This window comes from Carya illinoinensis, chromosome 8 (genome assembly GCF_018687715.1).
Source record: "Carya illinoinensis cultivar Pawnee chromosome 8, C.illinoinensisPawnee_v1, whole genome shotgun sequence".
NCBI lineage: Eukaryota > Viridiplantae > Streptophyta > Magnoliopsida > Fagales > Juglandaceae > Carya > Carya illinoinensis.
Genome location: NC_056759.1, coordinates 25,146,955 through 25,219,043, shown reverse-complemented (window position 1 = coordinate 25,219,043; position 72,089 = coordinate 25,146,955). Strand labels below are relative to the sequence as shown.

Here is a 72,089-nt window from a genome sequence, read left to right as displayed (position 1 = left end):
CAAGCCCACAAACAAAGAGAAGATCGACAATATAAGGTCATAATCTTTCTATGCTTATCATAGTATACTACGCAGTGCCTTCATATAAGTATCAATCTAAAGTTTTTACTCATCCATGTATAAAGTTTTTATACATCTCTCTCTCTCTCTCTCTCTCTCTCTCTCTCTCTCTCTCTCTCTCTCTCTCTCTCTCTCTCTCTCTTTTTATTATTTTCTCTCTACTTTTTTTCATTTATTTAATTTATAAACTAAATATATAAAAAATTTAGATAAGTAGTTGAATAATATTGGTAGTCTTAAAAAATAGTTAATTAAAATAAGAAAAGTAGGATGTAATTAGTTTTTCAAATTAAAAAATATAGATTAACCATTAGAAGTGCTCTTACAATACGTAATGTTTAATCGTCTCGACAAGGCCCATAATGGCAAGTCATGTTTGATCTCTGTGGTAGTGCCAATAATATGTTATTCAAAAGTGATCATATTAGTAATTGGTAGTAGTAATAAACAACCATAGCATGAAATAGATAATACTATTGATTTAGTGGATGATTTTGGATCTTATTAATAGGCTAAAATTGAGAAAATTCCAATTTATATTTATTGAATTTTTCTTGAATAGGCTATGGGCCCAAATATCTTATTTGATGGATTATGGAATTTGAAAAATTGTTGATTTTGATTTAGGTACTTAGGATCATAATTACACAAAAAGAATTGCACTATTGGATTCGTTAAAATTTTAAAAAATTGAAGTGTAATAATTATATTTTTTATTTTCAAATTTCAAGTGGACCAATAATAGAATGCCACGTGTCACCATAGCGTATCTCGATATTAGCTGGTGGGACCTTCATAATAGGTACGTTGGATAACACACATGTGAAATAGCTTTCCATTACTTTCTTTATTGTAGCAACAACTGTTTAGACTAGAAGATGTGTGGGTTAATATTAAACCAAAACATAGTTGCATTCCCCTTGTCGCACGGAGTAATGATACACTTACACTTCCTTTATTATTGTTTTATTACCCAACTATTTCTTTTCTTTGAATTTGGATTAAAAATATCTAAACATGACTCTTTTGCTTAATTTAGAAAAATCAATTCAATCAACTAGCATAATCATGTAATTTAATTAAAAATAAATTCAATTTTATAAAAAATGGCCTTCTTTTGCTCTTTAGGCTAATTTTTATAAAATTGAATTTATTTTTAATTAAATTATACGATTTTTTTGGTTGATTGAATTTATTTTCTTCTAAATTATACATGAAGGTCATATTCTAGAATTTTTAATCCAGAATTCAAATAATAAAATGAAAAAAAATAAATAGATAATAAAACAATAATAAAAGAGATATAATGATATCGTTATATTGTCGCGCATCCTTTCCGTTTCTTCTTTTTAATACTCATTTATTTCATAAAGCAGACTTCCTTGTATTCTTTTTTGAGATGCACATTCAAATTTAATGCTATTGCCAAAATGCACACAATTCCCACCCAATGCATTAATGCACTTAGCTCAATTGCTCCCTCTTTTCCCTGACAGACCCTTCACTCTTGCACTCTCCTTTCTCTTTCTTTCCCCCACTCAGCATCTCTCTCATGCTCTTTTCTTTAATTTACCTAATTTCCACTCAATTTCCGACTGAAGCCTTACCTAACCCACTATCTCTCTCCCTTACTCTCTCTCACACAACACTTCCATACTGAAGTTGAGCAAAGCAGATCATTGTCTATTACACGTTGTTTAGACACCATGATTTCTATTATTTCTCCTAGTTCCTTTGAATCCCAGACCGCTATGAGCGACCCTCAGCAGATGACAACCCCCAAACACCAAGCCCCACCACTATCGAACAACCATAGCTTCACTTTCCCCCTCACGGTAGTAGCATAAACTAGCAGCAGGAAGCAACAGATGTAGCTCATGTCTCAACCATGACAGCACCGCTCAAAGGGAAACTCAACCTTGCTCGGCCCTAGCACACCCTCAACCACCTAGGCCAACATTGCCACCCATGTGAGCCACCGTAGCGTCCACAAGCCCCTGTATAGCCAACCCAAAAACATAACACACATCCTTCTCCATTGGGAAAACACCACTATGAGCTTCACCTAACCTTTTTCATGTACGATCTGCCACTGTGTTCTGCAACCACCGCCAGCGACATCAGAGGCTGCCGATTGGACCATCTTCGCGGTCCAAATCTGTCAATCTCTTTCTTTCCTTTATTCTTCACCATTTTTCTCAGCCTAATCATGTTGTTTCGAAGCCACACCACCAAGATCCGCCACCTACAAACACCCTATCAAAGGTCTTCCGACCAACGCCCATCCACTTCCCTCATGCCTCTCAACCTCATCTCTCTAAGATCCCTTATGATCTCTCTCTCTCTCTCTCTCTATCTCTTTGTATGTAGGCTGCCCCTATCCACATGTAACACATCCCTAGTTGAACAAACAATCTCACTTTGAGGGTGAGATTCTATAGAATAACAAGAGAGGAAGAAGTAGGATGGACATGAAAATAAGGTTTCTATTAGTTTTTGTACAAAGCAAACAACTACCCACAACTATATGTAGGAATTCCCTATTAGAAGGCTTCCCATATACTAGGCCTCTTGGACCATGGTTTAAACAACTAACATAAAAATAACAAGGAAATTAAAATAAGACCATTATATCATTAATCTACTTGGGCCTAAGCCCATGATACTAACTAAAATAAACTCGGTTCCTAGTCCAATCCAACAATCCCCACAAGCTGGCCCTTACTGTAAATTGAATTCTGATAAATCTTCCCCTTTAAAGCACCTTGCCTACAAGGTGAAGTCATGTTTCTTTGACTTGGTGTGGTAAATTGCACTATGAAAAGCATTTTTGCAACTGCTATTGCCTTTTCAGTGAGCAACATTGAGGGAGTTTCATGAAGGTTTAGAGTGTAAGTTACCTTGAGTTGTGAAAGTAAGCGCAAGTATGGCACTTCGCCCAACGTTCTTGCTGAACCGTGGAACTCAGCTATGTAATGGTCGCTATAAACATGTCCAAATTTGGTACGATGTCCTCCCAAAAACTAGACGGGTGGATGCTACTGCAATAGTATGTACGATCTGAAATGTAGGCTCGTTGACTGTGCAGGCAATAGTAGTAAAAGAAGAACCCAATGAAAGATTAGAATTTTGAGTTTCATGAAAGTTTAGAGTGTAAGTTACGTTGAGTTGTGAAAGTAAGCACAAGTATGGCACTTTGCCCAAAGCTCTGGCAGAACCATGGAACTCAGCTGTGTAATGGTCGCTATAAAACATGTCCCAATTTGGTATGAAAACCTCCCAAAAATAGACTGGTGAATGCTACTATAGCAATATGTAGCGTCTAAAATGTAGGGTTATTGATTGTGTAGGAAATAGTAGTAAAAGAAGACTCCAATGAGATATTAGAATTTTAAGGCTCACTTGAACCATGTATTTCCTCCTGGAGGTCAATGTTGAGCTTTAACAGATTAGCATTAGTGACAACAAATTGGGTTTTTTGACATTAGCAGGGTTCTCAATAATCTCAAAACTTAATTTTACTATACCTTCAAAAGAGTTTTTGTCAACATCTTTAAATCCAAAGGAAACATTAGTATCACCTCCAAGCATAAAGGAAGCAATGATATGAACCCATGGAATTTGAATCCCTTGAACCCACAATCAATTTGAAAACTCACCCAAGAAAGTCAAAATTAAGTCAACAGATGGAAAAATCTAGACCCATTGAGGAACTCGTTTCAAAAACCTAGATTGTATGAAAATCTAGACACATTGAAAAACCTTTCTTAGGAACTCAGATTACAAAGGAGGAACGCCACAAAGGTTGTGATTTACCTTTGATAAGTTCAAAAGTTCAATCAAGAACAAGAGGAGATAAACTCAACTCACGATGAAAATTCATCAATTTTTATAAACTTTCATAATCTATTAAAATGAGACTATAAAGTGTATTTAAACTAAAATCTCACAAAACCCTAGGTAAAATAAAGCCTCATCTTCCAAAAATCCTCCCAAGTAAATAGTATCGCAGCTACATTAATGCTCTATAGTAACTCCGATACAGTAACCCTATTGAAACCCTAGTTCAACAAAATAATAACTTTTTAAACATGTCCTTAAGTCATTCTCATAATAAACCTAATTATTCTAAACTAATAAAATAAGTCTTTTAAATGAATTAAACAAGTTGAAATCCTTAAAGTGCCCAAAGCCTTTGAGTCATATTGTTGCCCTCTTCTATAGCTTATATCAAATTAATCAAAACTAAATCTTCATGCTTCAAGCCCATCTTGAATGTTGGGCTCTTGCTAGACCCGTCCTAGGTGAATTATACCAATCCATGCATTGCTTCCTTACTCTTCTTAGCTCTCGATCTTGTGATTGCCCCATCTGAAACTTGCAAATGATCCCAAAGGCTCGGTCCACCTTGAGGCCCATCAATTCTTCAAAGCAGTTGCCTTCTTTTCTCCTCCTCAAAATTTCATGCAAGAAAAGCCACCAAAAGCTTATCCTTCTCGTCCCCACTGATTATAAAAAGACTAGCAAACACTTGAAGTCTATTCAATGTTCTATATAACAACGCACAATCTTTGGATCTTTGTTCTCAAGATATTGTAATCTTACCGGTTTCTCAATCCGTGCATGCAATTGTGTTGTATTTGTAAACCAATATCCAACTCCAATAGCCTGCACTTATTGCCAATATCTAGCAATAGTGACATACTCAAGAAAAGTGAATGATACATTTAAGGAGAACTTCACATTACAATTCAACAATTTCTAAGACCAACTCATATTAATTGATAGATTGGTCGTGACAGTTGCAAATCTTTCTCTTCCCTTATCAAATGGCTCAAATACACCCCAAAACTAGTAATTCATCAAACAAATAAGGAGAAAAATTCTTATATGGTAAGAGTATATAAAACGATGTCGCCTTTGAAAACCCCATTGATTTTGCAATCTCAAAAATATCCCCAAAACAAGCAAAAATCATGTTTTTATTACATAAAGGGTGTACAACCCAGTGCCTACAAAATTTCAATCCATATATATCGTAAAAGTATTATTCATGGACTACAACAGGGACGTAGACTTGTACCCATCAGTGTTGTTCTTCAAAACCACCCATTGTTGGAGTGCATTGGTAAGAAGGTCATCTCCATGTTCCTTGAGAAGGGCCTGACTGAAGCTCCCAGGCACAAGATTCTTTCAAAACCAATTGTTGAAGTGCTTTTCTTACTTTTGGGAGCCTGAAACACATCTATTAGCTTAGCCACTAGTAGCTAGGGAAATTGAAATAACCTTGGGAGACAAATGATATCCAGATCTACAAATAGATTGCACAAAAATGGTTGAACATCATCAAAAGTCTCTGGTCCTCATAGATTCAGTAGTAGCAATACCCCAGTTTTCTCTTCCAAGGCATGCAAATTAGATTATATCCGAGCTCCACTACGCATGCTCGCACCCGCAAAAGAAAATCTTAGTGTGAGGACAAAGACTTCTTAAAACCAAAATCGAATGCATTTTATCCCACTCTATCTCCCCCTCCTCTCCTCCTCACCTTTTCCAATTTTCCTCTTGCTCCAACTTCTATTGCCATCCAGATTGGAAGCTCTCTTTGCTTTCTAGGATTTTCTGTTTGTGGACATACCAACTTTGGCATGCAGTGCTAAGGAATCATGATATCCCTTCTCAATGGCTCTCTGACATCATTTTCCCTATCTGGTTTTCCCCACACTGCCCATACTCATTCCTTGCTCCAACATAAACTCGGCCTTGCTCATCAACAGTTAAAGATTGCCACCAACAAATGGCCGCTTGAAAAATGTTAGCACTGGCAAGCACCTTAACTTGGATGGGAAAAGCCCCAATTTTGGTCTCTGGTGGGTGTTCCAGTGTCCCTCTTTGGTTCCACCCCTATGTAAAAAACTTGCCACTGTGGCAAATGACAGAATATGCAAATTTTGAATTTAAGTATTTAATAGCACAAACCCATTCTCCAGTTTTTGCAATGATGTGCCCAATAACAATACCACCAGGGTCAAACTCGCTTCTGGTGCCCATGAAATCGGAAATAGGAGGCTTCCACTAGGTGTACTTGTCTTCAACTGTTGGCTGTTGGGACTAGGGTGTGAGAAGTTGGGAGTAGATGTTGGGTTTCTAGTGGTGGAGAAGGAGATTCTGTATGGGGTGTGTTGTTTTGCTCTAGTGCGTGAGTGGAGGCCGAGGCGAAAGGGGCAGTAAAAGAGTTGGACCTTTTTCATTTCCACCGTAACTACATGTTCTTTTTCCTGTATTTTGAGCTTTGGGTCTCCAAATGGTTCAAGTTTTCATTAAAGTTGTTCTTGCATTCCTTTAATTTCAGTAGGATAACTTCTTAGCGTTGCTGATTTTGTTCCACCAGCTCTTTGATTTTGAGTAATGATGCAAGAATTCTTCCATAGATTTTGATAGCGCAAAGATCAATATCTCTTTGATATCAATTTGTAACACACCCTGAGAATAGAATGAACAATATCACTTCAAGGGTGGGAACCTCTAGGATACTAGAATAACGAGAGAGGAAGAAGAAGGATGAATATGAAAATAAGGTTTCCATTAGTTTCTGGACAAAGCAAACAATACACTCCCCACAACTATAAGTAGGAATTCCCTCGTGGAAGGTTTTCCATCTATTGGCCTCGTGGACCATGGTTGAAACAACTAACATAAGCATAGCAAGAAAATTAAAAGAAGTTCATTACATTAGTAATCTACTTGGGCCCTAAACCCAAACACTAACTAAAGTAAACTCGGCTCCTACTCCAATCCAGTAGTCCACGCAAGCTGGCCCCTACTGTAAACTGAATTTTGACACTACACCACACATGTCCTTTGCCACTCATGGTGCACCAGCCTTGGAGAAGAAGATCGGAGCAACGACATGCATCTAGAAAATCCTCCCCATGCACAAAGGTAAGTGGTACTCGGTAATGGGCTCCAAAATGTTGCTATTGGGTTTGCAAAATTTGTCTTCTTAATGGATCTTTCTATTTACATTTTTAAGAGTTATTGATAATCTAATCAAAATACTTTTACTTGATGTCCATTGAATCCTTTGTTAAGTATATTATGAAATTGCTATGGATAGACTATAGGACTTGGTGCTATGCCTCTGTTTTTACAGATGGAGATTGATTGGGTGTTTTGGTCATTGCTTTGATGATGAAACCAAGTTATGTGAAGTCTAGTTGTGAGTTGTGATTGGATTATTTATGTGAAGCATTGGGACTGATCAAGGGCCCGGTGGAGCATTGGGAATACATTGTAGTTGGTTATGAATTTGTGGCCAAGGGCCTTGTGAATCACAAGGAACAAATTTGCAATGGTTGTAAAGTTGGGAATTGACTTGCTGTGAAATTGTGTGTTTTTGCTTTAATTCATAATTAATGTTGTTAATATTTCATTCAATAATTAACTATTGCACAATGTCTGCATTATATTTGTTACCTGTCATTAATATTTCTGTAATTGTGCTCTATTTTTGTGTATACTGAAACATGTAAAAATTTTTATTTTTGGTGTCAAATGATTATTTTATGGGTGCGTGTATATCACGACCCCAAGTTGAGATGTGACATTATCTTGATGGAGCTACTCTAGTCACTTGAGAGTGTAAAACTAAGTGGCATCCATTACAACAAGCTCAGGCAAGATGGTAATGCTCTCAGGTCGACTCCAATGCCTCTCTGCTACCAGAGGCTAGAGGACACTTGTCACGTATGCACTGGGAGTGGAGCCTGGCATTGGTCATTACCCATGCTATAACCAATTGAGCCAAGAGTGTGTGGATGGTTCATAAGGGAGACCATGGTACTTACCTTAATCAAATGGATACATGTAAATTAAAAAAATGTGATTTTCAAATTCGTGGTGTCTTGTGCAAGAAATCGGTATACACTTATTGATGGGCCTCAAGGTAGACCGAGCCTTAGACATCCTTTGTAAGTTTCAAATAGGGCAATCACAAGATTGAGAGCTAAGAAGAGCAAGGAAGCAATGCAAAGATTAGTGCAATCTACTTGGGACGAGTCTAGCAGGAGCCCAATATTCAAGATAGGCTTGAGAGAAGGAGATCTAGTTCTCATCCACGTTATACAAGTCATGGAAGAGTGCAACATAAATTACTGTAATAACCCTCATATTATAGGAACTTTGCAAATGTTATACTTCTTTTGAATTTCTTATTTTGTATAATTGCATATTTTTCCTGTGATAACCCTCATTTCTTTGTGTTTTTAAGTGTTTATTTTATTGGTTCTTTTATTTTAAATTGGTTATTATTATTTTGGCTATAGTATTTTCTTGTTATCACTGCTTAAGTTGTGTAATTTAATTTATTGTGATTTTTCTTGTTATTAATTATTGTCTACTATTTATTGGCTATTTATTTCAAATTATATTCATTGTTGGTTTTTACTATTTTATTTTATTATTAATAAGTTGTTGTGTTTTATTTATCTTTCTGCCTATTTCAAGTTAGTTAACTCTATGTTTAATTTCTCATCGTTGGATCAGTTTGAAGACCTCAAGATGAAGGGCCTGGATTAAAACCTAAGTCCATTCCTTTCTACATTTCCTCGGGATGGGGCATTATCTCGATAGAGCTCCTCTGGTTACTCAGGAGTGTATAAAACTAAGTGACATCCCCTGAGTTGTCGCTGGGTGATAACGAGATCAAACGAGATGGTAACACTCTCATGCCAACTCCATGGCCCCTCGCTCTTTACGAAGTTACATGCATGGTCATTAAACATGGTGTAACAAAGGAAGCCAGGGTATGCAGATGGTCCTTGGGGGAGACCGTGGTGCTTGCATAATAAATGGATATGTTTGGACCATTTTCTGGATATATATGGGCCCCTAGCTTCCCCCTCCCTTTTTTCCAACCTTGAGACCCATGGCCAACCCATTGGAAAACACTGTCTGCCGTTGCTCCACCACTTTTGGCATCACCGTGATCTAGCTCACCTTTGATCTTCTAGATTTGCCTGATTGCATTGTAAGTAGTTTTTCAAAGAATTTTCTTGAGATTTAAATATATTTTTACATTAACTTGTTTCTACAATCTGATTGATTGTAATGGGCCTTGGGTCCATGACGTGTTCGGAAAATAAAGGTAGTTGTTGTCGGATGTTGGGCTTTGGGCTGGATTGGAGGATGGGTTTAATTGTGGAGTTGGTTTGTGAAATTTTACGCTTTGTGACTATTGTATTGATTTATTTTATCTGATGTGTGCTATGCCATGTCATCAAATAAACAGTCTGCATGCATTTGCATATTTATTTATTATGTTTGTTTGGTGTTTTCTCTATGATGTGTTTTATCATGTGTGTGATTGAAAACTGGGTTTCCATGTTGAGAAATGATTTTTGGTGGGTGCGTGCGTATCTCGACCCCAAGCCAGGATAGGACATTATCTCGGTGGAGCTCCTCTGCTTACTCAGGAGCATATAAAACTAAGTGATGTCCACTGAGTTGTTGCTGGGCAACAACGAGATCGGATGAGATGGTAACGCTCTCGTGTCAACTCCGTGGCCTCTCTACTGATAGGCGCTAGAGGATGCTTAGTCATGAACGTGCTGGGCATGAAACTGGGCATCGCTCGTTACGAAGTCACATGCACGGTCATTACTCGTGGTATGACAAAGGGAGACAGGATATGTTGATGGTCCCTAAGGGAGACCATGGTGCATGCATAATAAATGGATATGGTTGGGCCACTTTCTGGATATTTGTGCACCCCTAGCATCCCCCTCCATGTTTTCCAACTTTGAAACCCACAACCAACTCATTGGAAAACACTGTCCACTGCTGCTCAGCCACTTTTGGCGTCACCGTGATCTAGCTCACCTTTGATCTTCCAGATTTTCTTGATTGCGTTGTAAGTAATTTTCTTGGGATTTAAATATATTTTTACACTAGCTTGTTTCTGCAGTCCGATTGGTTGTAATGGCCCTTGGGTCCGTGACGTGTTGGAAAAATAAAGGTAGTTGTTGTATTGATTTATTTTATTTAATGTGTGATATGCCATGTGATCAAATATATTGTCTGCATGCATTTGCATATTTATTTATTATGTTTGTTTGGTGTTTTGTCTATGATGTGTTTTGACATGTGTCATGATTGAAAATTGAGTTTCTGTGTTGAGAAATGATTTTTGATGTATGCGTGTGTATCACAAACCCAAGCCAGGATGGGGCATTATCTCAGTGGAGCTCCTTTGATCACTTAGGAGCATATAAAACTGAGTGATATCCCATGGGTTGTTGCTAGACGATAATGAGATCAAACGAGATGATAATGCTCTCATGCTGACTCCGGGGCCTCTTTGCTGGTGGGGGCTAGAGGATGTTTGGTCACAAATGCCCTGGGCATGAAGCTAGGCATCTTTCGTTATGAAATCACATGTATGGTCATTACCCGTGGTGTAACGAAGGGAGTCAGGGCGTGCGGATGATCCCTAGGGGAGACCATGTAGCATGCATAATAAATGAATATGCTTGGGCCATTTTTTGGATATATGTGGGCCATTATTATGGGAAAATGGTGGGTTTATAATTGGGCTAGTCTGGGAAAATGACGGATGGAAATAAATGAACGTGTTTTAAATGGATTTTTAGAGTGTGTTGGAAAAATGTGTTATTTTTGGAGAAAATAATAGTTTTGTTTCTTGCATATTTTATTATGTGGATTCATACATGTTGGCTATATTAATATGTTTTTACCTTTTGGATTGTTTAGTTGATTATTTACTGAGATTCATAATCTCATTGTGGTATTCTTATCCTACGGTTTCATATTATAGAATCATAGATTTTGATGTAGATGATGACATTCAATCTGAGGGATCGGCTCCATCAGAGAAATGACTTATGGTCACTTGTTGATCAAGGGATCGGCTCCACAGAATCAGGAAAGTATAACCTCTTGGAGGATCTTTTACTTTCCTGATTTTGTTTTTATAATTCTAGTACTTAGTTAACCATATTTTATTTCTCCGCTGTGATCATTACTGTATACTTAATTACATGTTCACACACTAAGCACTTGACGATTGGGATGCGTGACCCGTGTTGTTATCATCCCGGTGTCACGATTCCCCCCAAATCATAGTGGGAGTTGAGGGCTCCACATTTCCACCTGTTTGTATTTTGAGTGTTAGTTTTGGTTTCACTTACTAAGATTTTGTGAAATCTCACTTTGGTATTGCGACCAGCAGTTCCTCTCTGACTTTGATGTAGAGGAGTGAAGATTTGGGGCCTTTTCCCCATTTTTTTTTAAGTGTTGTTATTTGACTTGATTTTGTTTAGATGATTGTAATACTTTTATGCTGAAATTTGGAAGACTTGTAGCTTATGGATATTAGCTTAGTGAAGTTGCTTTAATTTCTAGTGCTGTTAGAATTTATACTTGCCATTTTTATTTTTTCATTGTGAACTAACTGCACATTATTATATTGTATATATGCACACACTTGCTATCACATCGCGTTAGCGATGTATGACCCGAACGGCCAACATCTTGGAGTCACGACTTTTGCCACAATACAAGCAAGGGTTGAAGACACCACATTTCATCATGTACGTTCTCCACTTTGTGATTAGTGATCCCCTGCCAAAGCACATATCATTAAATAATTAGATTAATGATATCATGTTCTCTCACTAATAAATCAACATTTTTTACTCATAGGAATCGACCGTGATAATGAATCCGATTATCGAAATTCTGACACATTTTGCTAAAGAAATACCACTCACCGATTTTTGAAACAACTTAATATATAAATGTTACAATCCTGCCGGGTAATTTAACTTATTTAATTAAAATGTGAAACCCACGACCCTAATTCAGTAACTTCACCTCAAATCTTCCAACCAAAAAGAATTTCCAACCTTTCAACAACTTCTTCCCTTACCAATAATTTTGAGATTAAAAATAATAAAAAAACAGTTTTGCTCTAATATGAACCTAGCTACTTCACGTGTCTTTCTTCCTCCTATCTTTTGTCCTTGTTAATTATTACTGGATATAAATTTGCAAGTAAACAAGATCAATTTATAGCTACTGTTATTATATATAATGGCTTTAATTTTTGTCAATTTATGGTGGGTGGGATTAAATTGAGGCTAATCCCTGTAATCTCTGGTTGAGACTTTGATCGAAAGCAACTAGATGGCTTTGAAAAGTCTCAATAAGATTAAGAATTTAATCATTTTGGGGGAATTATTATGATTTCAAGTACCAAGGGACAACTTTCTGTCCACTTTTTGAAAATTTAGGATGTCGATTAATTTACCCAGTATTTACACTTGGATCAATGAATGATATTGGTTGGTCATGATCTTTGCCGACTTTTTACACATGATAGCATGCCGTTGATCGACTTTTTCCCTTTCCTTTTTCTTTCCTTTTTTTTTCCTTTTTTTTTTTGGTGGATATGAAGATTTGTTAAGTATCATTAATATAGGTAGCATATACATTTTTGCAGTAAGACAACCATTGACACATGACATGGCCTCTTGAGTTATTGGAAGCTTGATTCAAAAGGATTCAATTAATTAAGCATGTCAGAGTAGAAGAAAGAAAGAAAACGAAATGAAAATTAAAAAGAAAAACTAAAAACCAGAAAAGAAAATTCATAAGAAAATTAATCTTCAAGCGCTCAACTTGGAATCCCATTTGGCGCCTGAAATTATGTGTTTGTATAGAAATTAGGGAATGGTGTAGTCCCTTTGGACAACAAGATTGGAGTATGTGGTATTGCTTTAGCTCTTGCTGTTTTGCATCTTCAATTTTGGGCTCACTTTGCTAACAGTTTTGGAGTCTTTCTTTAATAATGGCAGTCTGATTTCTATATTTGTGCATCTTGCTTCATGTTTAAATCTTTGGGAGCTTGAAATTCAGCCAGGCACGATGATATGATTAAGCCACCTTCAGTCATTATTTGGAAAGTTGCTAAATGGTTTCACCTTCAGTCATTATTCGGGGCTTGCTTGCTGTGATGGTTTCATCAAAGACTATCTTGGAAGTTTCAGTTTTAAGAGATGGCATGTTACTATGCTAGCCAGCTTAATTCGTATCTACGATCTAATTGTTGGAACTAATTCCTTGCTTGTGGTCAATTGCTTCCAAAAAGGAAGGTAGACACTAAAGTAGTTTTTTGAGCCTTGGCACAATTTAAATATCCTTTCATGATGTATTTCATGTTTTCAGAGAGGGCAATAGTATAGCAGATAGATTTGCATACTTAGGTTCTGCTGAATATTATGTATCCTTTTCTGTAGTTTCTCAACTTCCAAAGCATCTCTATAGTACATTCTACTTGCTTCATAAATCTGGTTTGCTATATTTTAGAATTAGATGACTTGTTTTTGTTTAGATACTCTGTTTTATAATGTTTAGGAGATCTCATCAAATGCCTTAAACTCAGATAGTCCCAGTGCTTACTTAAATGTTTAAGGGTTCTCATTCAACAGATGAAACCACCTTCAGGGTCGCTTCTTTATAAACAACAAGATGACAAATATGGTACCGGAACCGTTAGGTTCCCTTATCAGTTTTTGTTTTTATTTCATTCATTGTAACTTTAGTTTTTAGCTGGTTGTTGCGTCCCTCACCCCCAAAGTTTTTGTACTTTATTTTATTAATGAGTAATGCTAGGGACAAGCCCCAAATATATAAGTTTCATGCAAGTCTTTGTAGAAAAGTATGGTAGCTCGTCAAGAAAAAATGATTTATGGTAGGTCCACATACAAGTTTCATGCATATTTGGAATTTGTATATATCATTATTTTTTATCCAAAAAGAAAGAGTCTTGCTACACTTCAAACGTAATTTCCCTTTTTTTCTTTCATTTTTTTTATACCATTAAACATTTAAAATATATATATATATACAATATCATTCAAAAACACTTTTTTAATCACTAATTAAAAAAAGTGTTAGGGCCCATGTCGAGATCCAATAGCCTGCCCTCGTTAAATGGACGGGTAGATTTCAATGCTACCATCTGTCCAAATTACCTCTGCATTCAAAATCCACAACTCCAACACTTTTAGGAAAATTATCAACATCATCATTCTAAATAGATCACCAAACAACAGCAAGTTAGGGAGATTTGATCACTAAACAAAGTAGATTTGATGTTTCATTTGATCAAATCATCAAATCTTATTGTAGATTTAACCTAAGAGACATTTGATTTGAGAGACCCTCAACATTTGGGGAGATGAGAGAGTGACAAAATAATAGAAGCGGAGAAAAAGAAATAAGAGAAAAGGAAGATAAGAAGTAAAGAGGAGAAAGGAAGAAGACATAGAAGCTATAGACGGAGGGAGATGAGAGATGGAGAAAAGAAAAAGAGTCGTGATACATTCACTGAGTATGTAGCTTGACAAATTGTCCCGAGAAGACTAAATGTTTTTTTTTTCATAAATTTTTTTATATTTTTAAATATTTTTTTAAAATAAAATTCACAATATCATTAAAAAAACATTTTCTTAATCACTTAAAAAAAATGTTGGGACTCATATCGAGACCCAAATCTTGGTAGCTATATCATTTTCCAAAGAAAAATGATAGCAAGGATAAAGGGTTGGAACTTGAAATACATATAAAATACACACACACACACATATATATATATATATATTATTTATATTAACTTATCAAGTGGGTAAATAAAACCCAAGACAGCGGATGGGCCACTCTCCACCTACTAGGTAAGTTAAATTTTTTACTTTAATACGTCTTCCCCACCCAAAAAACAGCCAACTTGGGCCTTGGCTAGCCGATTCCTAGTTGGGCGGGTAGGTCAAATTTGGGTGACCCAATGCCCTCCCCGACCCCTGTCAAGTAAGAGAAAATGACGTGGCCATGGAGTACTACACTATCATGACAAATTAAAAGACGACTTGTGTCATCTTATGTAAAGTAGACATTCGAAAATTTCACAAATCTCATTGGAGCTATTTAAGGACCATATCTACGAAGTACAATGGGATTCAAGGGTCGTCTGACCACTTAATTCCCACCACAGACGGTAATGGATTAGGTCCCAATTCCTAAAAAATAACTTTAATTTCAAGCTGATTCTAGCTACCAACACATTACCCACACTTGGCGAGTTGTCCACTTGTTCCACTTATTCATGCAATAAAGTCATCGCAGGATGACACGTGAATGTAACAACAGAAACGTCAAGGTGCTTTTTAGAAAGAAAATACTAGTAGAACACCTTAAACTTACCACAATCTTAAGTTCTTAACCTTCATGCATTTTAATTTTTTTAATTAATAATTAAAAAAGTGATTATTAGTAAAATTATATATATATATATTTTATTTTTTCTTAATAATTAAACATGTAAAAAAATATTTATAAAAAAATGATAAAAAAACCAATCTTCATATTTGTGCTGGCGGCCCACTATCACCATCCTATAACAAATGCACAAACGTTATGTTCTCGTTAAAAAAAAATTGGATTGCACAGTAAAGAAATGTGATTTTTTTTTTTTTGGAGGTCACTTTTTTTTAAAACAAAAAAAAATAAAAACTTGTGTAACATTGATGTATTTAAAGCTTGTATCTTGCATTACTCTAATTAATTCATAATTTTTTTAATAAAATCATATTATTATAATTTTAAAGATTTTTTAAAAATATTATTGTACTAAATAGTTGTATAAAAAATAGTAATTGGGTTGTTGGTTTCTCATTACTAGAAAAAAATATATATATGAGCAAATTATTATACACAAATTTCACAAATTTTCGAATGCCACGTCATCATGAATATTAAAAAGATCTAAAAAAATCAGAAAAGAATAAAATGATTTAAAAAGACAAAATAATAAAGTCTTAGAAAATTAACAAAAAAAATATATATAGACACGAAATATAAAAAAGCATTAGTTTTTTGTTTAAAAACTAATAAAATTATAAAAGTAATAAACTCATTAAAAAAATAAAAATTTAAACAATGTTGATGCTACTGTATCTCCCAGCTTTGACCATTGGTCATGCCTCCTAGTACAAAATATAACTTCTTGTTTTTTTTTCTTTTTTTTTCTGTTTTTTAAATATCTTTAAATATTTTTTTAAAAAATATTAATATATTAATAGTCATTTCTTTAATTATTAAATAAAACAAATTCATAAGCGATCAAATTGAAGAGTCAAACTCATATAACATACTACCATTTTCCTTATAAACATTAAAAGGAAAAAAGCTAACACATTTAAAAAAATATATATATATTATAAAAAAACGCAGAACTACGAACAACAACATTGAATTTCCTTTAAACACTTAGAATTTAATAAATTCATAAAGATTTTTTAAAAGAGGTTATAAATGTTATAAAAATAAACAAAAAATTATATTAAGATAAATTAGAAAATAAAAAATTAACTACTTTAACAAATTTTTATATATATATATATATATATATATATTTAAAACAGAGAATAGCAAACTTTCGACCCTCATAGCTGGCCAGCGGCCGCTCTAGGCTGTCCAGATTTGGCTGCTTAAGGGGTAGCCATTGGCAGCCACATTTCAGTGTGGCTTGAGATGTAAATAGTTTTTGATAAGTTAGTTTTTTTTTTAATCTTAATCTAATTTTTTTAATTTTGTTTATTTTCTAATAATAATCTCAATGTTCTTTTAATCATTAATTTATTGAATTTGAAGTTATTTTTTAAAATTAATTTTATGGTTTTTCAAAAGAAAAAGTAAATAGTTTTTCATTTCTTTGTGTTTTTATTCTTTATTTTGTTGATTTTGTAGGATTTTAAGACTTACTTTATTTTAGAATTTTTTTAATTTTTTACTGTTCATGCTGATGTGGCATGCTAATTTGTTAAAATCTTTAAATGTTGAATGTACATAAGATGACACATTTCGTCTTCTAATTGCTCATAGCATGGTAGTCACGTTAGCATTCTTGGTTAGGAGAGTAACGGAGTTTCGATGGATGGACCAGTTTAAAACATTCATATAAATACAAGTGCTAGTTTTTAACTTTTTAAACCAAATAAATAAATACATATTGGAAGAAAAATTTGAAGTCATACGAGATGAAAATCCTCAAGCATCGATCTATTTCCATAAAACTTTTACTATTATTAATATTTCTTCTCCCAAAAAAAAAAAAAAGAATAAAAAAATAGCTTTCATATGTTGTTGGAGCTGTTTAAGAGATGGATTTATAAGTTTTGTAATAAAGTGGGGGAGCCCATATGGCATGCCCGTTTTGCTGCAAGCCAAGTAACACCTGGCTAGACGTTACGACTAAGAATTGAAGTGAACATAGGGATCACTTCAATTGCTCTTTAATGGCTAGGTTTTGTCGAGCCGTGTGAAATGAAATTGAGTGATTAGTTTTGGTTAGAAAAGTTTCTCATTTACCAGATCCATGGTACTTCCTAACCGTGCTATCCTGCAAAATAACGTGGACACTCCGAGTTATCCTAGTGGGATGCTCAAGTTAATTTTCTCGCGTTTAGACATAGATATGGGATGCTCAAGTTAATTTTGGCAATGCAAGGAGAGAAGTTAATGCTCAAATTGAATACCTATCAAAATTACAAGAGAGGAGCACAGGCCAGCTAACAAAGGAGATAAAGAGTAGATAAACTTTTAGAGGCAGAAAATATCAAGTGGAAACAAAGAGCAAAACAGAAGGGGCTATCTGAGGAGGATAGAAATGCAAAGTATTTTCACCAATGTGCTTTAGATAGGAGGAAAACAAATGTGGTTAGGAGATTGGTGGATAGCAATGGACAAGTAATTAACTCGAGAGAAGAAATCAACAATTTATTCCAAGATTATTTCACAGAGCTTTTTACCTCCTCTAACCCCAGTAATCCAGCAGCATGCATAGCATCAATGGAGGCTCGAGTGACTAAAACACAAAACTCCATGCTGACCAATCTTTAAACCAAACAGAAGGATGGACTAAGTGCTTAAATTATTTTAAGTGAAAATTTTGGTCATGCCATGTCTTATCATATTTTGATATGATTTGTTAATTTTTTAGAATAATAAGTGAAGGTTTGATTTTGAGATTAGAAACATGTCATGATAGGTTTTACTTGTAGCTTGTGTTGATCACCAAGCACTTGGTGGTATTTTTGTAAATACTAGAAAAATTTGAAGTTCATGAAATTTGGTTAAATTTGAGGTTTGTCTAGAAATAGTGAAAATTAAGGCCTTAGAGGCAAATTTTGAGAGTGTAGGGGTATTTTTGTAAATACTCATTTTTGAAGCCTTTTGATTATAAATATCTTCTGTAGTGGAATAAATTCTAACTTAGTATAAATTTGATTTTAGGCGCTATGATTTTTTAAACTCAAGAAGTTTGTATGTTGGCCTTTAACTTACACCTTGATAGGTTATTTATGATTGATTGATAAATGCGGCATTCATGTTATAATTATCATTTTGAGCATAAAATATCATGTTATATGATACATTAAGTACAAACCTACATGACATGTGAAAGTTTCACAATTTCTTTTAGCATATTACATATAAATGTTATTTTCACATGAAAGCTTGCTACACATACACATGTCATGAACTACATATTTCAAATATAGCATGAAAATAATTTGTCACAACCCCAAAGTGCTTAAATAGATGTACTCTAGACGTTGCGGTCTCTCTTTAGGGGTGCTAACCACAAGGTGTAGGTGGGGTACCCCCTTCTCACACCCTACACCCAGCATGGGTGGAGGGGAAGTTTTACCCATTGGATCTGGGTCCCAGACCCCAAGCCCAATTTTTCCTGTTTGACCCACGACTAAAAAGCCCATAAATACAAATGAAAACGGAAAAAAAAGCCCATAAATACAAAATGGAAACAGGAAAAATAATCAAAAAACAACAAAAAAATTTCAAAAAAAAAAATGAAAACAACAGATCCACGTATCCATCATCCAATAGTTACAAATGTATAAAAGAAATATACTTAAACGTTTGGACAGAGACCAGCCATTCCAACAAAATTACCTTTTCGGACGGTATTTTCCAACCCAAAACGTTTCGTCCCATCATCCATTAAAGCGTTTTGAAACGAAATTTGTCACATTCATTTAAAAGCGAACTATTTATGGCATTGTTAATTCCTCCACATGGCCACATGAGCTGGAAGCTTCAGTTTTTAACAAGATTGTACCTACCTGACGGAAACTCTATATAATCAAAGATATATAGTTTGATCTTTAAATTCCAAGTTGGACTTTTATCTTCTAAATTAGGAATAACTTCATTTATTGGACCTCTATCTTCTAAATGTAAGTGGCTGCAATATCACGAGTAGTCCTAATCGTAGCAAACAATTTGGCCGACAAACCACTGGCGCTGCCAATAATAATTTTGACTCATCTCTCACGCTAAATTGACTGCATCGACCCATGCAATTCTATTTCTTGTGTGAACTTTCCGTGAACGCAGGCTTATGTTGACTAGTCCCCTCCTGAACTTGCATCGTGTAGTTACCGCTATATCTGCATCATCATTATCATTCCAAGTTGGACTTTTATCTTCTAAATTAGGCATAGCTTCATTTATTGGACCTCTATCTTCTAAATGTAAGTGGCTGCAATATCACGAGTAGTCCCAGTCTATATAATTTCGTAGCAAACAAGTTGGCCGACAGACCACTGGCACTGCCAATAATAATTTTGACTCATCTCTCACGCTAAATTGATTGCATCAACCCATGCAATTCTATTTCTTGTGTGAACTTTCCGTGAACGCCGGCTTATGTTGACTAGTCCCCCTCCTGTACTTGCATCGTGTAGTTTCAGCTATGGGTCAGGCTAGCGTGCCGCGCTGCAAGTGATCCCTAGTGTTAAATTTGTATTTTATTTTTATTTCATTTTTTTACTCATATTTTTTATCATTTTTAAATATTTTTAAAAAAATAAAAAAAACACTAATATATTAAAAATTACTTCCTTAATTATTCAATAAAACTGGGACTAGTGCAGATAATAACATACTGGTACATGGAGTAAAAAATAATAAGTACTTGCCAAAACTCTCTCTCTATTATATATATATATAGACAAATATATATCAAAGATAGTTTGATCTTTAAATTCCAAGTGCACATTCTTTAAATATTGGACTTTTATCTTCTAAAGGAATAACTTCATATATTGAACCATTATCTTCTAAATTAATGTAAGTGGCTGCAATATCACGACTAGTCGCAATCTATATATATAATTTCGTAGCAAACAATAGACACTATGGCATAAGAGATGATTAAGAAGTGTAGTAAATTTGTATTCTTGTAAAGTGTATTAATTATTTTTGTTCTAACTTAAATCAGCGTGACAAATTTCTTAAATGTACGTGCAATTAAACACGCGTAGGATAATAACTTTGAAATAACAGAAAGCTGTGTTTGAGTTTGAAATTTTATTCAAAGAGAAGAGTTTTCTCACTTATATATGTTAACTGTAATTATGACATCATCACTAGTTGATCTCCCTACGCGAAGATCCGATAGTTTTAACTGTAATTAGAAATTTTTGAGCTGCCACTAATGGGTATGAAACTACACAAATAATTAAATTGTTTGGACAGAGAGCCATTCCAACAAAATTACTTTTTAGGACCCGGATTTTCCAATCCAATAATTTATATTTCAACTGATCCCTAAAATCATCTTGGGACCAAAAGGTCTATAACAAAATTAAAGCGTTATGAAACTAAATTAGTAATTCATTTAAAAGCGAATTATTTATGGCGTTGTTAATTCATCCACAAGCTTTAAGAGAAATGTTACTTATAATATTTATACTACACATCAATAACAATCACATATTAGCGCGTGGGGCAAGGGATGATAAAGTATAATTTTTCATAGCAAAAATCAACAAGATCGTATTTACCTGACCAAACTCTCTCTCTCTCTCTCTCTATATATATATATCAAAGATAGTTTTTTCTTTAAATTCGAAGTTGGACTTTTATCTTCTAAATTAATGTAAGTGGCTGCAATATCACGAGTGGTCGCAATCTATATAATTTCGTAGCAAACAAGTTGGCCGACAAAGCTGTGGAAACCGGCCTAAGATGTTAGATATTGTATAATATAGCTTTGTTTTTAGTTTGTGCATCAGTGATTTCAAACCGTTGGATTAGACATTTTTAACATCTCATAAACAATGAACAAAATGAGACTATCTTCCCCTCTTCAATGAAAATTTGAAAATTAATACTGTCAACGTAGAACTAGTTTCAATTAGTTTATGAGTTGAGTTCTTCTAAGCCAAAAGTTTACCTGCAAGTCATTGTGTAATTATTCTTTTATAAAAAAATTTGTGTAGACATAATAATTCTCTAAAAATTGTTCAAAGCCCCTATAGAATAGAGCCCCAGACTTGAGAAATATTGATACGACTATACAACTAGCTGACACTTGCAAGTAAAACTAAACTAAACACTAGCAAAGTTTAGCTGACACTTGCAAGCCATGCATGTTTATCTCTGTGATAGGTTTGTACATTCTATGGATAGCCAAGCAGAACATAAATCAATTTGTAACCAAAGAAATTGCACTCAAAATAGAGACCACTATTTTATACTTTCACGGGGCCATAAATCATAATAGAACAAAATCTCATGCCTTGGGATCTTCAGATACAATGCAATAAAAAAAAATATTATACAGATTAGATAAGATCATATAATCAAGTCAAAATTTCAGATTTCATACTCACATTTTTTATAGTAGAGAAACAGAGTACAAAAATTGCTCATATCAACATCAGTCATGATAAAATTTCACTTTTTTCACCAAAGTGATTGCACTCAAAACTGAGACTAGTGTAGATAATAACCAAGGTTGTTTCATAACAAAATATGCAAGTTTTCCACAAAACTAACCCTAATCAATTTTAGGCAATGTCTAGGATAAGTGCACCACTTACCCAGACTTTTTAGCATAACCGACTTGTCTCACAACATAATAGCCAAAATCATTCAATACCTAAACACAATTAGTAAAATATATAAGTGAATAGAATTTAGCTAGCACCTCTACAATAAGACATAATGCGCTAACTCCAAAATCCGAGCTTTCTATCTCGTGACCTAATTACCCAACCTCCACACTAGTGTTGCGTAGCAGGTCAAACCTCCCTATAGAAGACCCGTTTTTCACAATTTAGCTGTAACGCACCCAACCAGCCAAATTTCAAAAGCATGTTTTTATACCAATCGACTTACTAGTACTCCAATTGATCATTTTCATAATTCATCCCCACCCACTTACTTCCATCAACAAGTCAACAACCAAATCCCATCCAGCCTCATTGAAATATTACAATAACCATACCAATAATCCACCTGGCAGTGTAACTGGGGTGAATTGAGAGAGGGAGAGTGAAGTAGATGAAGAGAGAGATGAGAAGGGTCAAGTGGCTTACCAACATCGTGCTCGTTGTCGAGATCAGGAGCAGCGATGGTGGCAAGTATAGTGAACGAGGTATGGGGCTAAGGCTTGAGGCAAAGAGTAATGTTTGAGGCATAAGAAGCTTGATAGTGGTGGTGTGTGGTGGGGCTGACTATTACAACGATGTAGTGTAGGAAAGAGAGAGATGGGAGATGGTTAGAGAGACAGGGAGTGAGAGCCACAGATGGAGAGAGAGAAGAGACAAGGCCTTAGTAGCGACAGGGCATGATGATCTAGGACACAATGAGAGAGAGAGAGAGAGAGAGAGAGGGTGGGTGAGAGAGATGAGAAGAGACTAAGAGGGAACCAGCCTGAGAGAGATAGATGTCGTGGCTGAGAGAGAGGAGAGGGATTTGGAGTGGGCATTGGAAATTGTAGCAGCGTGTGGGAGGGGCAAGTTTGACTAGAAGATACCATGTGGCATGGAGTTCCTCCACCCTTGGAATGCCGAGCACTTTAGAAGATACTATGTTTAACTCGTGCTGTATTAATTTCAGTGCAATGAATAAACTCTTTTGCTTACAAAGTACTTTATTTTGCATCATTTTTTCTACACTCTTATGCTAGGAGTGAAAACTAATAGATATGGTTCGGTTTCAGTCCAAAATTGAAACTAAACCAACAACTTTTAAACATGTCTAAAACTAGTTGAAACCATCCAATGAAGGGGGAGAAACCGAGCAACGTTGTTCTCGGCATAAATCTGGTTGGTTTGTCGGTGTCCCGTCAGTGGCACGATGAGAGAGAGAATTTCATGATGTGAGAGAAAATGGTGCCGCACTACTATGTCCATGCAGTGAGGAGAGAGAGATGGGAGGTGGCCTTACTGCGTGAGAGAGAGAGAGAGAGAGAGAGAGAGAGAGAGAGAGAGAGAGAGAGGAATGAAAAAGTGAGGAGTGAGAAAGTGAAGAAGAAATGAGATCGAGAGAAGAAGAGGGAGGGGAGGGGCTAGGGGTATTCAAACCCTAATTCCAAACGACGCTGTTTGGTTTATTAAACCAAATGGCGTCACTTCATTTTAATTTTTTTTTTCCAAACTACATCTTTTTACTTAAAATATATATAAGAAATATATATATATTGTATCGGCCGATTCGGTGCTTGACGTCGGTTCACCAAATTCCTACAACCTATTGACTGGTTATTCATTATTTTTGACTAGTTCCTCACTTTGGCAGCCAGTTCCCATCGGGCATGTCGATTTGATCGGTTCTTGTACACCCTACTTATCGCCAAGATTACGCGGTCAAGGCATTCTCCCATTACACCCATTGCCAAAGTTACACAAACGAGGCATCCTCTCACTATGCTCTGATTGACATGGTCAAGGCATCCTCCCGTGACACCCATCGCTAGAGTTACGCGATCAAGGTATCCTCCAGCTACACTCTTATCACCATAGTTACATGGTCGAGGCACCCTCCCACTACACTCTTATCACAAGTTTGGGGAAGTTGGAGGATTAGAGAAGTCAAGATGGAGAGGGACTACTATATTCCTAGTTGGGGAAAGTTGGAGGGGTTCACCACCCTCAGTAGGAGGAATGCTGAAAGATGAGGAATGGATTGTCACCCCACTTGCGTCAACCCCCAAGGATCCCATAAGAGAAAGTGTTGGAAAGATGAAGGAAATCTCTAGGGCGATCCCACCCTAGAGAGTTTAGGTGACTGGCGAGCCAAGCACAGCAACAGTTGCCCTCGCCGACAGGCCCTTTACATATTCAAATCACAAAGACTCCCCAAAGACATCAAAAGAATGAGGGAAGCCACTCGATGTACGTAATAGGTGGAGCACTCAAGCAATTCGGGGCCACTGATGAGAGGAAGTCTGTGGAGCAACCTCAGGAGGAGAATTATGCGATAGAGCATACTCAACCTCTATCACCAACTCTAGATCAGCCTTAGCTTGGGCCATAATCTCATCGAAAGGAGTTGGCCATGGGCACTAGAGGGCGGCCTGAGCCCTCTCCACCACTAGCCAAGGGTGGTGGAGAGGGTTTGGCTAGTGGTGGAGAGGGTCTACCCCTTGTGGAGTTGGATTCATCCGAAAGCTTCACTCTTACACAAGCTTTCTTCTACTTCTTACCCACCGCCACTGGCCGTTGGCCTCTTTTCAACCCACTCGCCAGCGATGGAGAGCCCAAGAATTGGCAACTGAAAATATGCGCCCTATTAGGTGATGTGTTTAATTTCTATACAAGTTTTGTCATACTTTTGCCCTTATTTTTGTATTAGTTTGTGTTTAATTTTCTTAGTTATTAGATTATTTATTTATTTATGTAGCAATAAATAAATTGAAAGAGTCATGAGAATTAACGAAAGCCTTCCTTTTCAAATTCAAATTTCCTTCATCAAGAGTCCAATAAAATTTTATTTTCTCGAATGTTTTGAAATACCCTTTAGTATTTTAAGTATAACTTTTTCTAGAGAACTCCAAAAAAAAAATAGATCTGGGTATCTACGGAAAGCTAAGAAGAAATCCTACAACTTTTTGTGTTGAAGACTTTCAAGAAAAAGAAGATCTATATAGAGAAAAAAATATGTCAAGGCAGCAGCAGAAAAACAGCCGATTTTTGTGAGAATCTTGTTTTGGGGAGATAAGAGGGAGGACGACTAAAGCCTTGAAAATTGAGGATTTTCTTCACCATTAAAGATGAATTCGAACCTTGAAAAAAGAAGAAGAAGACAGAGGCCGAATTAACTTACAGTTTACTTCTTAACTCTTTCATCTTCTCTTTGTACAATTTTCATTATGAATTCCAGAATTATTATGGTTTGTTTTTATTCTATTATGTGCTAATTTCTATTACTAAGGCTACGATGTAGCCTTTCTAAGACAATTCTGAATCTTATTTTTACGTGATCATAATTTTATCATTCCTTTTGAACATACATCATTGAGTTTAATGTTTTCAATTATCTTGCCAATAGTTGAGTGATTTGTTGTACATGTTAATTCGAGAGGTGATGCATGTAGTTTAGGTTCGTATGATTTATGCCATGAATTGACGAAAGATAGGAATATACTAACGTGATTTATACGGTTTTTATGTAAAATATTATAAATCTTAATGTGTTCAAATACTTTTAAATTCACATAGACATACCGCAAGTTATCATATGTTAGGTAATTCTAATTCTACTCGCGAGAGTCTTAGATTAGTTAGAATATTTTGTCGTCATCTAAGATGATAATTGTTTGATTGCATAATTAAGATTTGGGATCGGATTGATTAGGGAAGTCGGATGCCTTAGCATTTTCTTAGTGGGTGAAATCTTCTTCTTTTTAAGTATTTGGTCAATTCTTCATTTGTTGATTTAATTTTTATTTTTTTTATTTTTTTTTTCATATTCAAAATCCACCACTTTTTTTTTTATTTTCAAATAATTTTGAATTAGAACAATTACAATAGTTAATAGGTAAATAGTCATCATGAGTTCAACATCCTTCTTTATCACTATATTGCTTGTTACAATTTTGTGCACTTGTAAATTTTCGTAACAAATTTTTGGCACCGATGCCGAGGACTATTTATTTCCTATTACTTTTGATACCAACTAGTTCTATGTTAATTTGATTTTTCTTTATCTTAATCTTAATTTTTAATTTTGTTTTTAGTTTGCTTTTTATTTTCAGGCTTCTCGAGTTGTGCATGAGACGTACTCGAAATTTGGATTTAGTACCTTTTAACCCTGAAATTGAATGCACCCTTCGTCATTTGAACAAAGAAAATAAGAAGGTTTCCACAGCCAAGAACGAAGCAATGGAAAATCAACTTGGAAACAAAACTTTGGGAGATATGTTGTTCCCTTGGTCACTGGAGCTACTTCCAGTATTAGACAACTTGTCATTCAAGCCAATAACTTTGAGATAAAGCTTCGAATGGTAGCCTCAACAGTGCAATTCAATGGCATGCCACATAATGATCCAAATGCTCACATAGCTAATTTTCTGGAGTTATGTGATACTTTTAAACATAACAGAGTTTCTGATGATGCTATTAGATTGAGACTGTTTCCATTCTCCCTACGAGACAAGGCAAATGCAAGGTTAAACTCACTTTCACCATTAAATATGACTGCATGGGACGATTTGGTTAAAAAATTTGCAGCAAAGTTCTGTCCTCCAACCAAAACCATAAAGATGCGAAACAATATCACCACTTTTGTCTAATTTGATATGAAGTCGTTTTGGGAAACTTGGGAGAGGTATAAAGAATTGCTTAGAAATTTTCCACATCATGGACTTCCTGTTTGGATTCAAGTGAAAATCTTCTATATTGGTTTGTAGCCTACTACACGTACAATGATTGATGCGGTAGCCAGAGGGACTTTGATAAAGAAATCACCGGGAGAAGCATATGAGTTGGTGGAGGAGATGACAACCAACAATTACCAATGGCCAGCGAAACGAGTGACACCTAAAAGAACCCTAGTGGTTCATGAAATTGATTCTTTTACTACTTTAGCTGCTCAAGTTGCAACTTTATCTAAGAAATTAGACAATATCAATATGAGTGCCATTCAATCTACTAATATAATTTCTGAATTTTGTGCAGGGAATCATATGGGGGTAGATTTTCAAGTGAGAAATTCATTCTCCAACAATAGTTCAGAGCAAGCAAACTTTGTGTCAAATTACCAATGACAAAACAATCCTTATTCCAACACTTACAATCCAGGATGGCGAAACCACCCAAATTTCTTATGGATCAACTTCCAAAATGTTTCCAAGCCTCTATTAGGTTTTCAAAATCAATAACAAGAGAAGAAGCTGAATATGGGAGGAGGTTATGGCACAATTTAGCTGTTGAAGACTTATGAGTTGGCCTCGGGTCAAAAAAATCAATATGGCTAAAACTTCTATGGTTTTTAGTCATAATGTAAGGGCGGATATTTGGAGACAGATTTTGGATCCGTGGCATATTGAGGTTGAAAATAAGTATGAGAAGTATCTTGGCTTGCCACCTATTTTTGGCAAGTCTAAGATGCATGCTTTTTCTGATATCAAGCATCGGGTTTGGAAGAAGTTACAGAGTTGGAAAGAAAAGTTGTTATCCCAAGGGGGTAGAGAAGTGTTGATTAAAGCAATGTTGATTCCCACCTATTCTATGAGTTGTTTCCTTCTTCCTCAGGTTCTTTGTTTTGATCTAGAGGCTATGATGGCTCGCTTTTGGTGGGGTCAAATAGGGGATCAGAGGAAGATTCATTGGGTCAACTAGTCTAAACTTTGTGAGACTAAAGCCAATGGTGGGATGGGGTTCAAAGATTTGAGTGATTTTAATATGGCTCTTTTGGCTAAACAAGGGTGGCGGATTTTGAATGGCGAAGGTTCCCTTTTGCACCGACTCTTTAAAGCAAAGTATTTTGCTCAGACCAGATTTTTGGAGTCTTCGTTGGGGCGGAATCCATCTTACACTTGGAGGATTATTTGGGAAGCGATGTATATTCTTCAGAACGGGTGTAGAGGAGGATTGGGGATGGTTTGACTGTGAGAGTATAGAAAAACAAGTGGATATCAAATTTAGATTCAAATTTGGTGGACCATGCTACTTTGGTTAGTGCCTATGAAGATGGTAATGATATTGTTGCGGATCTATTAGATCTTGATTCGAAGTGGTGGAATATTGATAAGGTGAGAGCTCTCTTCAATCCAACTATAGCGGATAAAATTCTAAAAATCCCAGTTTGTCTAGGGGACCAGCCTGATAAACTCATATGGGGGGCAAATAGGACTAGTATCTTTAGTGTGAAATCAGCTTATCAGTGGTTGAGGAAGAATAAGAGAAGGGTTGTGGGAGAATCTTCTACTGCTATGGTTCAGAGGGATCTTTGGAAGGCAATTTGGCAGATGAGTATTCAACATAGAGTGAAAATATTTTCATGGCGTGCTTGTTTAGTGTCTGCCAACAGTTGCTAATTTGATGAGGAAAAATGTAAATGTTGGAGTGGGTTGCTTGTAACAGCCTGCTAGAAATTCAATGGTGAGATTTCTATAAACTTTAGGAACCTCGTGAAAGCCTCATAAGTTTTCACAAATCAACTAATCGTATAGGTTTTAGTTTGTCAACATAGTCAGTGTTATTATCACCCACTGTAGTGCCAGAAATGTGATTTTAATTATTTGAGATAGTTAGAATTGTCAGAATACATTATGGTCTGCGCCACTAGACTCAATTGATTATTTAGAATTTTATGGTGCAATAACCCATTTTTATAATCTCAGACGAAATGCTTATTCGAAACTGTGAAATTATTTTTAGAGGCACTTCGGGATTGAGTTTTGGTAAACGATTTTTATTGTAGGTTAATATGATTATTTAGGATTTTTCAGTACTAAGTTTATTACCCATTTTTTCGAAGTGAATAGTAACCTCAACAAGCGTACTAAATGCAGTGTTTTCAAAATCACAGTGTGGAATGTCCAAATTAGGTTAAAAGTTTTATTTGGACACTTGACAAGATCTTAACCACACAGTGTGAATAGAATTAGACATTTGGCACAAAGAGGAACTATTAGATGGATTTGTGAAGGAAATCAAGGTATGAGATCATGTCACCTAAGCAAAACTTTTTTTCATCTTACCAACCAAATTGTGCCAGACCAAAAAGAGTTTCAACCCTAGAGAGACACTAAATGGTTAGAATCCAATTGAAACCTTAAAAGCTTGGTTGAAAAATGAAACCCTAAACGGTTTTTCTAAATCCTAAAGTTGGCCTCTAAACCCATTTTGATCCGATTTCTAACATTGTGTTTAATCACTTGATTAAATCACTTCCACATGCTATTAATTCATCGAATCCTTGTAAAACCTGTACTCAGAGAGGAAAAAGAGATAAGTTGATATATAGTATATTGTAAAAGTCAATATGTAAATAAAAAAAAAATGGTTTTGATAATGTATCTTAAAAGAAATAATGATAGGCTTACTACCCCTCTTACTACTCTTTTTATTTTTTAATTAATTTATTTATTTAATGGTTAAAGAAGTGACTATTAGTAAGGCTATATATATTTTTTTAATTTTTTTAATAATAGAGGATGTTAAAAAGATACTTTAAAGAAAATAATAGAAAAAATAAAAATTTTAAATACATTAGAATAATAAATAGGTGGTAAGAAGATAATATGTGTACCTTTATTGATTTAAAAGATGAGATGAAAAAGTCATTAGGAGTGCTATAAACAAGAATAGAAGATACATTAGAGATTTGTAACTTTCCGCTCAAGCTTTGCAAGAAAGTATCAATTATTGATGTGCAACACTTGGTATCACGACAAAAGAGGATCCAACCAAAACTGCATGCAAACAGATCGCCCAGCAAGGGGACCACGCAGTTTCAAAAAGAAAATCTCTCAGGCGGCCATTGGATATGTACAATATTTTATATTGAGGTCTTGATCTATCAAATAATGAAAGTCACGGGTGTTACGGGGTTGGGTCCTTATAATATGACAGATGGGAAAAAGGGTAACGCATAATGAATGAGAGATTCCCAATTCATACAACTATACACCAAAAGGCGTGGTTATTGTGAACTGCGATCGAGATCAGGATCATGTTTCTTTTCAAACCCTTAACTTTTTTATATACCAACACAAAGTACACAACATTCAGTCATTAAATTTGTTATTTTGTCCTACTATAAATATCTTGTTGAACTCAAACAGTAGGGTTTTAACTTTTCTTTTTAAGAGAAAATGCACATGCCTACCACTACCGAAAGGCTATTGAGAGAAAATATGAGAGACGAGAAAAGAAAGGCTCTCTCATATTAGGCTCTCTCATATTTAGTATTATCTATCGTTAATAACACAGTGCGAAGTGGGGCTAATCGACATCGTCTTTCATGAGCAAACATTTTCTTGGATGCTCCACCATGTCAAGAAGTGAATAGAAAGACTCAAAAGTAGGCGTGCATTTCAACAAGGCATAATTTCTTAGAAAACAAGGTGGCCCACAAAGCATGCACTACCAATAATAATTTTGCCTCGTCTCTCACAGTATTCACAACCGTCAACTCATGCAATTATATTCTTGTGAACTTCCCTTGATCAACGCGGGCTTATGTTTACTCTTCCAGTACCTGAATGTAGTTACCCCTATATCTCCATTATTATACATTTTTATATATATATATATATATATATATGTTTGTCTACAGAAAGCTGTGGAAATTAACCACGCCCTCTCTCCTATTCCAGCTCTTCCTTTCTTTGATCACCCGGATCTCTGGCTCTATGTGTTGGTGGAAAGAGGAATGACTTTCCCTGCTAAACTCATGTGACGACAACAACCGCACGTTATTATCTTTACATGGTAGTAAATACCAGGTAACTCAAATCAATTACAACAACTACACGTTTCGAATGGTAGAAAGTGAAATGAAAAAGAAAGAAACATAGGGAAAAATTTATTTTGGTTCCAAATAGTCAGTGTCAACGTCCCAGACTCGTCCCGTACGCGACTTCCTCTTCCTGGAATATTTCAACGAGAAAGACGTCATATTAGCACCATTTTTGCAAAACTCTATTCACAGAATCTGGGCCATGGTATTGCACAGCAGAAGCAACAATCAAGGAACAAAGTTATCATTCCGAATATGGGACTGTCAGAATCTGCATACCGTTGGAAGCAAAAATCAATAAAATAAATAAATAAATTCAACAAAGAAATGCAGTGACTTAACTTATAAAGATATAGCTTAATATCAAAAGTAGTTCACATAAGAACAAAAAAACCAATTAATTATTCCCCACAAACAGTAGGCCAATTTTGCACGAAATCTACGACTTCATTCGGCTCCAATTTTTGGAATTTTTATTTTACGATTTCCAACTGCAAACCAGAAGTACTCTACCCAGATAGAAGACCAATAGATTCCCAAATTCAACGAAAATCCTCTACACAATCGAAACCCTTTTTTCCACCTTCCCAGAATAAAACCAACCAAGAACACAAATCAGGAATCCCTAATCGAAGCCACTAAACCGCCACCAAAAAATTAAAAATTAAAGCAAAACCAATGAAATGAAAAAGGAAATGTTCAAATCAACCAACCTCGTAATGGTAATATCCGACGACACGGCCTCGTAATGGTAAACAGATTCACAAACGAAACAAGCGGTCACGGAAATGAAAAAAAAAAAAAAATTTCCAGACACTTCAGAGTCTCAGACCAATCTTACAAGAAAACCTAAAATAGAGAAGTGAAACTTAGAGAGAGAAACAAATACAGAGTAAGAGAGAAGCATACCATATTCATAGAAAATTCATGTCCACGCCGGAAATGGAACTCTGCCGACCAGTTTTTGCAAAAAATGGAAGTGGAGCTCTTCATAAGTTCGGTTTTGCAGTTTCAGGGGGGGAGGGAGGCGTGCGAAGAAAGGAATTAGACCTGTAGATTCAGCCGAGAGGGAGGGAGAGAGTCGAGAGACAATAAATCTGAATTTTCTTTTTTAAAATATTTTGTATGTGCCAATTAAAAAATGACACGTGGCATCGGTTGATTCTCGGTCCCAACTCTCGGTTCGGCTTGCATGTTCCATCCCCAAAAGTCTATAACAAAATTAAAGCGTCAAATTTATTTAAAAGCGAATTATTTATTGCGTTGTTAATTCCTCCACATGGGGAATCTTCATTGGACTTTTATATCATGAGTAGTCCCAATCTATATAATTAATTCGCAGCAAACGACTTGGCCGACAAACCACTGGCAATAATAATTTTGACTCATCTCTCACGGTAAATTGACTCCGTCAACCCCTGCAATTCTATTTCTTGTGAACTTTCCGTGAACGCGCGGCTTATGTTTACTACTCTTCCTGTACCTGCATCATGTACTTACCCCTATATCTGCATCCTTATATCACTCCCAAATCTCCCCTAAGCCTATCTGTCTCTCTCATCTCCGGCTCTCTCTATTGATGGAAAAAGGAATGGCCTTCCTTGCTGAATTCAGGGTCCTTATAAGTATCGTTCTGGTCTTAATCCTTGTTTCTCCTGCTTCTAGCCATAAGAATAATCATCGTTGTCCTCCTTCTTCCTGTGGCAATATCTCCAACATTAGCTATCCGTTTCGACTAACAAGTGATCCACCAAATTGTGGAGAACACAGGTATGAGCTCTCATGTGATGACAACAGCCATACGTTGTTATATTTACATGGTAGTAAATACTACGTAAGCCAAATCAATTACAACAACTACACAATCCGAATTGTAGACTCAGGTATTCAGGAGGATAATTATTCCTTTATCCCTCGTTATTTTCTAAACAGTGGTAATGTGAGTACTTGGCCGGACTGGGATATTTCATATTTGACAAGCGTTGTGGCTATTGTGAATTGTGAAAAGCCAGTGACTTCGGCTTCCTCTTTCCTTTTGTACACGATTTCTACGAATTGTTCTAATATTAATAATGGATCTGGGTATTCTTCCAACTCCTCTTTATCTCAATATTCCAAACGGTACATATATCTTATTCTTTTCCGTGGAGTGAATGCGACGGATGTGGAGGAGTCGTGCACGATAGAGCAAATGTCTCTGACATCATGGCCTCATGCTGATCTTCCTTTTAATATTTCCCGATCATGTACAGACCTCCGCAATTTATTCTCATATGGTTTTGTGCTTTCATGGTGCCGACTTTATTGTGGAAGCTGCAGTTCTTATTACTACATGGAAGACGATAATAAAGTTTCTTGCTCTGTATCGGGTGAGTAATTAATAAATTTGAGATCCGAATAATTGTAATGAGATATTAATATATGTTGTGCTGATCTATATATGTTGATCTTGAATGCTTCATTATATATGTTGCTTTTGCAATTTAAGTACTTGTTCGGACCTGACTGAATTCTTGGATTTCCCACTCCAACTGATTAGCACTAGTACCATGCATTATTGTGATATTTCTTGGACAATTATTGAACTACTGGCCTCATTTTTAATTGAAGATTCGCTAATATGATTCCATTTTTTTCCCTTTTTTCTGTCAAAACATGCAGGATTAATTGGTTTCTCAGAACTAATGGCCTTTTATGTAGGTGAGTTTTCTATCTCAACCATATGATGTTAGATTATATTAGACATCACCTTTTTTACATCTCAGAAACAATTAACAAAATGAAAAGACAATTTGAAAATTTATTAACAAACTAGCTTCCCCATCTTCAATGAAAATTTTAAAATTACTTTGTCTACTTAGGACTAGTTTTACAAAAGTGATTTTTTTTTTTTTTTTAAATAACATTTGAACTTCACTCAAACAGAAAACTATCAAGATACAAATTACAATGAAAGTCAACTATCAAGCCAATGATGTACATATCATTGCAAATACTTAATTAAGACGTATCATCACACTATTAAAAAATAACATCTAGACAACTATTCCACCATTGAAGGGTATCATCAATGTCACGAGCATGCCGCGCTTAACATATGTGCAACTTCATTACCCTATCCATCATCCCACATGTAAAATTTCAGATTCTACAAAAAAAGATGAAGAAGGCTCTATATTTCCATAATTAATGGTCCCCGTGGAGAAAAAAGATGCATTCTGAAAAGGATGAACTAGTTTTACAAAAGTGATTTTGTACCATGATGCATGCGTCAGTCAATTATATTTTTTATAAGTTGACTTGTTCTAAGTCAAGATTTTGCCAAGTCATTGTGTAACGACTGATCTTTTATAAAAAAGAATATAAAAAAAAAATATATAGATGTAGTAATTCACTGAAAATTGTCCTTTCCAAGCCCTTACATATCATTAGAGCCCAGACTTGAGAAATATTGATGCGACTCTACATGAACTAGTTATTATATTTATTGGTAATGTAAATGGATAGATTTGTTTAAACAGTTTTGTTTAAATCACTTTCTTACCTATTAATTAACTGATCACTTATCTTTATTTCTTTTCTCCATGTGCCGCATACTGGCGTGTCACATCTCATTGGTAAGAATTCATATCTCTCTGATCTATTTTCTTCTTTCATCTTTTAACCCATCATTATGTATGAAAAATGAAAATAGTTTAAACTTGCAGATAAGATAAAATATATTAATTATAAACACACGAATATGTATGTGTATATATATATATATATATATATGTATGATATACAAAAAATTATTTGTACAGACATAGTATGTGCAATCTCCATACAATATTATTAAAACAACAAAATTATATTCATCATCTCCACATATCATACAGTACTATACTTATTTTTATTTATTTATTTTTTCTTTTACCAAACATGTGGTGTATGGATGATGAGTAGAAGAATTCAATTAGTTTAAGAATAAAACAAAAGAAATAAAAAAATATATTTTAAAAAATAAAAAATATATTTAAATAAATAAAAATAAGTGTGGTATGTTAGAATGATGAATACCAAAGCTCTTTTTAGCAAAAAAAAACGTTGGCCCCACCTCTAAAAAGTGACTTTGGCATGCACAGGTTCTTTTTAAATGGACTGCCCAGGACTTGCACTTCCTAAGCTTGTATATAGCATTATTACTTATATATAAATAAATATTATATATAAATATATATAATATTTATTTATATATATAAGGGTTGACGTGTTATATATCTCTGATCCAGTTAACATATCACATCGTAAGCGTCTTTTCACTTTGATAAAATTCTATTAAGTTACTTAAAACTTGTTACAACAGATACTCTTTGAGGATCATAAGATAAAATATGAGAAGTGAAATTTCTAAAAATTAAATAACTACTACCATGAAAAGCTTTAAGATACAATTAATATGTTGACCAAAACTCTAGATTTCATGATAGGGTCTATATATATTGACCTCATTTTTAATTGAACATTCGCTAATGTGATTCCATTTTTTTTTTCACTTTTTTTTTTTTCTCTGTCAAAACATGCAGGATTAATTACTTCCTTAGTACGACTGGCCGAAAGGGTAGGTGAGTTTTCTATCTCAATCATATGATGTTAGAAGTATATTTAACCTTGTGCGCGGGCATCTGTGATTTCAAACTGTTGGATTATATTAGACATCACCTTTTTTACATCTCAGAAACAATTAACAAAATGAAAGACAATTTGAAAATTTTAAAATTACTTTGTCTACTTAGGACTAGTACTTTTACATAAGTGATTTTATTTTTTATTTTTTATTTTTAATAACATTTGAGCTTCATTCAAACATGAAACTACCAAGATACAATTACAAAGAGAGTTAACTGTCAAGCCAATGATGTACATATCATTGCAAATACTTAATTAAGGCACATCATCACACTATTAAAAATAACATCTGGACAACTATTCGACTATTGAAGGGTATCATCAATGTCACGAGCATGCCGCGCTAACATATGTGCAACTTCATTACCCTATCCATCATCCCACATGTAAAATTTCAGATTCTAGAAAAAAAGATAAAGAAGGCTCTATATTTCCATAATTAATGGTCCCCGTGGTGAAAAAAGATGCATTCTCAAAAAGATGAACTAGTTTTACAAGAGTGATTTTGTACCATGATGCATGAATCAGTCAATTATATAGATGTAGTAATTCTCTGAAAATTGTTCTTTCTAAGCCCCTATAGATCACTAGAGTGGGCCAGACTTAAGAAATATTGATGCGACTCTACATGAACTAGTTATTGTATTTATTGGTAACATAACTGAATAGATTTGTTTATACATGCAGTTTTGTTTAAATCACTTTCTATATATAATTAACTGATCACTTACCTTTATTTCTTTTCTCCATGTGCCGCAGCTTATTATACTACTGGATTAGTCAAGCCCATGCGTAAGAATTTATCTCTCTCTGATCTATTTGTCGTCTTTCATCTTTTAACCCATCATTATATATTAAACATGAAAATAGTTTAAACTTGCAGATAAGATAAAATATATTAATTACATACGTACGCATTTGTATATATGTATATATATATATATATTGATATACAAAAACTTATTTGTACAGACAATCCCCACACAATATTTTTAGAAGAAGAATTATACTAATCATCTCCACACACCACACACCATACACTACACTTATTTTTATTTATTTATTTTTACATGGTATTAGAATAGAGATCCTAAGTTTAAATCTTGATTCTACACTTTCAATTAATTAAATAGTCCATGTGTTAGTCCAACCTGCTTATTAAGGGATAGTCTGACCTACATGTGAGGAGAGTATTAAGATAAATATAAATAATTAAATCTATAACCATTTGATACAAGTGACAGTTTTAAATTAACAACTAACACTTGGGTTGTTCATTTATTTGGGCAATCAAAAAACACAACTCTTGATGTTATAAACAAATATATAATTAGAGAGTACAAGTATTAATGGCAATCATCATGTTAGTTACAAATCCAAGATATGTTAATAAACTTATTGATTATGGACCTTTGACATAATCAGTGAGGAAATATTTACAGGATGATTCTCCAAGCCAGAGAGTCAAAGAATGACTCGAAAGTACTCTACTAAATTTATCCTTTTAGTCAATACGACTTCGAATAATTTGGATCAATAAACAAGTGTAAGATGATTGTACTGTAATTTTTCTGATTTGTAGTACCATTATTGATACGCTTAATTCTGAGGATTAATGTTGAACTTATCTTTAAGATCACGAAACTTAATTCTTGCTGATCAATGACACATGAATATCACATTAAATTGTTTATTTATTTTTATTTATTTCCTATAAAAATAAATTCCAAATAGTCATTCTTGTAATGATATATACTAGGACTACAGTTACTGATCATAGTTAGCTTGCATTATAATAATGGCCTGATTGTTAATTATTGAATTCAAACGCTCCCGTGAAACTTTCTTTTTTTCGTCAAACCTGCAGATCATCTCATAATCCAACATGTGCCTTATATGTATAAAATTGGTGAGTCTTCTATTAGATCGATGTATAACACAATTAGGCTATTAGATCAATGAATGCATTCTATGCATGTTGGCACATTAATTGATTCTTTTACTTCTTTTGCAGATAATTTAATAGGTTCGGCACTTGTATTAATTGGATTACTGCTGGGTAAGAATCTCATGTATTTCTTTGTTTTTATCTTTTTTAATTGTTTTAATAAATTAATCATTCCTTAAACTACGAAATAAGAAATAGTTAGACATCATTATTAAATTGACATTAAAAGTAAAAACTGTGCCAAACCACAAGAATTTTGAAATGGAAATTAAATGAATAGGATCGCTTTCGTATAATTACTTTTGTGTTTTCATTTCCAGAATGGCGTCTGCCAATTAGTGTATTAGGTGCTCCATTCGTGATTGCATTTTTGATACATAAATGGCGAAGGAGGCACTTATCCATGTACGACAATGTTGAGGAATTTCTGCAAGCCCAAAACAACCTCATGCCAATAAGGTACTCTTTCTCAGAAATTAAGAAAATGACCAAAGGTTTTAAAGAAAGTTTGGGTGAAGGAGGATTCGGCACAGTTTTTAAAGGAACACTTCGAAGTGGACATCTTGTAGCAGTAAAGATGTTAAACCAATCCAAAGCAAATGGGCAAGATTTTATCAATGAAGTAGCGACCATTGGAAGGATCCATCATGTGAATATAGTGCAACTCATTGGTTTTTGTGTTCATGGTTCAAAGCGTGCCCTCATATATGAGTTCATGCCCAACGGATCTCTAAACAAACACATTTTTTCATCAGAGGCAAATATCCTCAACTACAATAAAACATATGATATTGCTTTAGGAGTGGCTCGTGGGATTGATTATTTACATAAAGGATGTGATATGCAAATCTTACATTTTGACATTAAGCCCCACAACATTCTCCTAGATGAGAATTTGAACCCCAAGGTTTCGGATTTTGGCTTAGCAAAATTGTACCCTGTGGAAGATAGTATTGTTCCTTTGACTCAAGCAAGAGGAACGTTAGGATACATGGCTCCTGAAATGGTTTACCAAAACATTGGAGGCATTTCATATAAAGCTGATGTCTATAGCTTTGGAATGTTGTTGATGGAAATGGCGAGTAGAAGAAAGAACTTGAATCCATTTACTGAACATTCAAGCCAAATTTACTTCCCCACTTGGATACATGATCAATTGCATGATGGAAAGATTATAGAAATACAAGATGCTATTGAAGATGACAGGAAAATATGTAAGAAGATGATGATAGTCGCATTATGGTGCATACAATTGAAGCCTACCGATCGTCCATCAATGAACAAAGTCGTCAAAATGCTTGAAGGAGATGTTGAATGCTTACAAGTTCCTCTCAAGCCTCTTCAGCCATCACCAAATAGAGAGATAAAGGGTGCTAGAGATAATTCAAATCAAGCTTCATCGTCAATTCAGTCACACCACCCTTAATACTTGGAAAGTTTGTAAGTTGGCCTCTAACTTACTCTTGGATATTGTTTATATCGCTTTGTATAAACAACATATTCTTTTTATAAATATTATTTTGATCATGAAATGTCTAATGATACATGATGAGCATTCGGTCACTTGGACGACATGTGTTGATTATTTGTTAATTTTGCATGTTCAACATGTACTATTGAGCATGATACATGAAAATATATCATTTTTGTATGAAGCATATTATATGTTAAGAAAAGAAGCACAGATCGTGAAATTTGTTTTGTCATGAGCATAGCATGAGAAACATTTTTGTCACGACACAATACTATGATGGAGAAATATCCTGGTGAAACTCCTTTGGCACTCTAAAATGATAAAAATGGAGTAGTAACCTTTAAGTTAACAAAAAACAGTCAACAAGTTTCAACTAGTTCCACTTTAAAGGATCCCAGGGCAAAGTCAAGTTATGGCATCTAATGCTAGTTTATGAAAAGTTACAATCAATGCATTGAAAGTTATATCTAAGCAACTTTGATGACATAGTATGAACTGAAGTTGTGCTATGGTCACTGGTAGGTACTCATAATGCAAGTAGAGAGCCGTGATGATACTGTATGTTAATGATGGTTCTAATAAAAGAAATGGTATGTTTTGAAAAGATGAAGTACGGAATATTCTCTCTAAGAAAATGTGCATCAAAACTTTTTTTGAAAGATTGTGAGGAATCTAGATCAGAGACAAATATAGTTTTTTACTCTTGCATGCATGCATGCATTATATGTTTATTGTCAATCATTTTTATATTATATATGTGTATGCTAGTTGTTAACGTACTAAGATTTTAAAGAATCTCACTATAATAGTCCCAACTACCATTTTAAGATAGAAGTTGTGACAGGTCCAGAAGATGGTGATGAATTCCAACCCCTAGCTAAGGATGATTAAGGACAAGCCAGACCCTAACCGTCAACTAGAGTTGATTGTGATGTTCCTAGAAATGGTTATGATTACCATTCAGCGCATCTGAGAGATGCTTTGAAATTGTTTTTGTTTTGAAAGCTTCTGATGAACCCAATCTGTAATAAGTAGATATAATCTCCATAAAAATGTTTGAACTATTGTGTTGCACTTGGACATCTACTAAGTAAGGCATTAATTATGTTTTAATTAAGCGTTGGGATGTTTAGTTAATTTTGGTGTAAACTTTTTTATAAGTTGCCCTTTCTATTACGAATTATTACATACTGTTAGAAGAATGCTAAGATACATTGCATGTTATCTATCATGGATGTGAATATGTAGCCTTGTGTTATATGTCCTAATACTCCAAATCTTCATTCCATCTAGAGCGAAAGTTGGGAGGTGTCACATGGTGGTATCAGAGAAATTATGTCTCTGGATAAAACCACATGTCATGGGGATATTGTACCAGAATGTAGGTTTGAATCATTAATTCGATTAGGCTTGAATTGTTAAAGTTTAAAGCTCAATTTGATGTACACTTATCTTAGAATTTGGAAGCTTAAAGCAAAATGGTACGTGACAGACGAGAACAAAATGACGATGGATCCAATAACCGAAGAGAGAAAGACCATTCGTTGGATGGAGGACACATGTTGGTGGATGCAATCCATCAAATGACTAAAACACTAAAACAACAACATGAGTTGTTTCTTACACAAAATCAACAACATGAGGACACATGTAGAGATTCCGAAGGCACAGGTTATTATATAAGAAAATGATAAACTTACTTCTTATTAACAACTTGTATACTACTATATAATAAAATAATATTATTTTAAATTTTATTTTGACTTTTTTTATGATTTGATGTGTTTAAATATAATAAAAAAATATTATTATATTTAAAATTGTTTATAAGTTGTGAATGGGTTGTTAGTGTATCACTACCCATATATTAGTTATGTCGTCCCTCATTTCCACTTCACATTGCAATTTATTCAACTTGCTTCACTTTTTTAGTTATTTCACATCTCCGAAACAAGTTACTCACAATTGCTTACACTAATCATGATCAAACGCTTTTTGTTTTCCAGGTAGCCATAATCGAAACTTAGGCCTAATTTGATTATATACCATCTCATCTAATCATTACAATTTTTTCAAATTTTAACTTTTAAATAGAATATAATAAATAATTTAATTTTTTCAAATCTTAAAACAAAGACAGTGTTAAAAATTTAAATTTTAATAATATTTTATTTAATTTTTATCTCGATAAATAAATAAATTTAAAAATAAAAGTCGTGAACTTCTCGTACGCCATGGTGTGATTAGACACCCACTTGTAAGTAGTAAAACACGTGTCAATAGACCTGGACGCCATGGTGACCTCAACTTAAGAGATCCAAGTTGATAGCAAGTGATCTAAATCACAAGAACTTAATATCTAAAATGCGAATAACAAGTACTTTTAAACGCAAACAAGCAAAATACGAATGTATTATTACAGGACTTGGACGCAAATTTATCTCCTAAAAAGGTACAGATCATCGCCTAGCTATTAAGGCCAACATACCAGCCTCAAAAAGCTTCCATTGGGAGCATAAAAGCTTCCCTTATACATACAACAAACAGGAGATCGATATAATAGCTCAACTCAAATACTTTTCCTGAACCATAGATAATTTTCTATTCAATCATAACCAAAACTTAAATAAAACATGGCTTTTCTCAATGCAACTTAATGAGCTATATGGCCTCCTTGCCGTCAGCGGCACGAAGTGAGCCTAGTTGAACTGGAGCTTGAGTTCCAACCACCTTTGATGATCCATAAACAGCCAGGTCAACACCCTGAGCCTTCTCTTTCTCAATCTGTTCCTTGATCCAAAAGTAGGTAAATCTCAGGCCATCCTGCAACATAGCGTATTGAGATATGCAATTAGTGGGTGAGCAAATCTTGGTTTAGAACCAATAAAACACGAAGGTAACCTTATTTTTGACACAAACTTGGGATTTATTAGGAAACCTTAAACGCAGGAAAGTAACCCGCATTCTATAAATACCTTCAACTTCATTGTCGGAGCCCAACCAAGTTTCTCTTTGATAAGTGTGTTGTCTGAGTTACGACCACGGACTCCCTCTGGGCCAGGAATGTGGTGGATAGGGAGCTTCTTGTTCTCAAAGCTAAGAACAATCTCAGCCATCTCATTCATGCTAACCATCTCATCACTTCCAATATTCACAGGCTCACGGAAGTCCGACTTTGTCAATCTAAACACAAGAGTTGATTATAGGGCAGTTAATTCATGAGAAGTGGGAAGATATAATTTCAGAACTCAAACATGCAAATTGGTATTTTATGAACGCCCTATCATAAATTTTTCGTGTTAAACAAAAAACTGGGTACAACAAACAATTATTACACAGTCTGGGCCCCGTTGACATCCTAAAGAGTCACATTTGTATATTCATTTACAAGTGATATTTTAAAAAACAACCCTATATTTACTCTGAATTTGTAATGATGTGACCTCAATCCAGAATTTTTTTTTTTCAATAAGTAAAATAACAAAAGGAGAGAGTGGAACAAGAAAATCCAGAATTGTTAAATAAATACAATAAATGTCAACATTATAACAGATAGAAGAATCTCATCAATGAGAATATGAATTTCAGCTATACAAGCTATAAGGACATCAAGCACTTACCTAAGTACACCTTCTACACATTCATCAATGAAGGTGAAGGATCTGGTCTGAAGTCCATCTCCCCACATCTCAAACTTATCAGTTGAAGTGAGAGTCTTTCTACAAAACGCAGCTGGGGCCTTCTCTCTCCCACCTGTACAACAGATATAACCAAGTAATAAAATTAGGAAAAATCCAACAAGCAACAAATCAATGCATATTTATTAGTTACCTCTACAATCAAAAGCTTACCCTTCCATGTTCCAAAAGGACCATAAATGTTATGGAACCTTCCAATACGGCACTCTATGCCAAAATCTTTGGTGTAGTGCTTGCACAACTCCTCTGTTGCAAGCTTCTCTAATCCATAAGCATCTTGAGGCTAAACCCAGGTGTAAAAGTTAACTCATTAACTCTATCCATAACGTATGAAGGAAAACTATTAGACTAAAACAAATGTGACCACTAAGAATAACTAACCTCAGCAGGCCAGGCATCAGACTCTTTCAAGCTCACGTTAGTTTCCAATTGCTTAAATTCAGGGTAGATACAAGCACTAGAGGCATAGAAAAACCTGCACAAACCCAGTTATCAAAATTAAATACAAAAAAAAAAGACATATATGTCCACTCAATGGAGAAATTCCATGTGCAGCATGTGCAATTTGTTCACGGGGAGTTCGCTAGACCAAGTATTGAGTATCACAGACAATTCACCTCTTAACCCCATTGACCCTGGCAGCCTCAAGCATGTTGAAACTGATCATTGTGTTGTTATACATGATAACCGAGTGGTTGGACTGAATGAAGCCCATCCCACCCATATCAGCGGCAAGATTAAACACATGGTCAACTCCCTCAGTGACCTTCAAGCAATTGTCCATGACCCTCAAGTCCACAAGGTGGAATTCATGACAGAACATGTCTTCAGTCATGTGCTCATTCTTCTTCCAATCAGAAGCAATAATGTAGTGGCCCTCACTCTTCAAGCGCCTGGCAATGTGGGAGGCGATAAAACCACCTGCCCCAGTAATAGAAATTCGGAGCTTCTCTGTCGGCCAGTATGGTTCCCTCTCAAGATTCTCATAGGTGTATGCACCATAGGCGGTTTCCCCTGTGCTCCCCATTCTGCAATATTTGGATATCTAAGAAAGCATTAGTGGTAGAATTTACCGCGTGTTCTGGATTAGCACAAAATATCATAACTTCTTACACCTTAGAATCCAGATTTTGGAAATCTTAACAACTAATCATGACTGAAGCAAAAAATAAATCCCTAATTCGTGCATCTTCCAAGCAATGACCACTTCTCAGAGAAACTATAAAAGCAAAACAAGACTGCTAACTAACTCAATTTCGAAATTAATGATTACATTTCTAATGAAAAGAAGTCCTAGAATACCACTGAAACCCTCTGAATTTAAACAATGAATTTGACCAGAAATTTAACGAAAAAATGGGGGAAGGCAGCTGGCAAAAAGGACCAAGTTTGATGACGCAATTCGAGGAAAAAATAATTTTTCGAAATGTGCGGAACTGAATTAAAATTTTGAAAGGAAGAATTATTCAGGAAGAGAAATATTTATAACAGGGTAAAAAGGGGATGCAGAAACATGGCAGAGGAAACAAAATACAGAGAAACATAATACAAAAATTTAAACATTTTTCGAAAAGAAAATCAAGTTTGCTAGAATGATGAAGCTAAGTTTTCCACGAAAACTAGCATCCAGTAGAAAAACCAAAAATGTAAGGAGTTTAAAACAAACCCATGAACAATTTGAACTCCAAAACCAGAAAGGGAATGCTAGGAACTAATTGAACAACATATATGAATCACGAGAGGAGGGAAGGGAGAACAGCGAGATTCAGAGAAAAAAAAAAAAAACCAACAAAACACAGTTGAGATTTTGACCTGAAAAGCCTTGAACTTGTGGTATAGACGCAGTGCAAATAGAGAAGATAATGTTGAAGAGGAAATTCTTCGTGAGAAGACGAATGGGCGTGGTTCCGGAACCAGTGATGGTCCTGCTATAAATAGAACCCAAGACACAGCAGATAATAATGAGGCCACTCGTTCCGAGTGAATATTCTATTTCTTCGTAATTGATTGAGAGAGAGATAGAGAGATTTCATATTTTAATACTTCGGAATAAATAATAAATAAAGAGAAACGATATAACTAAAAAATAAATTTATAAATTGATATAATTTTATATAATATTTTAAATTTATTTTATAAAAAAAATAATTTTAAAATTTAATTCTTTATATTAAATCACGTTAATTTATAAATTTATTTTTATGAAAAGTCTTTTTAACTAAAATATTTCTCATAAATATTCATCTTCTTATAATTAAACCCCGAATTAAATATTAGGAGTCCTATTTGGATTGCCGTTCAGAAATATTTTCAATTGTTTTCTCTAAATTTATATTTCAATAAATCTTTTATCTAGAAAACTTAACGAATGTCTTATATTTAAATATGAATAATATTAGTATGTTCTCTTATTTTGTTTACTCATTTTAACCGTTAATGTATTTAATTTTTTTTTAAAAGATTAATTATTAATTAAGAAAATAACTATTAGTGTATTAGTATTTTTTATTTTTTAAAAATATTTAAATATTTTTAAAAAAATATTTGAAATAAAAAAATAAATAAATAGAAAAGTATAATTAACACTGCACAACAAATGAGTAAATTGAGGATATAGTAACACTAACCTTTAAATATTGAGATAAACAAGTCTAGTCTAGCACATGGGCGTCCTTGCAATAGCTTTTTCATAATAAATGATGGGATCCCAAATAATAATTTTTTTTGGACAAATGGCAATATATTAAGATAATTAAAAAAAAAATCAATTATTAGAGACTAAACTATTGAAAATATAAGACATCAGAAAATGACTCCTAACAAGTTGAGTAGTGATCTTCCCAAGATTGAGACATTTGCTAATGATTTTCATGTTTTATGTTGTAAATTGGATGGGTAGTGTGAAGCTCTTAGCAAAAAGATAACAAAAAAAATTAAAAAGCTCAGATCTAGCTGTGGGGCAATGGCATGTGCGATCCACATGGTTGGTAAAAATGGAATCTAGTCAGTCCAAAATGTGGAGTTGGACAAGGCACATGTACAATATATTCAAGGAAAGTATATACAAAGAGAAATGATAGCTGCAGTTATGAGTGTATAAATATTGTATAATTAATTTAAAAAAAGTAAAAAAATACGGGACCATATAAAAAAATTAATTTTTTTAACAATGAATTCTATTCTTTTTTAAAATGATTATATGGTACTTACGCACTCCATAATTATATATAGCAATACTCATAAGAAAAATAATTTGTACAAATTTAGAACGTGAAAATCTAATATAAACCGTTTGAAAAAAAAAATAGAATCCACGTGTATATATATATTTAATATATTTCCTTTTTTTAATAATTTGCTTAAGATTTTCGTATTTACAAACCGTATCCAACGTTACTCTTTTGCCTAACTTTCTTAAAAATATTTGGATTCTAGAAAAAACAAAATAGACTCTTGAATAATGTAGGATGAGAGATTGAAAAATAGGTAAGATTGTAAGAGTTTTTCTACTTTTATTATTATTTTTTATTATTTCAAACTCTAATAATCAAGTTAGTTACCTATTTATCAGTGATTAAGAAAGAAGTAATCTATATTACGTTACCATTTTGTAATGCCAAGTTGGCAACCTACCTCTCCACTAACAATTTATATACATTCCTACTAGCCAACGGGGGCTATAGGCCCAGCCCGCCATCACCTGCCATTATAATATTTTTTTACTCTTTTTCTTAGTAATTTTCATAATTTTTTAAAATTTATTATATTTATTACTTACATCTGATCTTTGAAAATTATTTAAAAATTATTTTTAAAGATATTATCTGATACAATAATTTTGAGATGTGCAAACTCTTGTACAGTTTCTTTAAAAGAAATCGGAACTTCACCCAAGATCAACATGAGTGTTTTTTTTTTTTTAACAATAATAATAGATCCAGTTGTGAAATATTTAAGTATTACGTAATCTTTTTTAAAAATAGTGAAATTTATTATTAAAAATTTAATTTTTTATCATATAGATATATATTTATTTATTTTTTTCAAAAGAAATTATACTGCATTATACATTTTACGACTGCAAATATCATTTTCCTATTTTATTTTATTTTTTAAAAGAAAATTGTGGGAGTAAAACTATATTTAGGTTACGTTTGGATGTTGAGCTGAGCTGAACTAAACTAAGCTGATATCAATTCTTTATTAATAGTAGTAAGTTGAAATGATAGAATGAATTATATGGAGTCTATTTAAGATGAGTTCAGATGTATTTAAATATTAAAATGAATTTAGTATTATTGATAAAAAATTTAAAAAAATTGTGGATCTCATGTGTAAAAATATATCGAGTTAAAAAAAATTATAGATCTTACATATAAAAAAATTTTAAATAAAGATGAATTTAATAATTTAAAAATTATTTATTTAAATTTTAAATTCTATTTAAAATTAAATTAAACTGAATTAACGTAAGTGCATCAACAACCAAACTATCACTAAATCTATCACTATATCTTTCTAGATGAATTTTCTTAAATAGTAGGGAATAGCGCTAGAGTTTGGACATATGGGCAATGTTAGGGATCTCGTTTATTTGTCCTGCCTTACTTTTCTTTTTATTTTTTTGAAAATTTTTTTTATAGAAAGATAAAGAAAAAAGTTTTAATTATATTATGAATTTTATTCATTTTGTCAAAATATTTAAAAGTGTTAAAAAATAATATAAAAAAAACAAAAACAAAAAACACTTTTAAATATTTTTTTCAAATCATTTTTTTAACACTTTTAAATATTTTGAAAAAAATAATAAAATTCATAATATAATTAAACATAATTTTCTTAATATCTGTTATGAAAAAAAAAAAAAAAAGTTAAGCGGGATAAATGAACAAAATCTCCAGCAATCCCTATCATTTTCCTTGGACATAATTTCCAAAAAAGTGATGGTACTGTACGGAAAAAGAAACGGCCAGGACTCAGTGGGGACAGTAGAAGGAGGAAGATTCAGGGAAAGAGGCATGAAAGTGAAACTGTCTGGCTGGCACCGATAGAAGCTACTTGGAAACTGCTAGCCTGCTTCTCCATTGTTTGCACCTCGTCTTCTCGAACTGAATCTATTTAGGAAGTTTACAAAACCAAAAAACTTGTCTCTCTTTTTAACTTTCCTCTCTTTGTATTTTAGGCTATGACTTTTGGAATATTATCGTTAGTACACAAATGCATTGAATTAGACAAAATGGAAAGTTCATATGTATTATCTTTGATGACCCAATTATCATTTTTAATTATTTATATTTATTACCTCTTAAAATCCTATATTTATTACTATTTGTCATTCATTTTAATGATCTTATTTAAACAAAATATTCAATTTGAAAAAACTAAAGTGATAAGTGGGGGGATACAAGATGTGCTTTCTCCTTATTTTTATCATGATGCATGTATACTTACTCGATGTCAAACTATTTCATTATTATTTACAAACAATTTATTACTATTCATAAAAATAAAAAATTAACTAATATTCACAAACTATTTTTTTAGATTACTTCAACATCCCAATGTTGTTTTAATTTTTTTTTTTTTCCTTCTTAAACAGGTTAGACTAATTCTAAAGTGGATTTAACCCGTAAGGGATTGGCTCAAGTGATAAAGGTTTAGATTTCAAGGTATGCTCTCCCAGATTTAAGATTCAAATTTTCTTAAGTGTAAACAATTATCTTTATGGGTCATCAGAGTGTGAGATTTTTTTCTTGAATTATCCAATGTGTATTTACGGAAAACTCAATGTCAAAGGTTTGTATACTCCTGAGATTAGTCGGAATGTTGTTCATGGACACCCGGTATCAATAAAAAAAAAAAAAAAACCGAAATTCGATTCATTTCTTAGTAATTTGCATTTATTAATAATATAACAAATGATATTATAAGTTTTAGTCATGTGGTCTGGCTGTCCATGGAATATTTTAAGCTGAAAATAAAAGTAATGGGATAATGTCAAAATATAAAAGGAGTCACATGTGTTAATCATTTGCTGTATATCTATTAAATATTCATCAAAAGTGAATATTCTTTTGGATCGATGACTTGATGCTTTCGATTTAGATTCCTTATTCTGGGCAACTTTATTATTATTATTATTATTATTATTTTGCTTTAATTTAGTAACCTGGTTTTTGTTTTGAATCTATGTAACACTCTGATTGAGAATTAAAAATAATAATGAATGAATCTCAGATTGATTTGAAACAAATAATTATTAGTTTTTGTAACAGCTTTAATGACCCTAATTATAATATTCAAAAGTCATTTTTTAGTACGAGTCCAGATGGTCTTTACTCTTTAGCTTTCTTTGAGTTGTAATAAATGAATAAATGATATCAAGATTAATCAAAACTCGAAGTGAATGACTTCAGCCGTAATGAGAGTTATATATAATAGCCGAGTGTATAAATATTGTGTAATTATTTTTAAAAATAGTATGATTTATTATTAAAAAATTAAATTTTTATTATATAAATCACGTATTCACTTATTTTTTTTAAAATAATTACGCGACGCTTATATATTCTACGACTACAAATATCATTTCTTTTAGAGAAATGAATTTATTTGTAAGTATGTTTTTTAAAATACTAAATACATCACCCAATTAATATAAATATTTTAATTTTGTTATAATCTCAATTTATTGTTATAAACCAATTCATGAATAGCAAACCCAATACAGGATTGTAATAAAACAAAAGATAAGTCACGGATCTCATTGTGAATGATTGGAATATTTTAAGTTGGAAATGGAATGGGATAATATTGAATATAAAATGGGGACACATATTTAATTAATTATATTTTGCATATGTTTGAAACATTGGATTATTATGGATAATTATTAATATTACATATAGTCATAAAGTATATAAGCACCGTGCAATTATTTGAAAAAGAGTGATATCTACTATTAAAAAATTAATTTTTTTATGATGGTCCCTCGTATTTACTTATTTTTTTAAAGAAATTACGCAGCACTTTTACACTCGTAGACGCCAAATATTATTTCTTATGGACAATTGGGGTCTCATGTTCAGGCGGAAAGATTACTTCCCTTTAAAAGGTCGAGAATTTGAATAAGAGTTACTCTTAAAACAATAGTTTAATTCCCCATGCATTTTGATATTTGTTTTTGGGGAAAAAAAAAATTACCCTTTCAATTACCCCTCAAACTATCGATATTGGTAATTATGGCTAAACTATCAAGAAATTTCATTCTACCCCATTTTTTTCAGGTAAAAAGACAATATTATTCTTAAAATATATCGGAAATGAAAAAAATAATCCTATTTAAGTTAAAAAAATATTTTTAAATAAGAAAATATTTTCTTTCTAAAAAAATACTTTAAAAAAAAAAGTATTTTTTAAAAGTGAAATTTTTGGAAGTTTTGTTCTCAAAATGATTCTATTTGAGTAGAGAAAGCCTTGAGCCGAAAAACTTCGAAAGTTAAGCCCACGACCAAGCCCAAACTCTTTTCAGGGCTTAAGGGCTACATTGCTAATATTCCAATTTCCAGGACCGAGTCGGTCTTTTACCGAAACAGACTCAAGTCGGGTCTTCTCACTTCGGGTCACTTTATGTATTTGAACCCTCAAATACATATGATGCCGATCGGGTTCTCTAAATTCCCTCATCCCCATCTGTGAAATCTCCTTCTTTTGATCCGTTCTTACAGGTTTGTCTTTTACTTTTGGAAGGAGTTTATTTTTTTATAAGTTCAGAAATTTAGGTTTATTGCAAACTTAGGTTCATGATCAATTGTCGTGCTCAATTATAGAATAAATTTACACTGCATGATTTGTTGTCTTTCATTTTCCAATTCTCTTTTCGTTTTTTGTTTTGTTTTTATAAATTCTAAAATTAAAATAATCAGATAGAAGGAATTTAATTATCGGAGAAAAATCATATTTCTGCCATTCCCTGAGATTTCTTTTTTGATTTATTCTTTTTATTGTTTTGGGCATCTATCATACTTTTTCCCTTCTATCTATTTGGCTCCAGGGAAACGTTGGAAAAGAAAATAAACTGCGGAAGTAATGCTTTTATGTCGTTTTGGTTTTTGGATGGACGGACTTGTTCCAGCTATTTGGGACTAATGGCTTGAGTTTTTTACCCATTCCGCCATTTTAAACACAAAATGAAGGAAATAAAGAGATGTAAACATAATTGTAGTAAGTTTCTGTTTGAAATCTCAGACTAAGTACCTTTTTTTAGCAGGAGGTCTTGTACGTAGTTGTTCTTCTTGTTTTCTTGATGTAAATGATCAGATTACATTTTGTCCATTGAGTTTTTCTTCTTGCTCCAGTTGAATTATACAACTTTAAATGGCGGGCAGAGCTCAAATTCCCAATAAAAGCTCAGCGCTTATTGCGATGATTGCTGATGAGGTATGATTAATGTAGTAGTTTGCAAGTTTCTGGCCTTCTGGGTTTCTGCTTAGCAAGTTTCTAGATTATTTTTATTTTTTTTTTATTTTTTTATACAATGAACATGACTTTCATAGTACCAACTTATAGAAGTTTCATTTGAAAAAGAAATTTAAATATTTAAGCAGCTAATCAACCTCTGGCCATAGCATCGTATTGGAAGCTACATATTTAATGTATGTACTGTTGGTTCATAGTGAATAGGTCAGAGTATGCGTTTTTGTATGTTCCTATTTCTATTGTCAGACCATGTCTTTTTATCCTTTGTTATTGTTCCTTTTGGGTAGGTTCATGAAGTATAACTCAGTATTCACTACTTTAGGTTATTTAGCTCATTTAATATAGATCTTGAAAATTGTTCTCATGGATGACTTTTCATTTAGGACACTGTAACTGGCTTTTTGCTGGCCGGTGTGGGAAATGTCGACTTGCGGAGAAAGACAAACTATCTTATTGTTGATTCAAGTACGTATATGAGCCTTGTAATGCCGTATTATTTAAATCTTTCCATTTCATGGGTATTTTTACTATTAGAGCCTCATGTATGTGTGCTTGTGCGTTTTCTTTTTTTCTCTTCCAGATTAATATGTGAATTATATTTTTAAGGATGAAGTATATGTTTCAGTGACCAGAAGGAAATGTTGTCACTTGGGAATAACCCAACAGATTCTCCACTCTATAACCACTCGATCATTTTAATGTGATCATAAATAAAGTTGACAAGAGTTTTCATTGCTTGGTTTTAGGTGCTGATATGTGTTCTTTTGTTTTCGTTAAAGCTTCTGCTCGGTCTGTATAAGTACTTTCCATGATGTCTCATTAGCATTGATGTGACCAGCTTGCAGACCGATGACCTCAACTTTCCTGTTATTGAATATCCGATTAAAGACGTTCTTCTTCTTGGTTAATTCCACTGTCTCATCAGGATTCTCCAAATTCTTGCCGTAATTTCAGTTTGATGTTGCCGTCATTCATGCCTCTCATATATTAAAATAAAACATGGTAGCTTCCTGCAAATATATTTTAAATGGTTAGATTTTTTGCATTACTGGATGGTGAGGCATAATGAAAATGCCCCTGTGGTGTAATTTGTGACTCAACTATTGTCTCTAGCTCTAAAGTCTGGTCCTCATAGGTTTCTTATAATTTTATAGATACTTTTTTGTGAGATGCTTGCCTCAAAATAGTTGGTCTTCTTTTACAGAATTGAGTTGCCTATGTAACTTATCAATCATATAAAAGGGGAAAAATAAAATAAATTACTACGCTGAGCTTTTACTTTTACATCTTGAAATTTGCCCTATCTTTGAGGTGCTTCCTTGACTTATGAATTCAAATTTCCTTATTATATTCGATGTTTTGAGCTCTGTCTTGGTTTGACAGCTTTCTAAGGCCTGGATTTTGGAAGAAGTGGTACCCTAATATGTTTGGCCTTCTTGCCGAACCTCTTCAGGATTTTAGAATAACTCCTGGCCTGAATTACAGATTTTTCTCTCCATCTTGATCTTAAATGACAAAGCATATTCAATTGGGTTAACGGCATGCACTAATGGGTCAATTCATAAGCTAGAGATAGGTGGTTGTTCGAAGCTTCCAAATGTTTCCCGAGCTATCCAGTAGTTCCTTAGCTGCTTGAGCCTCAGTGTCCAACATTTAATTTAGATCACAAAAAAAATATGATTATTCATCCCCCGATATGAAAAAGCTAAGGTCCTGGATCTCATACAAAAGGTGGACCTTTAGTTAGTGTGTGTCAATGGTTTGAGGTTCTCTGTTTGATAGCTCAATACAGTGTATTCTTTCATATCTTCAGAGAAAGATTGAATAATGTCTTGAGGAAAATCCTTCAACTTTTAGATATTATGATGGGATAGAAAAAATGAAGCAGCAAGAATCAAGCTAAATTTCTGAAAGCAGGCACCTAGAGCATTAGCTTAGAGGTGCCTTTTTCATTTATGATAGGATTATGATTCAAGCCTGCTGGAAGGATGGCCCTATTTCTCTTAGAGTGCATGTTTATTTGTGATCCTAGGTTGCAAATAGCAGTAAATGTTTATTCACAATCCTTTTTTTTTTTCAAGTGAATTTTGATCAATGGAACTGATCATGAGTCACAGAAATACTGTACGAAATCAATCTGCATCTTTTTCTTTGCAATGAGTATATTGAAGATTGGTAACATACGAGCAACTTTCTTTCATATCAATTTTGTAAGCAAAGTTAATTGATGTTTATTTTCTGCACTAAATTTTTTTTGTGCACCTGGGTTCAGAAACAACAGTCAAAGCAATTGAAGATGCATTCAAAGAGTTCACTACAAAGGAGGATATTGCTATTGTTTTAATCAGCCAATATGTATGTTTCCTTCTCACACTTTGAGCATGTAGGTGGGAAGCTGAGTTGACAAAATTTATCATTTTATATTAAATTTCAGAATTTGCTACGGAAGCAATAACCAAACTGTTGAATTTTGAGGTGCATTATTTTTCATAGCATGGTTCTCTATATGCATTTGCAAACAAAGATGAGGGTTAAAGGCTGTCATTATTAGTTAAGCACGAGCTTAGGTGTTCAGTTGGTTGGCTACTTTACCAGTAATGTATTGCATATTTAGAATTTGTTGCAATTTTCCTATCCTCCAAATTTGTCGTGTGTTCTAAGATTTCATATCACAAACTCACTCCTTTGGTTTTTCACATTTCAGGTTGCAAATATGATTAGGTTTCTGGTCGATAGCTACAATAAGCCCGTACCAGCTATTTTGGAGATCCCTTCCAAGGATCATCCTTATGATCCTGCTCATGATTCGGTTCTTTCACGTGTCAAGTATCTCTTCTCTGCTGAATCTGTGGCATCAGGACGACGATGAGTATGTCTATAAGTTCCGCTCTGCAGGATGTGAACACAAAAAATTTCTAGTTAATGGCTACCTGTGCTCTGCTTTTGTGCACGCAACTGTATGCCGTGCTTTGTATTGATTGATTTATCTGAATACTTTATGTTCTCTTTTTGTGTTCAATAATGAATTATTGATGCGATATGAATTCTGGTTATGATGATTAAAGGGAAAAATTGCCATATAAAAACTTTAAAAGGCTAGGATATTTTATTTTTCATACAAAATTTTCTTCTGTCCTTTTTGTTCATTACATTTGCTTTCTCAATATTCTTTAGTGTGTATTCCCCATGTATCATCATCTAATCTTGGCAAGAATGCAATTCTTAGAAGCTGAATTAGTGGCGCATTTGTTTGTTTTTGTTTTTCCTGTGGGAGACAACCCTCAAGTTGGAGGTTCATACCTATGGAAAAGCATATGGAGGAATAAGGCTCCGTCGAGGGTCGCATTCTTTTGTTGGACAGCAGCCCTCAGAAATGTTACGGAGAGAGACACACAATAATAATGGATTGGTGTTGTATGTGCAATCGGAGTGGAGAAAACATTGATCACCATCTTCACATCTGCAGCTTGCATGCTTTCCAAAAATCAAGCAACCTTACCGTAATCATGCTATTTAAAGGAGAAATCAACTCATCATTATAGTTGGCAGATTTTTAGAAAGCCAAACAACACTACTGAAACTTTTTTTTCCCCATCCTTTGCCTTTCTGAACCCTTAACATTAACTCATTCGATTAACATATTAGAGTGTAACAAGTACCTTACTTAATGGTATTTTTCAAAACCAAAACCCTGGAGAAGACATCAAGAATGTTTGGTATTGAACCTTGATGAGTTTGGTGTGGAAAGACGGTGTCCACTGCTTTTGATGATCAAAGCATTCAAGAAATATGAAGGAAATTCATTATAAGGTTATTTGAAAAGATAGAGAAATGATATTTGCAGTCGTGAGGGTGCAAGCGACTTGTAATCACTTTGAAAAAAATAAATAAATACAAATTCACAAAAAAAGAAAATTAATTTTTTAATAATAGACCTTACTATTTTTCAAAACGATTGTACGACGCTTGCACACTTTATGACTATATGTAACATTACTTATAATAGCAAATCCAAGAGATGGTCGCACAACTGCATTTAGATCAGCCAGGCGTGGCAGTGTGACCATCCCATGGGATTGAGGAGTTTAGAATCCCTTGGAGCTGGCATTAGAAAATTGTGGAAACAGCTCCAAGTCTCTCTAAGAAAATCTAAAAGCAAGTTTTAAATTAAAAATAATCCTAATTTTTTGAAGTTCTCCAAAATAAATAAATAAATAAATCCTTAGCAGTGAATAGATTAGTCGAAAAGAAATCCTTAAAAGATAATTTCTTATTTCCCTTTTGGGGTTTTTTCTTTAAATTTTAAATATTAAAGTAAGTGAGCTTCTATAAAAATAATATGCATTAATTGAGTATGTGACGTGTGCATTCTTTTTTAAAAGAATACCCACATCTCCAAAATAGAAATCATGAGTTCGACCCTTCTCCAAAATATTTAAAAAAAAAAAAAAAAAAAAAAAAAAAAAGAAAAGGTTAGAGGATTGTCGCATGTTTTTTTAACGAAAAACATGTGCTTTTTACGGACTAAAGGGTTGGAGGAAGTTTCCTCGAAAGGAAAACCATGTTTAATAGTTTCCTTCTAAACGAACAAGTGGAATCTTTGTCAAGCTCGTACCTAGAGTGTTTTCTCACTTGTTTGCTTGAGTTGTACAACATTGATACATAGTTTCATTTTAGACATTACAATAGAAGAAGCAGCCCACTCCATAGATGTTGTTGAATTTGTAGTCTATATTTCCAAAAGTTTGAATATGCAAATTACTTCTCTATTAGTTAGTTCTTCCTTTCCCCCTTGAATACATGCAAACATAGTGAGAGTTCAAATATTCCCTTAAGGAGTTGGACCCAATCTAACTATATTAGGGCCCATGGGCCATGACCCAATTTAGCATATGCCCAGATTACAATAGTAAAAACACACGAGTAAGGATTTCGATTCTGATCATCATTAATAAGGATTTAATGACCTAACGGACGACGTGAAAAATTAATTATCCTCTAACATGATATTCGCCTGCGGGAAAATGGCCACCGCTGGTGGCCCCCAGCACGAGCCACCTGGCTTTTTTTTTTAATGATTAAGAAAAAATTATTTAATATTATTATAAAATTTTTCTATTTTTTTAAAATATTAAAAAGTATTAAAAATAATTTAAAACAAAAACATAAAATAAAATAAAAAAATTTGCCAGAAGTGATTCCCAGTGAGAGCCACCAACGATGGCTCTAACACCATCTTTCGCCTGCAATAACCTCCCATCATAATGGTCACCCACACAAGTGAAATCAAGATCCTGATAGCCAACATTTCAGCAAGGACTAAAGAGAGTCAAACCGAAGGATAAGGCATCATTTGGTTATTAAATCTAGTCTAATAAAATTTAATTTATCTTATTTAATTATTATAATTTTTTTAATTTTTAATATAATAAATAATTTAATTTTTTTAAATTTTAAAATAATAATAATATTAAAAAATAATATTTTAAACTTTTATTTCAACCCAATCTATTATCCAAACCGCACAATTTACCGTAAGAAAACAATCGATCGATCCTTATAAATAGAGATCCAGATAAGTATCAAACGATGATTTCTGAATGAAAATAAATAAATAGAGAGTGTACTTTAGTATCTAGATATTGGAGTTGTCCCTAGTCTTCTCCACATCAAGATACTTTTCATTCCCTGATTGCAGGAAGCTAAAGATTGCCTGAGAATCACGTCCACTGAACCAGATAGGCTAGGCTGGCTTTCAAGCATGCATGCTGCCTAATAAATGATGATCTCTTGAGAGATTGATTAATGATTATTAAGGGATAAAGCTCGAAGCCTAAGCAGTTTTTTTTTTTTTTTTCCTTCTTTTTTTACCCCAAGTTAGTGAGAATAATTCTGTGGACCAAACACTCTCTTATACTTCAACCACCACTTTTTATCACTTTCCAATTAAATTACATATAATATACAATTATTTTTACATATTTTTTATATTTTATTAATATAATTAATTATATTATTTTTTTAATATAAAATAATTATTTTAACTAATTATATCAATTAAAATTTATATAATATTTAAAAACGAATGTATATTACACAAAACTAGAACATCAACATCACCCACTTTAAAAAAGTTTTCGATGGACCAGAGAACCAGTGATATGGAGCATACGCCTATTTGCTTTTCCTTGAGTGAACCGTTCATGGGAAAGTTAAGGTCAATTCACTCTTCTTCTTTTCTTCCTTTTGGCAAGGCACTAAGTCCACTCAAACTGTTAAAAGATGCTACATGGAATGGGAGTGTCATGAGAATATAATCCGAATTCTGAGGTACTCTATATGATAAGAGAAATGATATTTATAATTATGATTATGCGTGTAATCACTTTTTAAAAAATGAATAAATATAAAATTTATATAAAAAAATTAATTTTTAATAATTAATTTCATTATTTTTCAAAACGATTTCACAACGGTCATACACTCTACAATTATATATAAATTACTCATATGATAAACACTACACTGTTCTCTTGCTCGTCATAACATGTTGATGCGATATTACCTATCAATCATTTAGATAAAAAGTAGCAAAGTCGAGTTAATGAGTAATGTTAGAGTGGGTGAGAACTCAGTGTAAAACACTTTCCTTAAGCAAGAGATTAAAATGTCAACCAATTACATGAGAACTACCATGGGTGGTTTTTTTTTTTTTTTTTTTTTAAATTAGAACGACCAAGGGTGTTATTTCAAGAATAAAAGATTCTAATTTAATATGATTTAAATTACATTTTAGACGAATTTTCTTAAAAGAATAACTATACTATTGTAATCACATTTTATCATCATTATAAATTTTTAATTACACTTATTTATATTTCATAATCTTTAGAATATAATTATTTATAATTTTTCTTAACCACCTAACATATCAGTTTCACAATGACAAAAAGTATTAATATTTTAATTTTTTTATAAATTAGAATAGATATTTATTTTTTTTATCATTTTATAATATACTATTAAATGATAAATTTGTAAATAAAATATAATAAATAATTTTTAATTATTTAAGAATACATCATAAAATAATAAAAATATTATAAAAATTAGGCGAAGAATAGAATGAAATTACTTGTCAATAAAAAGTAGGAAGGAATGGTGTGGATTGCAAAAGTTTGGCCTGACAACTGATAAGGACGAGGGGAGCTTTAAATTGCCTTTAAAGGCCGAAGAGAGGTAGTGGGGGACCACTGAGACAGACCGTATCTGCTTTGGTGGGACCATAAATAATTAGTATTAAATATTAATCTGAGAATGAAGCGCCGCATCCTGCGGAAATCCGCCCAATAATTGCGAATCGCAAAGGTCGTCTGTTCCTATCCCAAGTCCCGACAGAATGACCCAACAAATCAAAATGTTTTATTTATTTATTTATTTATTTTTTAATTATTAACTTCATGATAAAAAAAATAGATAATTTTATATTGAAGTTAAAAATTAAATAAAATATTATTTTTAATATTATTATTATTTTAAAATTTTAAAAAAATTAAATTATTTATTATATTTTATATAAAAATTTAAAAAAATTATAAAAAAGAGATAAACTCATTCTTGTATCCAAGTTTGGCCTAAATCTTTTTTTCTATGGTCTTCTCAAATTATATTTTATCTCCTCATATTACTTTGGGTTTTGCAATATAATCACTGATCATACAACTATGATTGATTTACAACTCTATGATAAAACTAATATATTGTGTAATAATTCAAACACATCAAAGTCAAAATAAAACGTAAAAAAAAAAAAAAAATCAATAATTGCTTTGTTATCAGTTTTGAAAAAATTGTGTGATAAAAATAGTTCTATCAGGTTTGAATTTTTAGACCCATAGAGTATGGAATTGACTTTTTAATTTGGCATATCATTTTTTTACATTGATTTGACTTGAAAAGATTCAAGGGTTAAGATTTTACCCCCACTTTCATTGTAATTATTTTTTTAATTAGAAAAATTCTATATATAAGGTGTGTAGATAACATACCTAATAAAATATTTATATAGGATAATTTAATTTTAAAAAAAATTAAGATTTTAATCTTATAAATCAAATATTATATTTTAAGTGATGTAGATGGTATAATTTAGACATCAGCTTAAGAATATAATAACTCTCTCACTTTTACAATGGAACCAAGTTGTCCATTTCAATAAAGAGTACTTATACTATTCAGCAATTCTACACTAAACACTTGCGAGGGAAAAAAAAATACAAAAAGATAAAATAAAATAAAATTAAGAATATAGTATAAGACTGTTAAGTAGAATAGTTCTTCAATAAATATATGTGCCCGCAATCAATTAACCCAATCTATATCTTCTTCTATTTAAGATGAAAACTCTAAATAAAGCTAGATATTTGGGACTCCCTAGTTCTTTGATCTATAAAAGAAGTGTACTGCTATTATAAGGCTTCTATATCACACATGACCATCCACATGTCATAATTTAACTTATAAGATTTAAATTTTAAAATTTATCTTTCAAATTTAATTATATCATATGGATAGTGTATAGTATAATCAGCCTATATAATATATATATATATATATATATAATATTATGGATCTACAATCCCACTTAATCTTGAGAAGTGAAAGCTTCTGATCCAAATGCTCACATCAATGGACACTTAAAAGTTTCTAACATGGAAGATAGCTCAGAATCATGTGTTGCTTGTCAAGAATTACATTGGCAAATTCATGATAAGCTTTCAGCAATTAGGATGGAGATCATAAGATGTCTGTCTCTTTAGAATTCAAAATTTGTTGATAAGATAACAAATTATTAATAAACGGGTCGATCCACCTAACTCACAATCAATCTATATAACAAAACAAATTCCTTTGCCAATAAGATCAAGGATCATGACATGACTCTGCTTCCACATTCAAATTCTATAAACATTTAGACTTATGCCTACTTTGTCGTAGGGATGTAATATTGATATTATTATTTGACTACTTAATATCTAAAAAATATTAACATTTTTTTGTTGGTATGTAATCTTATTTTTTAAAGATATTAACTATGATATGAATACTAAAAGTCATGGATATATATATATATATATAATGCATTAGCTTATTATAAAATAGTTTATCATAATTATAGTTGTCATCTTGAATGGGTTATATATAATTTAGTTAATCGATATATTCTATTTGTATGAAACGATCAAACCGGTCATGTTTGAATTAACCCAATTTGTGTTGATTGTTTAACTAGTTATGCGAGTTACATCGTGTCAGTTATAATTTATAGATATCGTATTAAAATCTTATGATTTAATTTTATTCCGATTTCATGTGTTTGGTTATTCATGCTCGTGTTATGAAGCAGGAGTACTCAACTCAAACCTGACTCGAATAACAAAATAAGTTATTGGAGCAAGTGTCATTTTGGATTCATGTTTGTGTTCGTGTCAGATTAACCCATTTTCTTAGTTTTCATGCTCTTACATATATTTTTCAATGAATCTAGTTAACAAAATATATAATTATCATATGCATCAAGTTGTTACAAACTTACAATACATGAATAAAAAAAAAAAAAAAATCTACTTTCTACATTAACACTTATTTATTACTAAATAATTGAAAAAATAAATGATTACCTAACATAGGTATTCAAAAAAATTACCTCACAAATTGACGTGTCATATTAGTTATTATAAAGCATTCTTTATAATTTAATACATGATCATGCCACGTCATTTTATAATGTGAATTTTTGTGAATATTTTTTAGGACATATATAGCTGTTCTCATAATTAAAATTGACAACAAAATATAAATTTTTTATTTGAAACTTCATAGGACCAAATTGTTTTATATATTGGACTTATGTAACACGACCTTGTATATCCTTTTCGATGTGAGAGATGAGAAATAATCTTTTATCTTTTATCTTTTTGTTCGTCTTACCTTATTATTGTTATTATTATTATTATTATTTATATCAATTCGTCTTACACTCTTACCTTATTAAATGTGAGACGTTAGGTAAAAATTAAAAAGGAACAATCATTTTCATAAATGTTTATAAATCTTAATTAGGAAAAAAATAATAAACAAAATGGAATTACTACTATCACATTCCAAGAGATGCGTAGTAAAATTGATTTCCTTTTAAAAAATGCAAAATACCTAATTTGGTATTCATGTCCATCTTAAGAAATACCTAATTTGGTATTCATGTCCATCTTAAGTTCATATATATATATATACTAGGTGGAAGCCACGTGCAAAGCACGTTTGTCTAATTTTATGAAATGATTATTTGTAAAAAATAATATATATTTTATAAAAATTATTGATGTCACTTAATAATTTAAGGCATATTGGAGAAGATAAAAAAATTAGTTCAAAATATCATATAATCTAATACATATTTATAACATCCATAATTTTAGCAAAGATGTATATGAAAAATTTAATAAAAGTCTAACACAAACGGTAGTTCAAAATATGTGTCGTTTGATGTTTGTATTATAATTCATCAATTTATGTAATCCTGTAGATAATCAATAGAGACAACATTGAAATTCTTATTTTGCTGTTGGTTGAATCGATCAGGATCAACATAAAGTTAAAACATAATCTTTTTATAAAATTTGTGGTATAATATTTTTTATATATAGCATATATATAAATTCTAAAATATATTTTGAAGTTGTTGGCCGAATTTATTCTTTCTTGATTAGCTCAAGGATCACGACCTTTGTCACGTGCCCATCATAGCAAGGTCACGTGTGGAATATGACTTAGTGGAAGCTACGTCCTACTACCATGGGAAAAAAAAACAATTTGATTAAACACACTTGTATTATATATTATATGAGATTTTTAAATTTAGAATACTCAATAATCTGATTTAATGAAACGTATAATACACATGTATTATAGTTAAGAATTCACGTCTTATGCACCTAATACACGTGTATATGTTAAGGAGAAAGAGAAAAATATAATAACTAATCTTTAATTACTTATTATTATATAAACTATTAAGTATTGTAATTATTGTGATTAATAAATCATATAACAACATTGAATGTTATCTCTCTCAACATTTATGTTTTCATTCTATATGCTGATTATATTCACACGTATTTAAACAAACGGTGTTAACTTTAACGGAAAAACAAGAAAAACCGTTAAAACAAGATTTTCCGTTTCATACACACTTTTTATATATAGAAGATATATATATATATATATATATATATATTATGATATATATTTTTCCAAGGTCATACTGGTTGATCCGAGTTTTTCCAATCTATCTTGGTTAATATTCTATCATATTAGATTGATTAAGGCATATCTAAACTTGTTATTGAGAGTGACTCACTATTCATGGTAAATGAATTGCTTGCTGCTGGTAAGTCTATATCTGTATGGGAAAATCTGATTTATGAGGTGAAAAATATGATGAAGATGATTCCGAAGTGTTCTATATATTCAATATAAGGGATGCATGGCAAATGTAGCAGCTCACACTTTGGCAAAATATGACAAGCATTTAGATGACTTGATATATAATTTGGAGGAGATTCATTCCCCGAGTATATTTCACAAATTATTTGGTTTGAATCATTAATGTAATTCTGGTTGTTCATGAATACAAACTTTATCCTTTAAAAAAAAAAAATCCCATTATGCACAGTCTTAATTCAATTATTTTGTGTGCTGTTTATACTAATTATATTAAGAAAAATTTTATATATCATACCATCATTTTACTTTCATTCCACTATATAAGATGTGGCACATTTATTAATTTTGATTTATAAAGTCTGTTCGGAACTTCCTACTGCTTTCTGGCATAAGAAGAAACATGTTGTTTCTTTACTTTATGTTAAAAATTTCTTTGAAAACTTAATTCCAACCAAAGCAAGACCTATTCAAATAAATAGAGAAACTTTGGAGTTTTGTAAGAATGAGATCCAGGATCTTCTTACTAAGAATATCATCAAGCATAGTAAGTCACCCTGTTCGTGTGCTGCTTTTTATGTTCAGAAAAATGCTGAGATTGAGTGAGGTACACCCCATTTAGTCATTAATTACAAACCATTGAACAAGGTGTCAGAGTGGATTCGGTATCCCATCCCTAACAAGAATGACTTCGTTCATAGGTTAAGTGATGCAGTTATTTTCTCCAAGTTTGACCTTAAGTCCAGATTTTGTCAGATCCAAATTAGGGAGTCAGACAGGTACAAGACTGCTTTCACTACTCATTTCGGTCACTATGAGTGGAACGTCATGCCATTTGGGCTGAAGAACGCTCTTAGTGAATTTCAAAATATTATGAATTTTCTATTATTCACTGATTTCACTATCGTCTACATAGATGATGTTCTTGTATTCTCCAAATCTATTGATGAGCACTGGAAACATCTTAAAACGTTTCTTGAGATCATCAAAAGAAATGGACTTGTTGTTTCTGCAAAAAAGATTAAACTATTTCAAACCAAGATCAGATTCCTTGGTTATGATATCTTTGAAGGCAAAATTAGGCCTATCCAAAGAGCCATTGAATTTGCTGACAAATTTCCTGATGTCATCCCTGACAAAAACCAGTTTAAAAGATTTCTTGGTTTTTTGAATTATATTTTAGATTTCTACAAGGATATGAGAAAACAATGTCGCCTTCTCTTTGCGAGATTGCGTTCCAATCCTTCTCCGTGGATTGATGTTCACACCAATATTGTCAAACAAATCAAGACATATGTCAAAACTCTTCCGTGTCTTGGAATTCTTACTTCAAATAGTTTCAAGATTGTCGAAACTGATGCCTCAGACGTAGGCTATGGCGGCATCTTGAAACAAGTTGCTGCACTAGGTTCTTCTGAACATATTGTTCGCTTTCATTCCAGAACCTGGAACTATGCACAACATAATTATAGTACTATTAAAAAAAAGATTTTATCTATAGTACTATGTATTTCTAAATTTCAAAGTGATTTGCTTAATCAACATTTTCTTTTACGCATTGATTACAAAACTGCTAAAACTGTTTTAGAACAAGATGTTAAAAACATTGCATCAAAACAGATTTTTGCACGATGGCAAGCTATTTTAAATGTTTTTTATTATGATATTGAATTTATCAGAGGTACTGATAATTCTATCCCTGATTTTCTTACTCATGAATTCTTGCAAAAAACATGAGTAAGATGAAGAAACCAGGTCCACCGGTTACTTCACCACCACCCACGACTATTTATCTAATGCTTATGCCTCCAACATTTGCATCTACTTTGGCTTCCTCCCCACTGGAGATAGCCAACAGATTTACTAGTCTAGAATAAGTTCCTAAAATAGGAACTTCCTCCCATGGAAGTATCAACCCAAGACTCAGACCTTAGGTATATTCACCAGTATCTTGATGGTACTGTGAAGATAGCTTTTGACCAACCTTTAATCAAAGAAAAAAGAAATTCTTTTGCTGATTCTAGGTCTTCATTTAGTTCGGATAATAAATGTATCACATCTTATATAGTAGGATGAAAATGAGATTATAGTGTAGTGAATAATATTACTTTTAATCTGGTTTGTTTCACATATGATATGAGATGAAATAAAAATAAAAATTTGAATAAAATATTATTAGAATATTTTTTTAATATTATTTTTATTTTAAAATTTGAAAATATTTATTTTATTTTATATGAGAATTTTAAAAAATTATAATAATTATATTAAATAAAATAATAATAATTGTCAAGACATACCAGGGCAGAAGGGCTTAAATTAGTTTATATGGTCGAATTGTCGTAATTTAATGCGAAAACCCCACTACCAAGGAAGGCAATTCGCCACCACTGCAATCGTAACGCGACCGCCTACTCGCCTAATGTTTACCTAACCATCTTATAAAAAAAAAAAAAAAAAACCGTTACGTCTTTGCAAAGAGAAAGAAATGAAGTTGCATTTTCCATGTCAGTAAACCATATAAAACCATTTAAAAAACAAAAAGTTCAGTAGTAGGAAGAGAGAGAGAGAGAGAGAGAGAGAGGAGAGAATGGATAGGGTGTTTTCAGTGGATGAAATTTCGGACCAATTCTGGTCGCCCCCACTCCGACCACCGCAGCCAAACTCGCCGACTCCCGGAACCGGACCATCGGACGAATCTTCCAGAATGAACCGGAGCCCATCCGAGTGGGCCTTCCAGCGTTTCCTCCAGCTCGAAGCTTCCCCCGAGAACAACACCTCCTCCGCCGATCACCACAAAAACGACGCCGTTTTCGAGATCAAGGAAGATGACGACGGCAACACTCTCCTCGGCAATCACGTCCGGAATGCTAATAATGATCAGGATGATGTTATTCAGACCAAGACTACTGCCACCAATATCAGTTCCACGACGTCGTTCGGCCACAGTTGCACTGCGTCGTTTAACGTTCCTCCTACCAGTATCCCGGCCGATTCCGAAGAGTACCAGGCTTTCCTTAAAAGCAAGCTCGATCTTGCTTGCGCTGCTGTGGCTTTAACTCGGGTAAATCTACTTCTCCCATTTCATTTATGACGACGATTATTATTTTAATTTCTGGTTTTTTATTGGTTGCGTAGAAAACTTGAGGATGATGATGATGATTATTATTATTATTTGTTTTGTTGGGTCCTGGTTTTTATGTTTGGCTTGTGTTTGCATACTGGAAAAGTGAAAAGAAAATGAAGTTAAGATATGAGTTTCCTTATGCTTGGTTGGTGGTTGTTTTGTTTTGGGAGGATAGAAAAGTCAGCGTCAGTATGGGCTCAGTTGCGTGCTGGGTGGTTTCTCTCTGATCTCTCTCAATCAATCAATATGGGGGAGCCACGATTTTCTCAGCATCCGAACAAATAGACTTTTCTTCTTTTAAATATTTTCAATAAATTGCGATGAATTGAATATGCTGACAATCTTTGGTGGGTTCGAATATTTTATTTATGTGTGAAATAAAATGGAAAACAGAGATAGGAGAAGGGTCCAAAACTGAAAAAAATTACCCGCAAAAACAGATCCTCACTACCGTAATTAAAAGCACAATACATTCTGATTTCTGAATGGTCACCTCCTAGTTTGGAGAACAAATAACAACACAGGCCGTTAGTGGTCGGGGGCATTTGTGGCATTGAGAAAAGAAACTTTTGGCCTTTAATGTTCCTACAAACAAAAAGAGCCTGACGCCTGACTGTTTGAGTTGAAAGCTATATATATATATATTCAGAGAAATCTTAAATAGATAAATTTGTTATAAATTTTTATAAAAAATTAGGTCATACTTTAAAATAATTTAAAAAATTATTATTTATTACAAAGACCTTGTAATAAACTATTCTCACTATTTTACAAAAAAAAAAATTTTGTATGAAATTTCTCTATTTAAGATTTGTACCTGTCTTTATTTTATTTTTATTTTTATTTTTATTTGTATGATATTTTTCGAAAATCCAAATAGGCATACTTGTTAATGGATGTTCCTCTATCTGTTTGTTTCTAATAGGAAGATATATGATCACAGTTTTCTCCAAAATCAAAGAAAGGAAAAGAAAAAGAAAAAACTATCATTTGTAAAACTTTTGTGGGCATGTTAAAATATTAGGGAAATAACTCCTGTCATAGACGATAACGTATTTGGAAGCAAATAAAGGGCTACAGCCCGTATAAGGTTTAATTATACAAAGAGCCTTGAACAGTATAAAGACAGCGTCACAAAGTTTGCAGGGATTGCTCTTAGAATATTCATTTGACCTTTAGGATTAATAAATAAATATCAGAATGCCACATCAAGATCAAGAAAATCACTAACTGTTAAAATTCCATCTATCCTGGGTTTGAACCTCTTAACATGTCTACCTAAAAATATTAATTGTGGCTGTAGTTTGGGATAAATAATAGTTACAATTTCCTTTTCATATCTTTATCGCATATGATTTATGCCTTTTATGTTGGACTTCTTGAAATAGATCTGAGCCCAGTATTTTTTGTCCGATAAATGCTCGTTGACTTAGTATGCTTTACGCATGTAAATAGGGATCTCTAGTAAAGGCTCAAGAGTCTGCTGCTTTAGCTGAAAATGGATTACAGGCTTCCAATACTTCACAATTGGGATCCCAAGCCTCTTCTAAAGGTTTGCATGACTTAATTTTTTGTGCTTGTACTTATGCAAGATGATTTTCTTAAAAGTTTCAATGAGACAATCCCTTCTTGAGAAGGACCGTTCCCCAAAAACCAATCATCATCTAGTTGCTCCACAGTCCCAACCTTCTGTTGCATGGCATGATCAATGCTAACTATAACTGATTACTGAACCATGTTCCTAATAGAATTCCACAGGTATTTCTCTGCAAGTGCAAACTTCCCAGAAGTTGTCCAAACTGAAGAATAGATATGCATTAGATTCACCGTGCAGAACATCAGTTTAGTGAACCATTCAAAACTAGCGGAAATTCTTTTGTTCGTTCTTAAATCTAGTTGTTGATTACTTTTGTTGTCCTCGTTACAGTTATTGTATGTATTATACATACATCCATACTGTTGCACAGCTGATGGGTTTAAGAATTGGTTCACGCATTGTTTAGTGACCAATATAATTTATTGACTCGGGGTTGAAGCTACTAATTGTTATGAATTATTGAGCATGTAAGGAAAAAGAAAAACACAAATATTGCAGTGAAGACAACGGGGGAGTAGAGTGGAGTGACAACTAGGATCGGTGTTTATTTACATTTGATTTGAGACAATCATAAAGCCCATGTTAGTTCATGATTTTTTCATTTGCATAGATTCCTTCTCTCTTTCTCATAGTCTTTCCCTGGTTCAGCTTTGGAACTGAGTGTTGATGATCAGCAATACAGTCACTACTCATATTTTGAGTATATATCTTATTCCTAATATTTTATCTTAAAATATTACCTATATAGGAGCTGGGTCTGATTCATCCAGGTCACGAGATAAGGACTCTAATGGACCACTAGGAATTCCTTCCTTACCTGCCATGCAAAAGAGACCTGGGATCCCAGCAAAGCCAACAACAAGTGGATCATCACGAGAACTGTCAGATGATGAAGAAGTTGAAGGAGAAAATGAACTGTCTGAGAATATGGATCCTGCCGATGCGAAAAGAGTTAGGAGGTAATCATGGTCTCTTCTCTTCTATTGACAATATTATAGGTATAATAATACTTGCAATGTCCAGAGCGACTTGTTAATTTACTGCGGGCTTGGGATAATTTATGTAGCTCGTTTACAATCTGAAGATGACACAAATTGATCTTCATCAGCACTAAGAGTTTGCTCCCACGAAAAAGCAGTTTCCTGCAATATGGGCTATTATTCTAGTGCCATATGGAGAAGCCATACCTGTGTGTGCAGTACTGCTAAATTGTTTTTGGATCTTCGTTTTATAGTTATCATTAAAGGGACATCAAAACTTTTATTTTTATTTTCTGTTTTTAAGTTTTTTGGCAATTAATACTAATGGAATGTGGGATTTGCTTGTCTAATTGAATAGTTGATTGAAACCTGAATTTCATGCCTGAAACTTAGATCATAGGTCCTGCCAAATTGATTTAACAATTGGAATGTTTTTCTTAATTCATGTAAAATTGGTATTTTTCTTCCAAATTCGTACCTGTTTGAAAGGTGTAGAATGCATCACTTCGTATTTGCATGTTATTAGTTACTCTCGGTTACATATATGATGCACACAAACCTCAAAATTTGCACTCTAGTTTTCCTGTGTGTATTCATTGAGGGATCGATTTCATGGTTTTATGCCCATCTCGAGCTCATTTACACCATTTATTTGTATGGAATGTTTCAGAATGCTTTCCAATAGAGAGTCAGCTAGACGCTCAAGAAGAAGAAAGCAGGCCCATTTGACTGAGCTTGAGACGCAGGTTTGGCCTTTTTTTAGATCCATTACTTTTTATTTCTGTTTTTGCTGCATTTTATTCCCAGTCTTGTAGAGATTTCTAACCTGTTGTCCGAAGTAGGTTGCTCAACTAAGGGTGGAAAATTCTTCCCTGTTGAAGCGTCTTACTGAAATCAGCCAAAATTACAATGAAGCAGCTGTCGACAATAGAGTTCTAAAAGCAGATGTTGAAACATTGAGAGCAAAGGTAAGTAATTCATTCTAATTGCTCTTAAAGCTCAAGTATTTTGTCTGCTTGGCATGCATCAAAACCTACAATGCACTCTCCCTGGCGAGCCTGTTCGTTGGAACTAAGGATTGAAACTCGATGACTAAATGAACCTAATTAAAGAATAGACTTACGGAGAAGAAGAAACTTTCCATTTTTCATGATATTAGCATGGATCAGATATATCATGGCGAATTATATTAATTATTGGTATGTATTTAACGTTGTATCCAGGTTAAGATGGCAGAGGAGACGGTCAAAAGAATTACTGGATTAAATCCAATGTTCAATGCAATGTCTGATATATCCTCAGTAGGAATGCCATCATTTAGTGGGAGCCCTTCTGACACATCAACAGATGCTGCCGTGCCTGTGCAAGACAACTCAAATCATCTCTACTATCAACCCAGTACCAACAATAACATATCCACTCATGGTCTGGGAGTTAACAATGGCTTGGCAGACATCTCTTCTGTAGAAAATGTGCAGGAAAATTCTGCCGTTGCTGCAGTAGCTGGAAACAAGATAGAAAGAACAGCTTCCATGCAGCGAGTGGCCAGCTTGGAGCATCTTCAGAAACGAATCCGTGGGGGTGCAAGTCCTTGTGGACCCCCGTCCAATGGGGAGTATTAGTAGTAAGTAGACCGACCCAGATCTCAAGAAGCCTCCTCCGAAGGATGATTTCAAGAGCGATCAGGTTGAAGTACTGTTTTTGGTCATACTTTATGTAAGAAAGCCTATTCTTTATGTGAACTACGCTATTAATTGAATTTCTATTTTAAAAAAAAGTTAATTGAATTTCTATTTATTGACTTCACTAATTAATTGGACACTGTATACAGCCAAGTTGCCATATCTTATTCATCCTCATGCTTGGGGTTCCTACATTTTATGTTGTCCACATTATTTTTTTCAATATAGGACTCTATGATCTCCAAGAGCTTAGAATCTATTGCTGCTTAGTTTTAATCAAAACAAGCATCAGGTACAAATGACTTCACAGCCAGTGATGCAATTGTTGTCATGTCCATGCTAGTGGAGAGGTGGGGGAATATGCTATGGCGAACGTCGGCAAGAGTGGTACATGACTGTTACTATATGGTCGGCAGTTGTGCCTCAGCCAATGATGTAAACGTTCACAGCCAGTGGCTTCATTCTGCCAATCAAGATATAGCCAGAGTGGCTTGACATTTTTTTGATGAAGAGGAATCCTGGAGATCGTGCAAAAACAGCTCGTTTTTTACTTGGTTAAATCTAGGGTCTGTATAACGTGCTCACATCCCACGTACAGTAGGTAAATCTTTGCCTTTTCATCTATGGGATGTGGCCCTACAAATTATTTGCATCCATTGATTTGAAGACTTGGAGAAACATACCCTCAAGATAAAATAAAAAAAATTATAAAAAAAAAAGAAAAAGAAAAAAAGAAAAACATTGCCACTTTAGGCTTGAGCCAACACCGGCCCAAGGTTTATAAGAGGATCTGGACATTGCAACAAGGCTGTGGTAACTTATGATCATGGGAATGTTGATGGCGCGCAAACATGGCTTAAACCATAAACAGCAAAGTTAGTACTTGTTCGAAGATGCTCAGTTGTTACCTTCTTAGAGCCTACCTCTCAAGTAGCCCCATAAATGATGTTATGTACGTCAAGGACTAGAACTAAATTAATGATATGCCATTAGAAGTAAAAGAGGTGGTGGTACAATCAAATTGGCAAAAATTATAACCAAAATAAGTGTAGGAACATGGATTGAACTTGGGTCAACAAAGAGCTTGACTGATTTTAATCTTCCAATAGCTAGTATCAAAATGACAATGAAAGATTTGATTTAAATCATGTTTTATCTCTCTATATTACCATTTCTTTTCGATCATTTTACAGTCTGTCTCATTTTTTAAGACTAGTTTGCATCAATTTTTTTTTTTTTGTTTTGTTCTTTTATCCATCTTAACTATTAATTCTTCTTTGTTTGTTTTTGCAAATGAGATGAGATAAGATTAGTAAAATTCTTGCCAAATTTTACTCAAAAATCATGTTTCTCTATTTTAATCATCACTAATCTTCCCAAAACCTCCTACATTCCACTCTTTTCTATTTCTCTATTATATTAAAATAATTATTCTTTATTATCTTCTAACTCTTCTTTTTACATTTTCTTAACTACTCAGTTATTTGTCTTTGCTCCTTGTGTTTTGAACTATTAATTTCTAATAATTTTGAAATAATTATTTATCTCTAAATAAGGTAATATTTTCAAAATTTATCATTTTTTTAATAATAAGATATTTTTTAAAAGAGTACTATTGCATACAGACATGCCCGCAGAGTCATCATGCACTTTGCTAACATGGCAGGATGACATCATATAATTAAAAAATACAAAATTCTATATACAGTCACTTTTGCGTACTCTTTTATATACTTTATTGATATGATTGGTTACGTATTAAACAAAATTAATGCAACTAATCATATGAATAGAGTGCACAAATAGTACGTAAAAGTGACAGTATGTATTATTATTCAAACAATGACTCTACGGCGAGAAAAAGTGTAACGGTGAACGATTTTGACAATATTTTTTTTATAAGTGTTAGGAAGAGATAATATGTAGCAGAACTCTATTGTAAATATTACCGTATGCAAGAGATAAATAATTTAGAAATTTTTAATGTATAACCGTTAGATATGATTAGTCGAAAGCA

At 33.3% G+C, this 72,089-nt stretch overlaps 4 protein-coding genes and 1 long non-coding RNA gene across 13 annotated transcripts; 3 read left to right on the top strand and 2 right to left on the bottom strand.

Moving 5' to 3' along the window:
• Positions 1-30,855: 30,855 nt before the first annotated feature.
• On the bottom strand, positions 30,856-32,153 carry LOC122318537. Of its 2 annotated transcripts, none has more exons than XR_006244859.1 (2): positions 31,828-32,153; positions 30,856-31,189 (listed from the first exon to the last, which is right to left on the bottom strand). It is a non-coding gene; the product is annotated as an uncharacterized LOC122318537 (long non-coding RNA). The 2 variants fall into 2 exon arrangements; XR_006244858.1 differs by having other exon boundaries at positions 30,856-31,048.
• Positions 32,154-32,318: 165 nt separating this feature from the next.
• On the top strand, positions 32,319-40,145 carry LOC122318536 (rust resistance kinase Lr10-like). Of its 6 annotated transcripts, XM_043135981.1 has the most exons (9): positions 32,444-32,688; positions 33,171-33,287; positions 33,580-33,618; positions 35,484-35,522; positions 36,346-36,378; positions 37,454-37,495; positions 37,601-37,645; positions 37,855-38,974; positions 39,853-40,145. In XM_043135981.1, exons 2-8 carry the CDS (start codon positions 33,251-33,253, stop codon positions 38,958-38,960), a joined length of 1,341 nt encoding a protein of 446 aa, XP_042991915.1. In that variant the 5' UTR covers positions 32,444-32,688; positions 33,171-33,250; the 3' UTR covers positions 38,961-38,974; positions 39,853-40,145. The 6 variants fall into 6 exon arrangements, with proteins under 6 accessions (XP_042991910.1, XP_042991912.1, XP_042991911.1 ...); XM_043135976.1 differs by having other exon boundaries at positions 32,319-33,287; XM_043135977.1 differs by having other exon boundaries at positions 32,320-33,287; positions 35,502-35,522.
• A 1,219-nt stretch (positions 40,146-41,364) lies between these two features.
• Positions 41,365-44,678, bottom strand: LOC122274241 (GDP-mannose 3,5-epimerase 2). Of its 2 annotated transcripts, XM_043083258.1 has the most exons (7): positions 44,519-44,678; positions 43,324-43,734; positions 43,088-43,181; positions 42,860-42,989; positions 42,629-42,761; positions 41,984-42,191; positions 41,365-41,831 (listed from the first exon to the last, which is right to left on the bottom strand). In XM_043083258.1, the coding sequence occupies exons 2-7, from the start codon at positions 43,731-43,733 to the stop codon at positions 41,670-41,672; spliced, it is 1,137 nt and encodes a 378-aa protein (XP_042939192.1). In that variant the 5' UTR covers position 43,734; positions 44,519-44,678; the 3' UTR covers positions 41,365-41,669. The 2 variants fall into 2 exon arrangements, with proteins under 2 accessions (XP_042939192.1, XP_042939193.1); XM_043083259.1 differs by lacking the exon at positions 44,519-44,678 and having other exon boundaries at positions 43,324-43,751.
• Positions 44,679-50,281: 5,603 nt separating this feature from the next.
• Positions 50,282-54,270, top strand: LOC122274198 (V-type proton ATPase subunit F). 2 transcript variants are annotated; one of them, XM_043083205.1, is made up of 6 exons: positions 50,308-50,433; positions 50,760-50,929; positions 51,064-51,145; positions 51,568-51,649; positions 53,457-53,539; positions 53,889-54,270. In XM_043083205.1, exons 3-6 carry the CDS (start codon positions 51,083-51,085, stop codon positions 54,051-54,053), a joined length of 393 nt encoding a protein of 130 aa, XP_042939139.1. In that variant the 5' UTR covers positions 50,308-50,433; positions 50,760-50,929; positions 51,064-51,082; the 3' UTR covers positions 54,054-54,270. The 2 variants fall into 2 exon arrangements, with proteins under 2 accessions (XP_042939138.1, XP_042939139.1); XM_043083204.1 differs by lacking the exon at positions 50,760-50,929 and having other exon boundaries at positions 50,282-50,433.
• Positions 54,271-65,184: 10,914 nt separating this feature from the next.
• Positions 65,185-70,225, top strand: LOC122274235 (light-inducible protein CPRF2-like). The gene is made up of 6 exons (XM_043083252.1): positions 65,185-65,750; positions 67,269-67,365; positions 68,159-68,369; positions 69,061-69,136; positions 69,233-69,358; positions 69,614-70,225. Exons 1-6 carry the CDS (start codon positions 65,277-65,279, stop codon positions 70,010-70,012), a joined length of 1,383 nt encoding a protein of 460 aa, XP_042939186.1. The 5' UTR covers positions 65,185-65,276; the 3' UTR covers positions 70,013-70,225.
• Positions 70,226-72,089: the final 1,864 nt, after the last annotated feature.

What these genes read in the sequence shown, in the direction of transcription:
- LOC122318536 (XM_043135976.1), top strand. Translation starts at nt 32,498, where the DNA reads ATGGAAAAAGGAATGGCCTTCCTTGCTGAATTCAGGGTCCTTATAAGT. An exon ending in AGTTTCTTGCTCTGTATCGG is followed by an intron (nt 33,288 to 33,579) that starts GTGAGTAATTAA and finishes CAAAACATGCAG; the next exon opens with GATTAATTGGTTTCTCAGAA. An exon ending in GCCTTATATGTATAAAATTG is followed by an intron (nt 37,496 to 37,600) that starts GTGAGTCTTCTA and finishes CTTCTTTTGCAG; the next exon opens with ATAATTTAATAGGTTCGGCA.
- LOC122274198 (XM_043083204.1), top strand. Translation starts at nt 51,083, where the DNA reads ATGGCGGGCAGAGCTCAAATTCCCAATAAAAGCTCAGCGCTTATTGCG. An exon ending in TTGCGATGATTGCTGATGAG is followed by an intron (nt 51,146 to 51,567) that starts GTATGATTAATG and finishes CTTTTCATTTAG; the next exon opens with GACACTGTAACTGGCTTTTT. An exon ending in CTATCTTATTGTTGATTCAA is followed by an intron (nt 51,650 to 53,456) that starts GTACGTATATGA and finishes ACCTGGGTTCAG; the next exon opens with AAACAACAGTCAAAGCAATT.
- LOC122274235 (XM_043083252.1), top strand. Translation starts at nt 65,277, where the DNA reads ATGGATAGGGTGTTTTCAGTGGATGAAATTTCGGACCAATTCTGGTCG. An exon ending in CTGCTGTGGCTTTAACTCGG is followed by an intron (nt 65,751 to 67,268) that starts GTAAATCTACTT and finishes GCATGTAAATAG; the next exon opens with GGATCTCTAGTAAAGGCTCA. An exon ending in GATGCGAAAAGAGTTAGGAG is followed by an intron (nt 68,370 to 69,060) that starts GTAATCATGGTC and finishes GGAATGTTTCAG; the next exon opens with AATGCTTTCCAATAGAGAGT.
- LOC122274241 (XM_043083258.1), bottom strand. Translation starts at nt 43,733, where the DNA reads ATGGGGAGCACAGGGGAAACCGCCTATGGTGCATACACCTATGAGAAT. An exon ending in TCCTTTTGGAACATGGAAGG is followed by an intron (nt 42,762 to 42,859) that starts GTAAGCTTTTGA and finishes TCTGTTGTACAG; the next exon opens with GTGGGAGAGAGAAGGCCCCA. An exon ending in CTCCGACAATGAAGTTGAAG is followed by an intron (nt 41,832 to 41,983) that starts GTATTTATAGAA and finishes GCTATGTTGCAG; the next exon opens with GATGGCCTGAGATTTACCTA.